This window comes from Pongo pygmaeus, chromosome 6, assembly GCF_028885625.2.
Source record: "Pongo pygmaeus isolate AG05252 chromosome 6, NHGRI_mPonPyg2-v2.0_pri, whole genome shotgun sequence".
Taxonomy (NCBI): Eukaryota; Metazoa; Chordata; class Mammalia; order Primates; family Hominidae; genus Pongo; species Pongo pygmaeus.
The window spans coordinates 30,605,366-30,677,454 of record NC_072379.2 but is presented as its reverse complement, the minus strand read 5'-3'; the positions used below and the strand labels follow the sequence as shown (position 1 = coordinate 30,677,454).

The 72,089-nt window shown below is 43.3% G+C and overlaps 3 pseudogenes; 1 reads left to right on the top strand and 2 right to left on the bottom strand.

The window, feature by feature from the left end:
- Nucleotides 1-9,253: 9,253 nt before the first annotated feature.
- Nucleotides 9,254-9,363, top strand: LOC129041849 (small nucleolar RNA U13; annotated as a pseudogene).
- A 15,985-nt stretch (nt 9,364-25,348) lies between these two features.
- LOC129040459 (ribosome biogenesis protein NSA2 homolog) lies at nt 25,349-26,148 on the bottom strand (annotated as a pseudogene).
- A 4,305-nt stretch (nt 26,149-30,453) lies between these two features.
- Nucleotides 30,454-70,760, bottom strand: LOC129040460 (large ribosomal subunit protein eL8-like; annotated as a pseudogene).
- Between the last annotated feature and the right edge of the window lie 1,329 nt (nt 70,761-72,089).

Genomic DNA, 72,089 nt, shown 5'->3' with positions numbered 1-72,089 from the left:
TTTTGCTGTGCAGAAGCTCTTTAGTTTAATTAGATCCCATTTGTCAATTTTGGCTTTTGTTGCCATTGCTTTTGGTGATTTAGACATGAAGTCCTTGCCCATGCCTATGTCCTGAATGGTAATGCCTAGGTTTTCTTCTAGGGTTTTTATGGTTTTAAGTCTAACATTTAATCTTTAATCCATCTTGAATTTATGTACAATGTCTGCATTTGTGTAAAGGTGAACATGCAAAGGTCAAAGGCAGAAGGAGGTGGCCCCTCCCTTTTATTACATTGAATTCCTGGAAATCCTGAAATAGAGCCAAACATGATAAAGCTGATGACGGTTTCCCATAGGAGGAATGCTTCAATAAGGACTTGGTAACAAGTGGATTATGTGTTGGACCAAGAATGTGATTCTAAAAACACCCGTGATAATTATAAGCTTCCATAACTTAAAGTAGTACAGTTTTGCTCCAAATTATATAAAATAAATATAAATATGCATTTTTATTATACAAGAGACCTCAGTGAATTGAAAAGTGCATGACACCACATAAAACTATCACACAACTGTCACAACTCCTAGTTATAGAAATTCCCCTTAAACAGTGTCCCAGCTCCAATAATGATTATGTAAACATTTCGGTTTCTTTTCAGTTTAAAAACCGCCAGTGGGCCAGGCGTGGTGGCTCACGCCTGTAATCCCAGCACTCTGGGAGGCCGAGGTGGGCAGATCACTAGGTGAGGTGATTGAGACCATCCTGGCTAACACGGTGAAACCCCGTCTCTACTAAACACACACACACACACACACACACACACACACACAATTAGCCAGGCATGGTGACGGGTGCCTGTAGTCCCAGCTACTCGGGAGGCTGAGGCAGGAGAATGGCGTGAACCCAGGAGGTGGAGCTTGCAGTAAGCCGAGATCGCGCCACTGCACTTGAGCCTGGGCGACAGAGCAAGACTCTGTCTAAAAAAAAAAAAAAAAGTTGCGAGTGGGTGTGAGGGGTGTGAGAGTGGTGGCAGGGGGTGATGCTTAGAAGTAATTTATAAAGAAGTGAAACCGGGTGTGGTGGCTTACGCCTGTAATCCCAACACTTTGGGAGGCCGAGGTGGGTGGATCATGAGGTCAGGAGATCGAGACCATCCTGGCAAACACGGTGAAACCCCGTCTCTACTAAAAATACAAAAAATTAGCCGGGCGTGGTGGCGGGCACCTGTGGTCCCAGCCACTCGGGAGGCTGAGGCAGGAGAATGGTGTGAACCCAGGAGGCAGAGCTTGCAATGAGCTGAGATCGCCCCACTGCACTCCAGCCTGGACAACAGAGTGAGACTCCGTATCAAAAAAAAAAAAGAAGTGAAATTAGCCTGTAGTCTCAGCATTTTAGGAGGCAGAGATGGGAGAACTGCTTGAAGCCAGGAGTTCAAGACCAGCCTGGAGTTGAAGACCAGCCTGGGCAACATAGTGAGACCCCTGTCTCTCTAAAACAAAATTTTAATTAGCGGGGTATGGTGGTGTGCATCTGTAGTCCCAGCCACTCCAGAGGCTGAGGCAGGAGGATCAATTGAGCCTAGGAGTTGGAGGATGCAGTGAGCTATGATCTTGCCACTGCACTCCAACTTGGGTGACATCGAGAACCTATCTCTCAAAAAAAATGTGAAATTAATGGTTTTTAAAATAATTTCCCTATAAAGCTATGTTATTTAGAAACTATTATCCTGGGCACCTGTCAGAAAAAACCAAAACAGAAATTAAAAAAAAAAAAAACAGCTAACACAATAGAAAATGTTTGAATGGATAAATAAAAACTAAAAGAAAAATGACTAGACTTTCAAGTTTTGCAGCATATTATTATGGGTTTTAAATTATAAGAGAAATATATGCTTCCTGTAATAAAATACAGCATAAATATTTAGAGTTTGTAAAGTAAAAACTGAAAGTCTACCTGCCCCCACCCTCTCCTACGGAGTTTTAAATGTGAGAAAATGGTGGTTCCATTGCTAGGAAATGAAAAACCAAGACCAGGGTCTGGTTTCAGCAAGTTCTGTGTTAGGCATGTTCAGTTGGTGCTAGCAGAGGTTCCAGGCATCTCTTGGAGAGGCTGGTTGAACCTCAGGGAAGATTTCAGCTCTAACATTATGTGTGCTCTTTCCAGTCTTCATCTAGTTGTCCTCTTTTTCTTTCTTCCTTTTTTTTTTTTTGAGACAGGGTCTTTCTTTGTCACTCAGGCTGGAATGCAGTGGCTCAAACATGACTCACTGCAGCCTCGACCTCCTGGGCTCAAGTGATCCTCCCACCTCGGCCTCCTGCATAGCTGACACTACAGGTGTGTGCCATCATGCCCGGCCAATTTTTTTGTATTTTTTGTAGAGACAGGGTCTTGCCATGTTGCCCATGCTGGTCTTGAACTCCTGGGCCCAAGCAATCCTCCCTCCTCTGCCTCCCAAATTGCTGGGATTATAGGCATGAGCCACCTCACCCAGCCTCCTTTTGTTTTTGAGGCCGAGCCACCACTTCTTAAATCTTTGCTCCCTCTTTTCCTCTATTTTGGCAAGGCTGTGGTGAAACAGGTTTCTTCCGTATTTTTACTGGGAGTATAAACAGCTACAACTCCTGTGGAAAATAGTTTGGTTCTCTCTCTCAATGTTACAGAATCATATCATCTGACCCAGCCCTCCTGCTTTTGGAAATTTATCCAAATATGTACATGCACAATGCAAATTGACATATGACTACAAGGCATCATCAATGTAGCAAAAGATTGCAAACAATGCAAATGTCCGTCATTAGCGGAACTGGTTAAAAACATTAGGAGACAATTTGTAATAAGATTCTTTAAATTTTAAAATCCTTTAGCCAGGCATGATGACTCATGCCTGTAATCCCATCACTTTGGGAGGCCGAGGCAGGTGGATCACTTGAGGTCAGGAGTTGAAGACCAGCCTGGCCAACATGGTAACTGTCTCTGCTAAAAATACAAAAATTAGCCCAGCGCAGTGGTGTGAGTCTGTAGTCCCAGCAACTTGGGAGGTTGAGGTGGGAGAATCGCTTAAACTGGGAGGTGAGGTTGCAGTGAGCCAAGATCATGCCACTGCACTCCAGCCTGAGCAAAAGAGCAAGACTCCATCTCAAAAAACAAAAACAAGCAAACAGAGAAAACCCTTTAAAAACAGAATAAGTAATTTCTTTCTAAACCTATGTGGAAAGAGTCCCAAGATGTATTGATGAATTAAAATGAAAAGAGCAAGGTGGCTGGGCATGCTGGCTCACACCTGTAATCCCAGCACTTTGGGAGGCCAAGGTGGGCAGATCACCTGAGGTCAGGAGTTCGAGATCAGCCTGGCCAACATAGTGAAACCTCATCTCTTCTACAAATACAAAAATTAGCTAGGCGTGGTGGTGCGCGCCTGTAATCCCAGCTACTGGGGAGGCTGAGGCAGCAGAATCACTTGAACCCAGGAAGCGGAGGTTGCAGTGAGCAAAGATCATGCCATTGCACTCCAGCCTGGGCAAAAAGAGAAAATTCCATCTAAAAAAAAAAAAGATGAAAAGAGCAAGATATAAAATTATATGTATATCAGGCTACCTTCTGTGTAAGAAAATAGAGATGGTGAAATAATAGATTTGTATTTATGCTTGCAAGAAGAAACTTTGGAAAAGACACAAGAAACTGACAGAAGTGTTTGTGGGGTGTGGGGGCAAAGGTTGGAACAAGACAGTACACTGGAAATGCTTTATATTGCTCAATTTTTGAACCATTGTAAATATCTTGCTTATCATTTAAAACACTGTTATCAAGCAGAACACATTGCTACACATGGCAGAACAGTATGAATGCTAAATAAAGATCACCCTGGCAAAGATTTTGGAAGGCTTCATGGAGTGGTGGCCTATGGTCTGTCTGGCTGTAAAGATTGATTTAGAAAGGTGGAGAAGGCCAGGTGTGGTGGCGCATGCCTGTAATCCCAGCACTTTGGGAGGCCGAAGCAAACAGATGGCAGAGTGCAGTGGCATATTCCTGTAGTCCCAGTTACTCGGGAGGCTGAGGTGGGAGGATCACATAAGCCTGGAGGTCGAGGCTGCAGTAGCCATAATTGTGCCACTGCACTCAACCCTAAGTGACAGAGTAACATCTTGTCTCAAAAAAATAAATAAATAAAATTAAAAAACAAAAAATAGAAAGGTGGAGAATTAGGATTGTTATAGGAAAGAGGTCCTGATCCAGATGCCAAGAGAGAGTTCTTGGATCTCGTGCAAGAAAGAATTCAGGGCAAATCCACAGTGCAAAGCAAAAGTAAATTTATTAAGAAAGTAAGGTGGTGAAAGAATAGCTACCCCATAGATAGAGTAGGGCGTTCCCAAAAGTAAGAGGAGGAACACGTCCACCCTAAGTACAATACTTGTTTATATACAGGATAAAAAAGATCATGGGGAGATGTGCTCTGCTACAAGGGTTTGTAATAAAGGATTAATTTTCTTAATTACTATATTTTGCAAGAATCAATATTATTATCTTTAAAGCAAAATTAGAAGTTCTTTTGTTCTCAAGATATTGGGATATTAGGACACTCCCAAGTCTGAGTCTGTTTAGTAAACATTTACAACCTGATCCCTTAACTGTAAACATCTAGAGGCTAAGCATACCTAACTTTATGGGAATGCAGCCCATTAAGTCCAGCCTCATTTTCCTAGCCCTCACTCATGGTAGAGTTACTTTGGTGTGAACGCCTCTGGCAGGGTGGGATTTTCTAGGTTTTAGGATTCACATAAACAGTGGCAGGGCTCGGTGGCTCATGCCTATAATCCCAGCACTTTGGGAGGCTGAGGTGGGTGGATCACCTGAGGTCAGGAGTTGGAGACCACCATGTTGGTCTACTAAAAATACAAAAAATTAGCCAGGCGTGGTGGCGCTCGCCTGTAGTCCCAGCTACTCTGGAGGCTGAGGCAGGAGAATCACTTGAGCCTGGGAGGTGGAGGTTGCAGTGAGCCGAGATCACACCTCTGCACTCCAGCCTGGGCGACAGAACAAAACAAAACAAACGATTAGCATAAGCAAAAGCCATGGGGTATGAAGGCTTATTATTGAATTGACTGAAATGTTTCTTCCCAGGACAGTTTCTCAAACCACTAAGAAAAAAAGAGCTGAGATTTCACTTTTGTCTCTTTGGGACTGTGACAAAATGAGTCTGGTTTCTCAGTCTCTGCTCAATTATAAAAGGTAATTTATGTTGCTCTTTATATACTGTTGATATGCCATCCTCAGATATGGGAGAGCTGTCTCATCTCTTATTTATCTTTGAGAAAAATCCCCAAGTAAATGCAAAGTTACTTATACCACAAAAATCAAGTCCTAATATATTTTAGAACGGGATTTACCAGAAGATTCAAATGATTCAGCTTGATTCTTTTTTTTTTTTTAATTAGAGATTGGGTCTTGCTATGTTTCCCAGGCTGGCCTTGAACGCTAGGCTCAGGCAATCCTCCCAGCCTCTTGAGTAGCTGGGATCACAGGAATATACCACTGCAACTGGCCTCAACTTGATTCTTTTTTTTTTTTTTTGAGACAAGTTCTCACTTTGTCACCCAGGCTGGAATGCAGTGGCACGAACACAGCTCACTGCAGCCTTGAACACCCAGGCTCAAGTGATCCTCCTGCCCCAGTCCCCCAAGTAGCTGGGACTGCAGGTGTTTGTGCCACCATGCCCTGCTGATTTTTTTTTTTTTTTTTTGTAAAGACAGGGTCTCGCTATATTGCCCAAGCTGGTCTTGAACTCCTGGGCTCAAGCGATTTGCTTGCTTTGGCCTCCTAAAGTGCTGGGATTGCAGGTGGGAGCCACCATACCCAGCCATTCAACTTGATTCTTGACCTCTTTAACTTTTTTTTTTTTTTTTTTTTTTTTTGTGTGTGTAATACTTAATGAGCAACCCATACCATGGGTATTTGTACTTTATTTTATTTTTTTTTTTATTTTTATTTTTATTTTTTTTTTTTTTATTTATTTTTTTTTTTGCATTTTTTTTTTCTTTTATTATTATTGTTATTATTATCATTATTATACTTTAGGTTTTATGGTACATGTGCGCAACGTGCAGGTAAGTTACATATGTATACATGTGCCATGCTGGTGCGCTGCACCCACCAACTTGTCATCTAGCATTAGGTATATCTCCCAATGCTATCCCTCCCCCCTCCCCCCACCCCACAACAGTCCCCAAAGTGTGATGTTCCCCTTCCTGTGTCCATGTGTTTTCATTGTTCAATTCCCACCTATGAGTGAGAATATGCGGTGTTTGGTTTTTTGTTCTTGCGATAGTTTACTGAGAATGATGATTTCCAGTTTCATCCATGTCCCTACAAAGGACGTGAACTCATCATTTTTTATGGCTGCATAGTATTCCATGGTGTATATGTGCCACATTTTCTTAATCCAGTCTATCATTGCTGGACATTTGGGTTGGTTCCAAGTCTTTGCTATCGTGAATAATGCAGCAATAAACATACGTGTGCATGTGTCTTTATAGCAGCATGATTTATAGTCCTTTGGGTATATACCCAGTAATGGGATGGCTGGGTCGAATGGAATTTCTAGTTCTAGATCCCTGAGGAATCGCCACACTGACTTCCACAATGGTTGAACTAGTTTACAGTCCCACCAACAGTGTAAAAGTGTTCCTATTTCTCCACATCCTCTCCAGCACCTGTTGTTTCCTGACTTTTTAATGATTGCCATTCTAACTGGTGTGAGATGGTATCTCATTGTGGTTTTGATTTGCATTTCTCTGATGGCCAGTGATGATGAGCATTTTTTCATGTGTTTTTTGGCTGCATAAATGTCTTCTTTTGAGAAGTGTCTGTTCATGTCCTTTGCCCACTTTTTGATGGGGTTGTTTGTTTTTTTCTTGTAAATTTGTTGGAGTTCATTGTAGATTCTGGATATTAGCCCTTTGTCAGATGAGTAGGTTGCGAAAATTTTCTCCCATTTTGTAGGTTGCCTGTTCACTCTGATGGTAGTTTCCTTTGCTGTGCAGAAGCTCTTTAGTTTAATTAGATCCCATTTGTCAATTTTGGCTTTTGTTGCCATTGCTTTTGGTGTTTTAGACATGAAGTCCTTGCCCATGCCTATGTCCTGAATGGTAATGCCTAGGTTTTCTTCTAGGGTTTTTATGGTTTTAGGTCTAACATTTAAGTCTTTAATCCATCTTGAATTGATTTTTGTATAAGGTGTAAGGAAGGGATCCAGTTTCAGCTTTCTACATATGGCTAGCCAGTTTTCCCAGCACCATTTATTAAATAGGGAATCCTTTCCCCATTTCTTGTTTTTGTCAGGTGTGTCAAAGATCAGATACTTGTAGATATTTGGCATTATTTCTGACGGCTCTGTTCTGTTCCATTGATCTATATCTCTGTTTTGGTACCAGTACCATGCTGTTTTGGTTACTGTAGCCTTGTAGTATAGTTTGAAGTCAGGTAGTGTGATGCCTCCAGCTTTGTTCTTTTGGCTTAGGATTGACTTGGCGATGCGGGCTCTTTTTTGGTTCCATATGAACTTTAAAGTAGTTTTTTCCAATTCTGTGAAGAAAGTCATTGGTAGCTTGATGGGGATGGCATTGAATCTGTAAAACTTTAACTTGATTTTTGACATATTTAACCTTAGTCCGAAGTGAGACTACTGTGACTAAAAGACTCAGGTGTAAAAATCTGTTTAAGTCTTCAAGTCAATAGCATGTGCCTTAGTTACATTTCTTACTTTTACATCTCTGATTTGAATCTTGCTACCCTTCTTGCTGAGTATGGACCACGAGAAAAGCAGCTGGATATTAGAGTAGGTAATTCCTAATGATAAATGAAGGAAAGTCAACATTGTTTTTATCAAAACTCATGAAGTTGATTAATAATTCTAAGATGAATTATCTTAGTACTTTAAGATCACATTAACCCTGCTGCCTTGAAAACAGTGCTTAAAGGAAGGGGATCCAATTACGTTAAAATCTCCCTCTTTTCCTCTCCCTGACATGCACGCGCACACACACACACACACACAGACACCATCTATGTAGAGAGCAAGAAAAGTCTTGAGGGAAATATGATGAATGTTTACATGGTTATACTGGATGGTAAGACTATAGACGATTTTTCTTTTTGCTTTTAACTGTTTCTACATTTCTCATTAAAAATAATAATAAGGCTGGGCATGGTGGGTCACCTCTGTAATCCCAGCACTTTGGAAGGCCAACGCGGGCAGATCAGCTGAGGTCAGGAGTTCGAGACCAGCCTGGCCAACACAGTGAAACCTCATCTCTACAAAAAATACAAAAAAATTAGCTGGGTGTGGTGGCATGTGCCTGTAATCCCAGCTACTTGGGAGGCTGAGGCAGAAGAATTGCTTGAACCCGGGAGGCGGAGGTTGCAGTGAGCCCAGATCACACCACTGCACTCCAGCCTGGGTGACAGAGCAAGACTCTGTATCAAAAAAAAAAAAAAAAACAGAAGCAGGGTCTTGAAGCAGGGTCTTGCTATATTGCCCAGGCTGGTCCTGAACTCCTGGGCTCAAGTTACCCTCCCACCTCAGCCTCCCAAAGTGCTGGGGTTACAGGCATAAGCCACCTTGCCTGGCCTGCTTCAAATTTTGTTGAATAAACACAAACTCGTTTTATTGTAAAAACAGAGAACAAAAACAACCAAAGCAGATATCTAAAAACAGACTTTGGTAGATCAAGGGCAGACATGCAGCTCATCTGTCTCTTAGTTCATCTTCCAGGAAGGCCTAAGTAAGCCTGCTGCTGCTGCCCCTGTTTCATTTTCAGATACTTGGGCATCTACTTTGAAGCCTTTACATGGTCAGCTCTGGAGAAAGAGAAATGAGTGTCCAACATTCCATTTATTTAGTTAGCCTGAATGCACGTGGGCTCTTCTGCAGCTCCTGTTGTCACCCCAAGATCAGCTTTGGGCCAGACTCAGCACTTCCTTCCATCCCCTGGTCACCCTCTTCCAAAACAAATGAACAAATCCAACTCCATCAGCCATCTTGAGTAAGGTAGCATTTACTGACTTTTCTTTGAGAAAGCGAGACAAGCTCCTCATAACATATGGCAAAATTTCCCTAAGGATACCTGTGAGCACTTCTGCTCATCCCTCCAAGTTCTTCTCAGCGGCTGCTGCATGCCCTTCTTCTTCCCCAAACTGCATTAAGTGGCCCCTTGAGCCTGACATTGCTCCCTTCTTCCCTTCACTGGCGCATGCCACTCCTTGAAAAGAGAGTCGGTGATCCTTTCGTAGTTCATAAGTGTGATGACTGTGATTTCATGCTCATGTGTGAGAGATGGGTGGGCCTCCCTCAAACTTTGTTACGATGTTGGCCCATTACCCATCTGACGTGGAAAAAATAAAAGAAAGTTGGATTGTCAGACAAATTTCAACCACATCATTTTTTTTTTTTTTTTTTTGAGATGGAGTCTTGCTCTGTCATCCAGGCTGGAGTGCAGTGGTGCCATCTCTGCTCACTGCAGTCTCTGCCTCCTGGGTTCAAGCGATTCTCCCACCTCAGCCTCCTGAGTAGCTGGGACTACAGGCATGTGCCACAATGCCTGGCTAATTTTTTTGTATTCTTAGTAGAGACAGGGTTTTGCCATGTTGGCCAGGCTGGTCTCAAACTCCTGACCTCAGGTGATCTACCCACCTCGGCTTCCCAAAGTGCTGGGATTATAGGCGTGAGCCACCGCACCCGTTCAACCACCTCATCTTTTTCAGGCAAGCCTTCAAGGCCCATAGTTCAATGACTTTAAGCTTAATGGTACCTGAAAGCTGGGCAAAACTCTTATATTTGATTTAATGCCCTCAGTACGACTAGAAAACTAGTATAGGGCTTGTGCAAAACACATGGCCATAGGATGTGCCCTGTAATATCTAACCACTCTTAGGGGCCAAAATAGGGCAGAGTGGGACAGATGTGAGGTGGTACAGCATGTGGTTTCAGCTGGACCATGCTCTGAGCCATTTGGACTGTGAAGGTTTCTCTCCCAGAAGGTAGCAGGGTAGGTCATGGGGTATTGCAGGCCTTGACAACAGCACAAATGGCGGCCTAAAAACCAGATGTCTAAATATTTTAAAGTTATAAATAAAACTCACAAATCATTCAATACAACATGTTCTGTCTCCTACCTTAACAAAAATACCTTCAGAACAACCTGGAAGTCCAAGTTGGAATTTTAAATTCTTAGATGTCTTAGAATCTCTTGCTGAAACATGGCGGCATGGGAAGAGCCAGCCCCCAGCTTTGGCCCTCATCCTGCATCCTTTCTTCTTCCCACTCCTGACTCCAGCCCTTCTTGCATCAGCATAGATCTCTTGCATTCCCATATGGACTACTCAGCCCATATATCCAACTTCCTCATAACACTCACTCCTTGTTGATCCCTTAAGGTTGGGGTATACACACCAGCATCTGGGTCACCCTTAGAAGAACTGACCTTGAAAATGTCAGCACTGGGTCTGGAGACAAGCTTGGGGATATTTGGGCAGAGAATTCTGGAGTCCTATGCATTATCCAGAAAAAGTGAGGAGAATGTCAAACAGTTCATTTCTAATTTGTAATCTTTAAAGGCCCTCTCCAAGATGATTTGAGGAAATTCCAGGTTCAGGAATTCAAATTGTCTATTACAACTTGAGGAAATTCCAGGTTCTAATTCCAATGGAAATCATCTTGGAGAGGGAACTGTTTATTGATTGTCAGTGCTGCCAGAAAGTAGGGGGATGGATTTCATAACTTCTAGAGGTCACTTGTCCCTCCTCCTCCTCTGCTAAACAGGGTCTTTGGGAGCAGCTCAGTAGACCATGGTCCCTTCACTCTTAGTGCCCTTCCGCCAGCTCCTGACATGAAGCTAAGGCCCCTGCATTTCTCGAAGCTTCCTGCCCTGTCAGGGATGAGGACAAAGGGGGAGGATCTTTAAAGGCAGAGCATATCCACAGGAATCTTTAGTATCTCTTATCAGGTCAAAAATAACCTTTTGGCCAGGTGCCATGGCTCACGCCTGCAATCCCAGCACTTTGGGAGGCTGAGGCAGGAAGATCACCTGAGGTCAGGAGTTCAAGACCAGCCTGGCCAACATGGCAAAACCCCATCTCTACTAAAAAATACAAAAATTACCCGGGCGTGGTGGCAGGTGCCTGTAATCCCAGCTACTCAGGAGGCTGAGGCAGGGAGAATTGCTTGAACCTGGGAGGCAGAAGTTGCAGTGAGCCGAGATCATGCCACTGCACTCCAGCCTGGGAGACACAGTGAGAGACTGTCTCAGAAAAAAATATATATATAAAAAAAATAAAAAATCTTTCCTGAACCCCAGGCTGGAAGGCAAAGAGTATGAGTAAAAGGAGGACCAAGGGCTTGGAGAAGGGCCACCGCTCATTTTATCTCTGCATTCATGGTTCAGGTGCTGTCAGTCATGCTGAGAGGCAGGCAGACAAACTGCATCACTCCAAAGCCTTCTGGCCCCTCTCAGATAGTGTGGGCCCACCCAGGAGCTCTGCAGGCCATGAGTTCAGAGTGGGAAGGGATTGGGAGGGGCTTAGGAGCTGGGCATGCTGTCTTGGGGTGAGATGTGCTGCCGCAGTCTCTTCTATCCCCTGACCCAGGCTGGGAGGGAGACATGTATGCTCTGAAACCAGGGAAGATATCAAGCCTCACCTACCCAACCTTAGCAACCAGGATCTAAAACTGCAATGAAGGGTGACTCCATATGATCTCAGCCAGTAATGACATAAAGATTGTACATGAAAATTCCAGAGGGGGGCACGCACACACACACGCGCGCGCGCGCGCGCGCGGAGCACCTTACCTTGAGACCTACTCTGCAGAAAAAAAAGGTTTCAGGGTAGGACAGTGAGTGAGATGTCACAGAGAGTTCATAACTTGATCTTTCTCTGAAGTCTGCTTCTCTTGTTACCAAAAAACACAGGTTTTGAGATAAAGGTCATTAATTTGATACTTTGCTCTGCTATCTGCATTTTCATTTCAAAAGCAAAGCCACTAGGAAATGCCATTGGATTTCGGAAAGAGAAACGATATAACATCTGAATATTATGAGTTGAACAAAGTGGAGCCCAGGAGGCCTGGTTTGTGTTGGGTTCTCATAATATCATCCTTAGGAAGCCGTGTTTCCCCCATCCCTTAGGCTGTGGAGACTGTGCGGTGTTTCCACTAGTGAGAGAAGGGGCATTGTAGGGCTAAGGAAGGTGTAAGGGGATGGCAGGGGGTCGGGGACAATGAGGAGTGCTCTATTGATAGTAACAGGAAATAATAATGAAGAGAAGCCTTGAGGAAGTTAACCCAGGGCCTCCTTACTAGAACCTAACCTCCAGGATCCATTTTGCTTCTATAACACTTAGACCCAACATGACTCATGGGAGAAGATGCCCTTGATAACTGTCTCCCTGAGAAGTTGAGCCTACGTTCTTTTTTTTTGAGACAGAGTCTTGGTCTGTCGCCCAGGCTAGAGTGCAGAGGTGTGATCTCGGCTCATTGCAACCTTTGCCTCCCAGGTTCAAGCAATTCTCCTGCCTCAGCCTCCTGAGTAGCTGGGATTACAGGTGCCCAGCTAATTTTTGTAATTTTTGTATTGTATTTTGTATACAATACAAATTACAATTTGTATTGTACTGTAATTTTTGTATTGTATTTTGTATACAATAATTAGCGTCCAGCTAATTTTTGTATTTTTAGTAGACACAGGGTTTCACCATCTTTGCCAGGCTGGTCTTGAACTCCTGGCCTCATGATCCACCCGCCTCAGCCTCCCAAAGTGCTGGGATTACAGGCGTGAGCCACCGCACCGGGCTGAGCCTGCATTCTGCAGCATCTCCCTCTCTCACTGAGAAGCCGCTGAATGTGGATATTGTAAATCACACAAAGTCACAAAACAAGAGTCAATCCTAGCTTGAGTTTACAAGAAGATAAATTGGCATCCATGTATGCTAGCCAGATAAAATGTTGCACACCTGTATTTTTATTGCTAAATTTGACAACCCCACATCCATGTCCCCAAATCTTCAATCCTCTCTGATTTCTTCAGTAATGAAAGCTACTTAATGTGTGGGACTGTAAACTCAAGGACATCTGAGATCTTAGGGAGATGACTGATGGAACCACATAAAACACGAAAATAAAAACTCTCATCAAAAACTTGAGAGTCTCTTCCACTGAGTAAACTTTTCCCATCGGGGGGACTTTGACGTCTTCCTTCCTTTGGTATTCTTTCTTCCAAAATACCTGTTTTGACCACCAACCAATAAAGGAAAGCCGTGGAAACCAACAGGAAATAACACCCACTCAACAAGCGCTGACTATTTGCCAAGCATCATGTTAGATGCTTTATATGCCTCATTTCATTTCATCCTCACTATATTCTTGAAGATAGTTATGTTTTTTCTTTAATGTAAAGATGAGGAATCCAAGGTTTAGAAATGTTACACAACTTGCCCCAGGTCACAACCCTGGTAAGTGGAAGAGTCAGGATGATGGTGATGAAGATGGTGATAATAATGGTGGTGAGGATGAACACAGCTCACATTGGTTGGGAATACATTATGAGTCAACCAGTGTGCTGAACGTGCTACATGCATTAACTCATTCAATTACCGCAACTGCCTTTTTGGACTGGTACTCTCATTAACTCCATTTTAAAGACGAGGAAACACATTCACTCTTGGTCTGCTCACTCCAAACCACTGACTCTACTATTAGCCATACTCCTTGGATCGTACCTCTCCATCCACTGGGTCCTGACATCCCACTCCCACCTCTCTTATTGCAGGTTGCTCAGGCTGTCTGTAGACTCAGCTGCCTCCTATAACTTTAACCTCACAACTGGCTGATTGGCTTTTGGGAGGTAGCGCATGGTAAAGCCTTGGCAGGCAGATGTCAGGTTGACCAAGGTTCCTATCTTAAATATTGAAAATTTAGTGTTTCACACCTTGAAAATACACTCTGACAAGATTTATGCAAATTACCCCCAAGAGCTGACACACAGCCAACAAAACAGCCTCAACAAAAACCTTCTCAATCTTACCTCTAGGAAGCTCTTGGCTTTTGCTAACCACAATCTTAGAGAAGCTTTCAGCTAATCAAAGGTGAGTGTAGCTTCATACTAATATAGCAAATCTGGTTTCTTTCTTTCTTTCTTTTTGTGGACTCACCCAAAAATGCAGAAATGGCTGGATGGTTGATGCCTTATTTATCTTATTTTTTATTTTTTTTTTTATGGTTTCAAGCGATTCTTGTTCCTCAGCATCCAGAGTAGCTGGGGTTACAGGCGTGCACCACCACACCTGGATAATTTTTGTATTTTTAGTAGAGATAGGGTTTTGCCTTGTTGGCCAGGCTGGTCTCGAACTCCAGACCTCAGGTGATCTACCTTCTTCGACCTCCCAAAGTGCTGGGATTACAGGCATGAGCCACTGTATTTGAAATAGGCCACCTGGCCTGTTTCTTATTTTTTTTATGCTTCTAAATTTATTTTCATTCAAATATGGATACCAACAATAACATTTATGTCAATGCCTTCCATTCAATTTCGAACAAATAGAATTAGGGGTAAGAATAATGTGAGTACTTCCAATCATTGAATGTACTTCTTTTATTTTATTTTATTATTATTATACTTTAAGTTTTAGGATACATGTGCACAATGTGCAGGTTTGTTACATATGTATACATGTGCCATGTTGGTGTGCTGCACCCATTAACTCGTCATTTAGCATTAGGTATATCTCCTAATGCTATCCCTCCCTCCTCCCCCCACTCCACCACAGTCCCCGGTGTGTGATGTTCCCCTTCCTGTGTCCATGTGTTCTCATTGTTCAATTCCCACCTATGAGTGAGAACATGCGGTGTTTAGTTTTTTGACCTCGCGATAGTTTGCTGAGAATGATGGTTTCCAGCTTCATACATGTCCCTACAAAGGACATGAACTCATCATTTTTTATGGCTGCATAGTATTCCATGGTGTATCTGTGCCACATTTTCTTAATCCAGTCTATCGTTGTTGGACATTTAGGTTGGTTCCAAGTCTTTGCTATTGTGAATAGTGCCACTATAAACATATGTGTGCATGTGTCTTTATAGCAGCATGTTTTATAATCCTTTGGGTATATACCCAGTAATAGGATGGCTAGGTCAAATGGTATTTATAGTTCTAGATCCTTGAGGAATCGCCACACTGACTTCCACAATGGTTGAACTAGTTTACAGTCCCACCAACAGTGTAAAAGTGTTCCTACTTCTCCACATCCTCTCCAGTACCTGTTGTTTCCTGACTTTTTAATGATTGCCATTCTAACTGGTGTGAGATGGTATCTCATTGTGGTTTTGATTTACATTTCTCTGATGGCCAGTGATGATGAGCATTTTTTCATGTGTTTTTTGGCTGCATAAATGTCTTCTTTTGAGAAGTGTCTGTTCATCTCCTTTGCCCACTTTTTGATGGGGTTGTTTATTTTTTTCTTGTAAATTTGTTTGAGTTCATTGTAGATTCTGGATATTAGCCCTTCGTCAGATGAGTAGGTTGCAAAAATTTTCTCCCATTCTGTAGGTTGCCTGTTCACTCTGATGGTAGTTTCTTTTGCTGTGCAGAAGCTCTTTAGTTTAATTAGATCCCATTTGTCAATTTTGGCTTTTGTTGCCATTGCTTTTGGTGTTTTAGACATGAAGTCCTTGCCCATGCCTATGTCCTGAATGGTATTGCCTAGGTTTTCTTCTAGGGTTTTTATGGTTTTAGGTCTAACATTTAGGTCTTTAATCCATCTTGAATTAATTTTTGTATAAGGTGTAAGGAAGGGATCCAGTTTCAGCTTTCTCCATATGGCTAGCCAGTTTTCCCAGCACCATTTATTAAATAGGGAATCCTTTCCCCATTGCTTGTTTTTCTCAGATTTGTAGAAGATCAGATAGTTGTAGATATGTGGCATTATTTCTGAGGGCTCTGTTCTGTTCCATTGGTCTATATCTCTGTTTTGGTACCAGTACCATGCTGTTTTGATTACCGTAGCCTTGTAGTATAGTTTGAAGTCAGGTAGTGTGATGCCTCCAGCTTTGTTCTTTTGGCTTAGGATTGACTTGGCGATGTGGGCTCTTTTTTGGTTCCATATGAACTTTAAAGTAGTTTTTTCCAATTCTGTGAAGAAAGTCATTGGTAGCTTGATGGGGATGGCATTGAATCTATAAATTACCTTGGGCAGTATGGCCATTTTCACGATATTGATTCTTCCTACCCATGAGCATGGAATGTTCTTCCATTTGTTTGTATCCTCTTATATTTCATTGAGCAGTGGTTTGTAGTTCTCCTTGAAGAGGTCCTTCACATCCCTTGTAAGTTGGATTCCTAGGTATTTTATTCTCTTTGAAGCAATTGTGAATGGGAGTTCACTCATGATTTGGCTCTCTGTTCGTCTGTTATTGGTGTATAGGAATGCTTGTGATTTTTGCACATTGATTTTGTATCCTGAGACTTTGCTGAAGTTGCTTATCAGTTTAAGGAGATTTTGGGCTGAGATGATGGGGTTTTCTAGATATACAATCACGTCATCTGCAAACAGGGACAATTTGACTTCATCTTTTCCTAATTGAATACCCTTTATTTCCTTCTCCTGCCTGATTGCCCTGGCCAGAACTTCTAACACTACGTTGAATAGGAATGGTGAGAGAGGGCATCCCTCTCTTGGGCCCATTTTCAAAGGGAATTCTTCCAGTTTTTGCCCATTCAGTATGATATTGGCTGTGGGTTTGTCATAGACAGCTCTTATTATTTTGAGATACATCCCATCAATACCTAATTTATTGAGAGTTTTTATCATGAAGGGTTGTTGAATTTTGTCAAAGGCCTTTTCTGCATCTATTGAGATAATCATGTGGTTTTTGTCTGTGGTTCTGTTTATATGCTGGATTACACTTACTGATTTGCATATGTTGAACCAGCCTTGCATCCCAGGGATGAAGCCCACTTGATCATGGTGGATAAGCTTTTTGATGTGCTGCTGGATTCGGTTTGCCAGTATTTTATTGAGGATTTTTGCATCGATGTTCATCAAGGATATTGGTCTAAAATTCTCTTTTTTGGTTGCGTCTCTGCCAGGCTTTGGTATCAGGATGATGCTGGCCTCATAAAATGAGTTAGGGAGGATTCCCTCTTTTTCTATTGATTGGAATAGTTTCAGAAGGAATGGTACCAGCTCCTCTTTGTACCACTGGTAGCATTCGGCTGTGAATCCATCTGGTCCTGCACTTTTTTTGGTTGGTAAGCTATTGATTATTGCCTCAATTTCAGAGCCTGTTATTGGTCTATTCAGAGATTCAACTTCTTCCTGGTTTAGTCTTGGGAGGATGTATGTGTTGAGGAATTTATCCATTTCTTCTAGATTTTCTAGTTTATTTGCGTAGAGGTGCTTATAGTATTCTCTGATGGTAGTTTGTATTTCTGTGGGATTGGTGGTGATATCCCCTTTATCATTTTTTATTGCATCTATTTGATTCTTCCCTCTTTTCTTCTTTATTAGTCTTGCTAGCGGTCTATCAATTTTGTTGATCTTTTCAAAAAACCAGCTCCTGGATTCATTAATTTTTTGAAGGGTTTTTTGTGTCTCTATTTCCTTCAGTTCTGCTCTGATTTTAGTTATTTCTTGCCTTCTGCTAGCTTTTGAATGTGTTTGCTCTTGCTTTTCTAGTTCCTTTAATTGTGATGTTATGGTGTCAATTTTAGATCTTTCCTGCTTTCTCTTGTGGGCATTTAGTGCTATAAATTTCCCTCTACACAGTGGTTTGAATGTGTCCCAGAGATTCTGGTATGTTGGGTCTTTGTTCTCATTGGTTTCAAAGAACATCTTTATTTCTGCCTTCATTTCATTACTTACCCAGTAGTCATTCAGGAGCAGGTTGTTCAGTTTCCATGTAGTTGAGCGGTTTTGAGTGAGTTTCTTAATCCTGAGTTCTAGTTTGATTGCACTGTGGTCTGAGAGGCAGTTTGTTATAATTTCTGTTCATTTACATTTGCTGAGGAGTGCTTTACTTCCAACTATGTGGTCAATTTTGGAGTAGGTGTGGTGTGGTGCTGAAAAGAATGTACATTCTATTGATTTGGGCTGGAGAGTTCTGTAGATGTCTATTAGGTCTGCTTGGTGCAGAGCTGAGTTCAATTCCTGGGTATCCTTGTTAACTTTCTGTCTCGTTGATCTGTCTAATGTTGACAGTGGGGTGTTAAAGTCTCCCATTATTATTGTGTGGGAGTCTAAGTCTCTTTGTAGGTCACTAAGGACTTGCTTTATGAATCTGGGTGCTCCTGTATTGGGTGCATATATATTTAGGATAGTTAGCTCTTCTTGTTGAATTGATCCCTTTACCATTATGTAATGGCCTTCTTTGTCTCTTTTGATCTTTGTTGGTTTAAAGTCTGTTTTCTCAGAGACTAGCATTGCAACCCCTGCCTTTTTTTGTTTTCCATTTGCTTGGTAGATCTTCCTCCATCCCTTTATTTTGAGCCTATGTGTGTCTCTGCACGTGAGATGGGTTTCCTGAATACAGCACACTGATGGGTCTTGACTCTTTATCCAATTTGCCAGTCTGTGTCTTTTAATTGGAGCATTTAGTCCATTTACATTTAAGGTTAATATTGTTATGTGTGAATTTGATCCTGTCACTATGATGTTAGCTGGTTATTTTGCTCACTAGTTGATGCAGTTTCTTGCTAGCCTTGATGGTCTTTCCAATTTGGCATGTTTTTGCAGTGGCTGGTACCGGTTGTTCCTTTCCATGTTTAGTGCTTCCTTCAGGAGCTCTTTTAGGGCAGGCCTGGTGGTGACAAAATCTCTCAGCATTTGCTTGTCTGTAAAGTATTTTATTTCTCCTTCACTTATGAAGCTTAGTTTGGATGGATATGAAATTCTGGGTTGAAAATTCTTTTCTTTAAGAATGTTGAATATTGGCCTCCACTCTCTTCTGGCTTGTAGAGTTTCTGCCAAGAGATCTGCTGTTAGTCTGATGGGCTTCCCTTTGTGGGTAAGTGGTGGGCACTCCTCCCCCAGCCTCGCTGCCGCCTTGCAGTTTGATCTCTGACTGCTGTGCTAGCAATGAGCGAGACTCCGTGGGCGTGGGACCCTCTGAGCCAGGTGCAGGATACAATCTCCTGGTGTGCCGTTTTTTTAAGCCCATTGTAAAAGCGCAGTATTAGGGTGGGAGTGACCCGATTTTCCAGGTGCCATCTGTCACCCCTTTCTTTGACCAGGAAAGGGAATTCCCTGACCCCTTGTGCTTCCTGAGTGAGGCAATGCCTCGCCCTGCTTCGGCTCGTGCACAGTGCGCTGCACCCACTGTCCTGCACCTACTATCTGGCACTCCCCAGTGAGATGAACCCAGTACCTCAGTTGGAAATGCAAAAATCACCCGTCTTCTGTGTTGCTCACACTGGGAGCTGTAGAGGAGCTGTTCCTATTCGGCCATCTTGGCTCCTCCTGGCTGAATCTATTTCTTATTTTTTATTTTTAGAGATGAGGTCTCACTCTGTTGCCCAGACAATGGCACAATAGTAGTTCACGGTAGCCTCCTGGCTCAAGCTGTCCTCTCACCTCAGCCTCCCAAGTAGCTGGGACTACAGTTGTGTGTCATCGTGACTGACTAATTTTTAATATTTTTGTAGAGACAGGGTCTTCCTATGTTGCCCAGGCTACTTGAACTCCTGGGCTCAAGTGATCCATCCCCCTTCAGCCTCCCAAAGTTCTAAGATTACAGGCATAAGCCACTGTGCCCAGCCTGGTTTCTTTCTAATGGTGCTGATGGCACAGATCCTTTTCGGCTGACACCCTCGTCACCTGCCCCTGCATAGCTCCTGTGCAAGTTCAAGGTTGGAGAGACAAATGGGGGAATGAAGACAAAACTTCCACTCTCCCTCTTTCTCCTTGTCAGCCTGTGGGATATAATTTCCCCCAAATCCAAAGAAAGGGAATAAAACTCGCTCCAAATATCTCAAAAGCCTATCATCTCCTTTTGACTTTTCCTAGTTACATTTCTTTCACTCATTCTTGTCTCTGTCTTCAAGAGGTTATTCTGCTGAGCCTGGGAGTGTCTGGTGGACTCACTGCCCAGGGCCTCTCTCCTTCCACTTCTAGAGTGAGCACATCAGAGGGCAGTAGGGAGGAGGCCGAGCAATCTGTCCACCTCAGGCTCCCAAAGTGCTGGGATTATAGGCATGAGCCACTGCACCCAGCCTGGACTTTCACTGTGTTAGGCCAGCAGAGGCCGTAATAATAACTCTTCTTGAAAGAAAAATGTTCAACAACCGAAATGACCAGCTAATTTGCTATGTAATATTCCATCTTATTCTCCTTTTCCAGCTCCAAAACCACAATCATATGCCACAGCTTAGAACAAGAAAGAATCCCTTGCTTAGGGCTACTGGCAAGAACTCCACAAAGTAGCCTCACTCCCTGGAGTACGTCTACAAGGGATTATGCCAGTTTACCCTCTAGTGCAGGAATCAGATCATTCAACTTGTCAATATTTATTCATGTATAGTCATCAGAGAAGTGATGTAAAATAAATGAGAGTCTAAATAATAATACTGCAGGAGCCCAAATTAAATGACTTCTCTTTTTTAAGCTGTATGAAACCTTCTTTCTCCCCTGCCACTGATTGTGCATAAATTACTCTGGTTAACAACCTTTTGCCCAGCAGGCTCCAGGAATCACAGGACCAATGTGTCAGGGATCTCCTTTTCACATAAACTCTGGGCTGGGATTCTTTCCAGTGTGGGCTTCTTCTTCTGCTTCTTTTTAATTTTCCTTTTTCCTTTTCTTTTTGAGGCAGGGTCTCACTCTGTTGCCCAGGCTGGAGTACAATAGTGCAATCACAGCTCACTGCAGCCTCAACCTCCCTGGGCTTAGGCAACCCTCCTATCTCAGCCTCTCGAGTAGCTGGGACTACAGTTACACACCACTGTGCCAGGCTAATTTTTGTATTTTTTGTAGGAACAGGGTTTCCCCATGTTTCTCAAGCTGGTCTCCAACTCCTGGGCTTAAGCGATCCTCCCATGTCAGCCTCCCAAAGTGCTGGGATTACAGGCATGAGCCACCGTGCCCAGCCCCGTGTAGCCTCCTAAGGGAAGGGTTATGTTTAGGAGAAAAGCATTGTACTTAAAGGAAGATCCCAGCAAGAACTCTTTGCATTCAAGGTCCTTCTCATACTTTCAGTTAACACTGATCAAACATTTTGGGGATGCTTATTATGTGCCAGGCACTATGGCAGGTACTAGGAATACAATGTGATTTTTAAAAAATGGAGTCCCTCTTTAGGGAGTTAAAGCCCACTGCATGATAATAGCTAAAACCTGTTGATAGCAGCTATGTGCTTTATATACACGACCACATTTAATCTTCAGTGCTGGCAGGGTGCTGTGGCTTATACCTGTAATCCCAGCACTTTGGGAGGCTGAGGCAGGTGGATCACTTGAGGTCAGGCATTTGAGACCAGCCTGGCCAACAGGCCAATTGAAGTTCAAAAATCCAGCATAACTGGAATCTCAACCCTATAAGACTTATTAGATTTGTCCAGACATTTGGACAGTATTCTATTGATAATGTTTAAATTTTTTTAACTTTCTGACTTTTAGGATATTGTCCAGGTTATGTATTTCTGTCTCTTGGTCATTATTATTTTGGTTCATACTTGAAGACTATCAATTACAGATGAGTCAATTAAGGCAGAAACGCTTGGTATAAAAGTATAAAACACGATCATACACAGTACTTGATCTCGGAAAGGTTCTGGGGGAAAAAGTGAATTAATCAGCACAGATTCATTGGCAGAGTCTGTTAAAGGGTGTATCACCAACCTCACTAATGGTGCTAGGAGTGAGCCGATCCACCGGATACACTCACTCCTCTGATCCTACTGAAATTCATCCTGACCATCTGCTTCTTCAGCTAATGATGGAGACACAAATGGACTATCGGAATTTTGCAGATTGCTTTCAATATTCCAAATGCCAAACCATCAGAGCTTTAAAAATTACTTTTGGTTTAATACTACAACACAGGACGTGTCAATGGAGATACCAGTTTTAAGACAGTTATTGTACATGCTTTTTTTGCCTTCTTGTTTTCTGTGGGTTTATTGGTGGTATGAACTGACTATTCCATCCATGAGACAGAAATTGCACTGGAGGAGAAATGGGCACAATCCTAACCATGGCATCGCCTGGTGACTATCAAGCCTGAGACCAGAAAGCAACATGTGAAGTGGTTCCACAGCACTGCCTTTGGATAACTGGCTTTCTGGTTCCTCACTGAACACTTGCCGATATGAATTATGTTAGGTGAGGACATCTTTGGAGCTATCTGCATAAGAAGAAGAGTGTAAACTCTTGCAGAGCAGACTTTTTTTTCACTCATGTAAGTAACTGGTAATGCAGGGTGTAAGTGTTTTCATAGGAATAAACACATGGCAGGAACACTGTAAATCTGGATTAGGTTTTGCTGCATGTAACCAAAATATCAGTGCCTTCCACAGGATGAGAGTTTATTTCTCTTTTACACAAACGAAAGCAAGAGGTAGTGTAAAATACCTGGTAGCTCCATAAAGTCATTAGAACATGAATCCAGGCCAGGCATGGTGGCTCATGCCTGTAATTTCAGCACTTTGGGAGGCCGAGGCAGGTGGATCGCTTGAGGCCAGGAGTTCGAGACTAGCCTGGCCAACATGGTGAAATCCCATCTCTACAAAAAAAAAAAAAAACATTATTGGGGCGTGGTGGCATGTACCCGTAGTCCCAGCTACTCAGGAGGCTGAGGCAAGAGAATTGCTTGAACCCGGGAGGCAGAGGTTGCAGTGAACCAAGATCATGCCACTGCACTCCAGCCTGGGCAACAGAGCGAGATTCTGTCTCAGAAAAAAAAAAAAAAAAAAAAAAAGAGGAAATGAATCCAATCTCTTTCTAGTGCAAAGCTTCACCATCCCTAGGGTGTGGTGTGTGTCTTCCTAGTCCAAGCTGGTGACTAAAGAATCAGCCATCAGCCAGGCATGGTGGCTTAAGCCTATAATCCCAGCACTTTGGGAGGCCAAGGCAGGTAGATCATGAGGTCAGGAGATCGAGATCATCCTGGCTAACACAGAGAAACCCATCTCTACTAAAAATACACAAAATTAGCCAGGTGTGGTGGCATGTGCCTGTAATCCCAGCTACTCAGGAAGCTGAGGCAAGAGGGTCACTTGAACCCGGGAGGCAAAGGTTGCAGTAAGCCGAGATGGCGCCACTGCACTCCAGCCTGGGCGACAGAGTGAGACCCTGTCTCAAAACAAAAGCAAAAACAAAAAAGAAGAAAAAAAAGGATCAGCCATGATATTCATATAGAGGAAGAAGAAGAAAGGCATGTCTTCTGCCTATAAAATCATATCCCAGAAGCTGCAAACATTTCCACTTTCATATTACTAGCCAGAGCTTAGCTAAATGGTCTCATCCAGCTGCAAAAGATATTGGAAAATGTAGACTTTATCCCAAGCACTTTATGCTCAGCCAAATAGTAGGTGTTCTTGTACCAAGAAAAAAAGACAAGAGAATGGATATGGGGTAGACGATTAGCAGTCTCTGCCACAAACATTGAACTCAGCTATGAGACATGAGAAAAGGCCTCGAGAAAGAGGTGGTATCTGAGCACTGAATAAAATACGCTCAGGAACCCATGCAGATGAAAGGTACGTAGGAGAGGAGGAAGGGCAGGCTGTTTCTGGTGAGAGGACAGCACATGTGAGGCCACAAGAGAGAAGTGTGCCATGATGGGGGAACTGAAAACTGCTCCTCTGGCTGACTCAAGACAGGAGGCAGGAGAATTCGCTCCCTATGCGAGGCTCCTGCCAGTCCTCATTCTCCAGTAATGTTCCCAGAGGTCTGGCTCTCCTCCTTACCTCCTGCTGCAGCTGATTCTCTAAGTTTAGAGTGAGTGGCCAGCCACTCCCTCCAGGGCAGGAGGGGAAAGTGTGGATAGTATGCCACAGCCTTGTTAAGAAGGCCCCATACTTATTTTTCAGAACAAATTTGAGTTTCTCCTTCTTCAACTAGACCAAAAAACAAAGCATCTTCCAGTGAATATCTTTCAGAGAGGCTCCAGGGAGGGTAGGGGGTAAATGGAGAGCCCCCGTCCGAGTCTCTCTTCTGCTCCTCCACACCTGGGAGCTAACTTCCTGCCATTTTTATCATAACTGTTTCAAGTGAGGGATTTGTGAACTGGGAAACAGGCCAGAGATTCACTCAGAGTTTGCAAAGGCACCTCCTAGTCAGCTTGTCCAAGACTGACTGGTGCTCTTGCCCCCCAATTCATTCCTCTTCCAGTGTCCTGTCTGGGGGAATGCGTCTGCACACATCTCAATGCCACAGCAAGAAAGCCAGGAGTCAGCCCAAGCATGGACTCTCCCTCCCTGCTCACATCCAACCACTCATGTGTCTAATAATTTTACCTCCTCAATAGTTTGCACTTCTGCCTACTCCTCTCCACATCCACTGCCCTCCCACGCTAGTCCAAGCTACTATCATCCTCTCCCGATCACAGCAGTGGTTGCAAGTCTGGTTGCCCTGCGCCCGCTCAGACCCACCTACCCCATGAATCACACCACAGCCAGTGTCATCATCTCCAGCATAAGGTTGATCATGATCCTCCTTCTCTACCTCTTAAAACCCTAGGATGGCTAACTACAGTCTACACAGCTCTAATCACTCCGGTCCACACCCCTCCTGCTTCATCAGGCATCATTTCTTCACTTGCTCCCTTCACTCCAGCCACCTTGGCTGACTTTTGACAATGCTCTGTCCTCCTTTTGGCCTCAGGGCTGTTCCAAGCTGCAATGCTCTTTTCTTCTCCCAGTGAATCCCAGTCTCTTTCTGTTGTCAGTGCCAGTTGCTTTCTGGGGGGACATCTAAACTCCCAGTCTGCTAAAAATCCTTACACGTTCCCTACATTTCTTTCCTTTAATACACATGTTGGTTTATACTTTTACATTCACTGGTTATTTGATTAATGTCTCTATTGATGCATTTTTAGTAGGGTGATCCTTCCAGCTTAAAGGGCTACAAAGGATTCAGAGTAATTCTGGAAACATTTTCTCTTTGCATATTTAAAGGGAAAGTGATCTTTTCTAATATTTGCAGATAAGAGGAATGTTTGATGTTAGAGTCCTAAAGGATTATTGTTTTTATAATGATTTTGTATTTTTTTCCATTTTAATGTTTACAGTTTAATAAATCTCTTGACGACTGCAGACATGCATGGCTGTTTGGTAGTATTCAGAAACATCACAGTAATGGCAGTTTTTTCAATTGGTGTGTAGTCCTCAATAATTATATATGAAATTGCCATCAAACCAGTAAGACTGCATTTATGCATCCATCATTTTCAGGATCGTTGGTAACCTGGGCATATTTTCCCCAAATAACTTTGCCTCCTTGCATCACAAGGCCCAATTCGCTCACATTTACCTCCATGGCAGTACCTTTGGTAATAACACCCAAAGCTGTCTACAGTGGGGACGAGGGGTTCTTCTTTACACCAAGTATTGGTCGGCAAAAGGTGGCTTTCGGTTCAGGATGTGTTACATGGGCCTTCTTGAAACGCAAGCCCATTGGCCTGATGAATCTTTCATATTTAGGTGGTATTCTTGTAAAGCCATCTCCAACAAAGCAGACATTAGTAGCCACCCTCTTCCATGCCTTCTTCTTTCTCTTTCCTGTTTGAATAACTTTTAATACTTCTGTTTCTCCCTGGGGACGTACTTTAGGCAGAGGGACTTCCCATTTTCCCACCTTATCTTTTTGTTTCTGTTTGATCATACGGGAAAGTACTTTAGCTCGAGATCGTCCCTCTCTGTCCAGCAGATAGGCAGGTACTGCTCCCTGTGGAGGCTTTTCATCATTCTTTTGTTTGGTGTTTCTCTTCTCATGCATCTTGATAGTCCTTTTCATTTGTATTTTCTCAGCATGGCGCTGTTTATGGTAAAGCTTAGCCTTCAGAGCAATCATTTTCTTTGCTTTCTTGGAACATTCATGAGCCTCTCCACTTTCCTTCTTTCTCTTGTTCTCATGATAATCCAAACAGTATCCATAGCGTTTATGGTGTAATTCAGTATATTTGTTCTGTAACATGGTGACGGCTGCAGAGCCACTAGGAGCAGCCCCTGGGGTGCAAAAGCGCTCTCAGTTTTTGGGTCTCAGAGACCCATCAGCTGACGCCATGCAGGCCCAAAAGGAAAGTGATTTTGTATTAACTTTGCTACTGCTTTATACTGCTATAAAGTAATAAACCCAAATTTCTCTCCCGCATGTTACTGATGAGCTGTGGATAATGTTAGGAGGATGCCCTGGTTTGGGGGATGGCTATCTTAATATTCCTTAATATCCCTTAACTGTTTTGCAGACCCAGAACATTTCTGCCTCCAACTCCAGCAAGGATCTGAAGGTCCAGGACCTTAGGAAAGCTGCCTGTAGAGAGGTGGAGAGGTAAGGGTGAGAGGAACGGGGAGGGTCTGCTTGCATTCTTCTGCCATTCCACACTCCTACGTCTAGAAACAAGCCTCATACCTATTATACTCACCACGAGTTACAAACTAGTGCTCACAGGCCAAATTAGTTCCTTAGATGTGCTTGGCTTGGCTAGAAGGATATTTAAAATTATTATTATTTATTTTTATTTTTATTTTGAGACAGGGTCTCATTCTGTGTCTCCCAGGCTGGAGTGCAGTGGCTTGATTTTGGCTCACTGCAACCTCTGCCTCCTGGGTTCAAGTGTTTCTCCTGCCTCAGCCTCCCAAGTAGCTGGGATTACAAGCATGTGCCAACAAGCCTGGCTAATTTGTGTGTGTGTGTGTGTGCGTGTGCACGTGTGTGTGTATTTTCAGTAGAGATGGGGTTTCACCATGTTAGCCAGGCTGGTCTCAAACTCCTGGCCTCAAGTGATCCACCTGCCTTGGTCTCCCAAAGTGCTGGGACTACAGGTGTGAGCCACCACACCCGGCCTCTACTCCTTTTAAAATGCAGTTTAATAGCATTTCTAAATTATCTTCCTAGGGGTCTTATATATATTCTTTGTTAGGTAAAATTTGAGATATTATGGTTGTTGTTACTACAGTGAACATTGTTATTGCATTTTCTAGAGGGTTACTGCTGACATAGAGGAACACTAGTGATTTATGTAGGTTCTGGGTCATTTAGTTCATGGGTCTATAATTTCTCTGCCTGAGCCACTGTCTTTATTTCATGCTTCATCCTCTGATAGTTTCAGGGTGTCCGGACAAAATCCATTCATTTACCCATATCTTCACTGAACATTTATTGAGAACTTCCGTTATGAAGTGTGCTACGCCCCCGACCCCTCACCATCACATTCATATGTTGAAGCCCTAACCCCCAATATGACTGTATTTGGAGATCCAGCATTTAAAGAAGAAATTAAGGTTAAATGAGGTCATAAGACTGGAGTCCTAATTAGATAGGACTAGTGTTCTTAAAAGAAGAGAGAGACATCCAAGTTTCCTCAGCAACCAAGCACAGAGATAAGGGCACGCAAGGACACAGTGAGAAGGTAGCTGTCTGCAAGCAGAGAGGGGTCTCACCAGAACCCAGTCCCACTGGCACCTTGGTCTTGGACTTCCAGCCTCTAGAACTATGAGAAAATACACTTGTGTTGTTTAAGACACTCTGACGACAGTACGCTTTGTTATGGCAGCCCGAGCAGATGAGTACAGCCTCTCTGTGCCCTAGTTCTTCTGGTTATTTTATGGAAGTGTTCTCTGGCTAGAAAGCCTTATCTAGGGTCTTCTTTCAATTCAGGCAGTGGAGATCTGGTTAGAGTTGAAAAGATGTTTTAAAAAAACAAAGAGAATTAGCATTCATGGCACACAGGGAGATAATTGATTTCTTTTGGGTTAAAACACTATAAATTGCAAAATTCTTCCAAATCTTAATAAATATTTTTTTTTCCAGTGATTTCAAGACTCAATGGCAGATGTAACTGATGGGGACTGAATTATTTTTTCTTTTTTCTTTTTTTTTTTTTTGAGGCAGAGTCTTGTTCTGTTGCCCAGGCTGGATGGAGTGCAGTGGCACGATCTCAGCTCACTGCAACCTCCACTTCCCAGGTTCAAGCGATTCTCTTGCTCCAGCCTCCTGAGTAGCTGGGACTACAGGCTTGCGCCACCACACCCGGCTAAGTTTTGTATTTTTAGTAGAGATGGGATTTCACCACGTTGGCCAGGATGGTCTCGATCTCTTGACCTCGTGATCTGCCTGCCTCGGCCTCCCAAAGTGCTGGGATTACAGGTGTGAGCCACTGTGCCTGGCCTGAATTGTTTCTAAAGGTAAACCTCCACAAACAAACCCACTGATTCTCAGGACAAAAAAGGAGAGGGAAACACATCCATGCACGAGGCCTAAATGGGAAAGAGAAGATCCATCAGGAAAAGAAAAGGGGAGGACAGACCCATCTCCTCATTCTGGCAATTCAAAGTCCATAGCCCGTATTTCTTCCCACCTTAGACAAGGCCATGAGACTTTCTCAGGTAGAAGGGGCTGTTCACTTTGTTGTGGAATCCCGTAGTAGTTTGGTGAGTAGGTTCCTATACATTCTTTGGGTTTTTTTTAGAGACAAGGTCTCACTCCGTTGCCCAGGCTGGAGTGCAGTGGAGCGACCATAGCTCACTGTAGCCTAAAACTCCTGGGCTCAAGCAATCCTCCCACTTCAGCCTCCTGAATAAGACAACATTTATGTACCATTACACCCACCTCATTCTTGTAGTTTTTGTAGAGATGGAGTCTCACTATGTTGCCCAGGCTGGCCTCCAACCCCTGGTCTCAAGTGGTCCTCCCACCTTGACCTCCCAAAGTGCTGAGATTGCAGGTGTTACCCACCATGCCCAGCCCATATTCTTCACAACAGCTGGAATAACCTCAAGATCAGATCACTTGCTATCCTGTTCAAAACTCTTCCAATGGCTTTTCATCACATCTGAAATGAAATCCATGTGTTTCTGATGGCCAGTAAAGCCAATAGGTCTGGGCCCTGACCCTCATCCTGAAATAATCTCCTACCACCCTGCTTCCCTCTCACTCTGTCCCAGCTACACTGGCTTCTTTGTGCTCCTTGAACACACATAGCTGACACCAAGCCCAGGGCCTTGGATGTTCTCTTCTGTCTGTCAAAAGTGCTCTTTCTTCCAACCTTTGTTTCCTTTGCTCCCTCAAAGCCCTGCTAACATGTTACTTCCTCAGAGTCTTCCCTGACCCCTCAGTCTAAGCCATCTCACCTCCTCCACATCCTTTCCTTGTTAGCAGTTAGGTTATAGAGTCATTTGACTATTTCTTTATGATCTGTCTTCCACTACAATATAAGGTCTGTGAGGGCAGGAATTTGGTCATATGTATGTGGGATGAATGAATGAACAGGCCAGCCTGCCAAGTACAGAGTGGGAGGGGTTTGTGAGGATACAAAAAATACAACTGTATGCCTCTTTCCGCTAAGAGTTAGGCCGGGCTCCGTGGCTCACGCCTGTAATCCCAGCACTTTGGGAGGCTGAGACAAGTGGATCCCTTGAGGTCAGGTGTTCAAGACCAGCCTGGACAACATGGCAAAACCCCCTCTCTACTAAAAATACAAAAATTAGCCAGGCATGGTGGTGCATGCCTGTAATCCCAGCTATTTGGGAGGAGTGGGGAGGACTGCATGAATCCGGGAGGCAGAGGCTGCAGTGAGCCGAGATCATGCCACTGCACTCCAGCCTGGGCAACAGAGTGAGACTTCATCGAAAATAATAATAATAATAATAATAATAATAATAGTAATAATTGCTACTTCATCCTGTCCATCCCATGTCCCTAAAAACTTCAGCATAAAGTGCACTCCACACACAAGGAGAGGACAAGCCCTCCCAAGTGGCCTTGGGCCCATCCCTCTTTCTCCCACACTGCCTCTTTCGAGTTATCTCATTTTGCTCCCAATAGCCAGCCTTGACTTTCCTGGGCTTATCTGGACATTAGGGACCCATGTTGCACATTCAGTTGCCCGATTATGTCTCCCTTAGAGCATCTCCTAGGGCAGCCAGTCTGGAACAGTCACCTAGGGGCCTGGAGCTCCTGCAGTCTGCAGGACTGCACTCACTCCTTCTGCTTGATAACAAATACTATTCCTTGTATCCTTGCAACTTGACCCAGAAGTGGAAATGTGAAAGCACTGGGCACAGAGGAATGGGTGGGTCTGAGAGTCTGAAAGACAGTGCTAGAGCATGCTCCTTCCAGATCATTCTCATTGAAAAATTCGGAATGACCTTCCCCCACCAAGTCACCAAGAAAGGATCAACACTCCCACCTCCCTACCTGCTCACATTCTCATTTCTAAGGAAAAATATAATGCGTTAAGAATCTGTAAGTTATCTCATTTAATTGGCATTATGCTTTATGAGACACGCCCATCATCACCCACTTTATAGATGAGGAGATTGAGGCTGGGGGATATGAAAATTTCATTTCACATGGTTTGTGAGCAGTGGAGTCAGGGTCCTAATGTAGATACTAACCAGTGTTATTTGGCATACCAATTTAAATCAGTTACCTACGCTAACTTTAAAACAACATCAGTTTTATGAAGGCAAATTTACATATCATAAAATTCACCCATTACAAGTGTACAATTCGATGATTTTAGTAAGTTTGCAAAGTTGTGCAACCATTACCACAAGCCAGTTTTAGAACATTTCCACTACCCCAAAATGCTTCCTTATGTCCATTTTTGGTTCATACCCACTGCTACCCCCAGCTCTAGGCAACCGCTGATCTACTGTCTATCTCTATAAATTTGCTGTTTATAGAGAAATGAAATCATCCTGTATGATCTTTTACTACAAGCTGCATTTGTTTTGTGAAGACTATTCAGCTCAGTTCTCAACATTCAGTTCAGAGGTGTGCATTGGCTTAGCACAAGAAGGAAGGTATTGTAACTCCACTTCTGCAAGATGTCTGGAAGGACAGTATTTTTGTTTTTGCAGGAGAATTTGTATTAATTATTTTTATGTACAGAAAACTCAGCAGCGTACATTTAACCCAGTTTGATGGCAAGTTCTTTAGCCTTTGGCTTTTCCAGCTTGGCAATGAGAGCCACAGACTTGGGAGCGAGGACATTGCCTCCCCAGTGATGATGGAGCTCATCGTATCTGCCATTCTAACTGGTTCTGATAGCTTCCACCAGCTAAGCCAAAGCTTCTTTGTCTTCCGAGTTAGCCTGTGTGAAGGTGACAGTGGTGCACGTCTTCCTGTGGACTAGACGTCCCAGTCTTACCTTCCCCTTGATAATGCAGTCAGGGACCTTTATTTTACAACACAGAGATATGCACTATCATCACCCACTTTCCAGATGAGAAGGTTGAGGCTGCAGGCAGGCAGAATACAACTAGCTCGATGGGATCCACATCATGTCCAGTCACTACCAGCTGAGGCTTCTTGTTCTCCACCAAGGTGGTGATGGTGATAACTCCGGCTCGAGGGACACGTGGTCTTTTAGTGGGGACGTCCCCTTTGCTGGCAGCTTTCTCCTCAGCCCAGGCCAACAGCCTCTGCTTCTTCTCTTGCTTTGTCTCTGGTCTGTACTGGTGGGCCAGCTTACGTATTATAGTTGAGTAGCTCTTTGGGGGTCCAAGGCCTGGGGGAACTGGTTCATTGCAGGAGGCACTTTCAGCCATGTGTAGAGGATGGCTCTTTGCCACTGCGACCTGATAAAGCGAGGCCATTTGACAAAGCAAGTGAGGTCACTTTTGGGCTGGATGTGCTGTCCAATGCCAAGATTCTTAGGCCTTTTCTTCAACACGGGATTCCCCACTTTCCTGGCCTCTTGCTTCTTCACAATAGCAGCAGCTGGAGCCACCTTCTTCCCCTCAGCCTTCTTTCCTTTTGGCATCTTGGGTGGTGGGAGGAAGGAGAGAAAAAAAAAAGTTTTTGTTTGGTAACTATTCCAGGCTTCTGAGGACAGAGATCAGGCACTACCAGGCTGAAAGCAGAAAATCAGGGTGGAGGTGACTGTGGTTTTATTGTTGTTGTTGTTTTTGTCTTACTTCTTAAAATATTTGATATAATTGATTTTAATTCATGGAACTTTTAACTCCAAATAATTTCAAGGATGGCTCCATTTAAAATAAAAAAACAGTGGCTCACGCCTGTAATCCCAGCACTTTGGGAGGCTGAGGCTGGTGGATCACCTGAGGTCAAGAGTTCAAGACCAGCCTGGCCAACATGGTGAAACCATGTTTAATAAAGATGGTGAAACCCCATCTCTATTAAAAATACAAAAATTAGCTCACGCCTGTAATCCCAGCACTTTGGGAGGCCAAGGCAGGCAGATCGCGAGGTCAGGAGATCGAGACCATCCTGGCTAACACGGTGAAACCCCGTCTCTACTAAATATATAAAAAATTACCTGGGCCTGGTGGTGCATGCCTGTAATCCCAGCTACTCAGGAGGCTGAAGCAGGAGAATCGCTTGAACCTGGGAGGCGGGGGTTGCAGTGAGCTGAGATTGAGCCACTGCACTCCGGCATGGGTGACAAAAGCAAAACTCTGTCTCAAAAAAACAAAAATAAATAAAAATAAAATACAAGAACAAAATGAAGCCCTAAAAATCTGATTTAAAAATGTTATCCGGCTGGTCTGAAGGCAGTGAGTTATCTCACTTTGATTGTTCACAGTCAGTTACAGATAGAATACCTTGTTCTATTCTTTCCCTCCTTCTTGCTACTGCACTTATCTTTAAAAATAAAATTAAATATAATTTTAAAAATGAAAACGTCATCAAAAGGGCCTTCCTGAAGTGATTCAGCTCATCTCTATCCAGTCGGGCGGCTCCTCCCTGAAAGAGGAAGCAAGGAAAATGATACTCCTATTCCCTCCTCCAGACACCCACTCATTCCACTTACAGCCATGCAAGGTTTGGAATGTTTGTTTCTACTCCAGGCCTGGGTCCAGTGCAGTGACACTGGGGCTCTCACTCTCCTGCCTCTTGACTCTCCATTATGCCTGAAGATGCTTTTCTTTGGGACAGTCAGAAGTTACCACCACCCCAAACTCGAGAGTTGGTCCCCTTTCTTCCCTCCCTGATCACCATCCCTGTCCCTCTGAGAAAAATCCCTATTCTATCCAGAGAGAAAACAACAGCCCCTGCCTCATGAGCATGTGTTTGGCCATTCCAACCCCTTCATCCCCATTTCTCTTCTTGGCAGGAACAAATTCTTTTCCAAGCTGGAGAGGTAGTGCAAAGACTCCCTGAAGAGGCCCCAGGGAAAGGGGATGTTCTCCTCTCCCCACAGATCACTCACAGGGACTGTCTTTTCTGTCCTAAGACAGACCTGAAAACAAGCCAGTTTTGATTTTATTCACAAGTTTCTGTAGGTGCAAAGGCTCAGGCAGAATGACTAGAGGACATATGTCCTCATTAATAATAATAGCACCTAACATTTATTAACCACGTACTATGTACTATACTCTGAATGCTTTATCTGCTTTTTTTCCTCATCTAATATTCAGAATAACTCTGTATTAGCTTCATTTTGCAAAAAAAATTTTAGTATTCTGGTATAGAAAGGAAATTGTGCAGAATTATTATTAAATTATTAGTGCCACAGACATTTTACTATATCTGTATTAGTACAGAAATTATTAATGCACAGAAATTATTAGTACAAAGATGACATCAGTATTATTATTATAATATAGAAATTACTAGTACAGCCCGGGCATGGTGGCTCACAGCTGTAATCCCAAAACTATGGGAGGCCGAGGCAGTGGATCACAAGGTCAGGAGATCAAGACCAGCCTGGCCAACATGGTGAAACCCCGTCTCTACTAAAAATACAAAATTAGCAGGGCATGGTGGTACATGCCTGTAGTCCCAGCTATCTGGGAGGCTGAGGAAGAATAGCTGGAACCTGGGAGGTAGAGGTTGCAGTGAGCTGAGATCGCACCACTGTACTCCAGCCTGGGCGACAGAGTGAGACTCTGTCTCCAAAAAAAAAAAAAGAAACCCCATCTCTACTAAAAATAAAAAAAAAATTAGCTGGGTGTGGTGACGGGCACCTGTAATCCCAGCTACTCCAGAGGCTAAGGCAGGATAATCGCTTGAACCCGGGAGATGGAGGTTGCAATAAGCCGGGGTCACGCCATTGCACTCCAGCCTGGGCAACAAGAGCAAAACTCCATATCAAAAAAAAAAAAAAAGAAAAAAAAAGAAATTACTAGTACAGAAGAAAGTGTCAGTACTACTATTGGCCTCAATTTGCAGAAAACGGAGGCTTATAGAGATTAAGCTAACTTATCCAAGGTTACAGAGTTAGTGAGTAGAGCCAGCTGAATTCAGTCCACACAAATAACTTACTTCTTAACCTTAAGTAAACTTACCCTCCCCTCTTGTGCCTCCCACACTCACCTCTGACTTCCTGCCTGGGCAGGGATGGGTGAGGAGAGGAGGAGGAGGATATGAGCTGTGGACTACGAGAAAAAAACCCACAGTGACTGAAGGAGAAGGAACTCCTGGTCCTTCCTGGTGACCCAGAGCCAACAGGGAAATGGGTAACTCAGTAACCAGAGAAAAGCCCCATATCCTGTGTTTGAAAGAAAGAAACATTTTAAAAGTTAGAAATTGCGTTTGAACACTGTTGTATTTAAACTGAGCTCAAGCAACAGATGTTTCTTTTCTTCTTTGAGACAGAGTCTTGCTCTGTTGGCTCTGTCCTCTAGGCTGGAGTGCAGTGGGGCGCTTGGCTCACTGTAACCTCTGCCTGATGGGCTCAAGCCATTCTCCTGCCTAAGCCTCCTGAGTAGCTGGGATTACAGGCATGTGCCACCACACCCGGCTAATTTTTGTATTTTTAGTAGAGACGGGGTTTCACCATGTTGGCCAGGCTGGTCTCAAACTCCTGGCCTCAAGTGATCCTTTTGCCTTGGCCTCCCAAAGTGCTGGGATTACAGGGATGAGCCACCACGCCAGGCCCAGAGGTTTCTTTAGTATAGATTTTACACCAGGCTTTTCATTTGGCTTTTAAACATTATGTTGAAGTATATTAGCTTTTATCATTACTTTATTCTAAGATCTTGCCCTATGAATGAGCCCAAATCTCATACCCACAGATCAGGGAGGGTTAGGGACAATGCACAGAGCACAGGCTGGGATTTGCTTTGGGAACAGTCCTTGGGACAGACGATGCCTGCGGGAGGGAAGGGCTCTCTCTATGTATGGTTGCTGGGAGCCCAGGGCTGGACTTAGAGGAAGAAGCGAGATGAGTATCAATCCATAGCAGAGACAAAGAGATATATGCATCTTCCAACAGAGACCACTGGAGTTCCCACAAGAAATGTTGACAAATAGTTCAGCTGGAAACATGAAGAGGGGAAGGAAATTACTCAGAGAATTGATCGGAATGTATACAGTAGCCCTCAAATGCAACAAACTCAGCACAGCTGCACCCACTTCTCCTTCAGAGCAGGGAAAAGACAAAAATGTCAGAAACTTTCCATCCTCTCACCCTCATAGGTATGAAATCATCTCCCTCCACCAGGAGAAAGAAAATACTTTAATCGGCCAGGTGCAGTGGCTCACGCCTGTAATCCCAGCACTTTGGGAGGCCAAGGCAAAAGGATTGCTTGAGGCCAGGAGTTTTGAGACTAGCCTGGCCAACATGGTGAAACCCCATCTCTACTAAAAATACAAAAATTAGCCGGGCATGGTGGCAGGCACCTGTAGTCCCAGCTACTCTGGGGGCTGAGGCAGGAGAGTCCCTTGAACCCAGGAGGTGGAGGCTGCAGTGAGCCGAGATCATGCCACCGCACTCCAGCCTGGGTGACAGAATGAGACTGTTTCAACAACAACAAAAATACTTTAATCTTTGTATGTCCTAGGTGAGTGCCCCGGGGTGGAACCTGCTGCAGCGTTTACTTGCATGGGCAAAAAAAAAAAACAAACAAACAAGTAAAAATGGGAGATGAGAAGCTACTGCGGTGAAGAGAAGCAGGGAGAATGGGATAGTCAGGTGGGATGGGCAGAGGGGAGAGTCCACAAGGAGGGCTTCGATTTTGGGGGCTGTTGGCCCAGATCTGCATGTGGGTCCAGCTTCTCTGTTCCTCCAAGTGTGGAGATTGTGCTGTAGAGACAGTCCAGCATAGCGGACTGCGGGCTTGGACTCCTAAGATGGGGCAGTCAGGTTGCAAGTTTGGGGCAGTTTAGTGTTAGGAGTGCATAGGAGATTCAGGGGTTTTGTTGGGGAGAGAAAAGACTTGCTGTAAAGCAGTTATTCATGAAGGAGAAGTTTTCTTCAGTCAGAATTTATGTTGCTACCCTGCAGGCTTGTTTTTGGATTAATCAAAAGACAGTTCCAAAGAAACAGTGTTACAAGCAGGGTGCGGTGGCTCATGTCTGTAATCCCAACACTTTGGGAGGCTGAGGCTGGCGGATCTCTTGAGCCCAGGAATTTAAGACTAGCCTAGGCAACATGGCAAAGCCCCATCTCTACAAAAAAACACAAAAATTAGCCAGGCATGGTGGTATATGCATCTGTAGTCCCAGCTATTCGGGAGGCTGAGGTGGGAGAATTGCTTGAGTCCAGAAGGTTGAGGCTGCAGTGAGCTGTGATGGCACCATTGCACTCCAGCCTGGGTGACCCTGTCTTAAAAATAAATAAATAAATAAATAATGGTGTTCCAGTGGGGTCCCTCCCTGGACTGTCTCTGCTGCCATCTGCGGTGGGGCGGCGGAGGGAAATTCTGGGCATCAGGATAGGAAGGCAGAATGTTGCCTCAGGCCTTTCTGGACTTCCCTCTGTTGACATTAAAATTAGCCTTGAACTGGTTAAGAAAGGTCCTCCCTGAGCCCCTTTTCAGGAAAAAAAAATAAATCAAAGATTAAAAAGAAAAACCAAACACATGTACCCGGTGTTGTAAACATGCTACCTTAAGTGAAGGTGCAGATCAAGAGAGAGAAACCAGAGTTTTACAGTTTTGTTACACTTGCAGCTCCCTTGGGAGCAACAGCACTCCATACAAGGCCACTCAGGTGAAGCCCCGGGTGAGTCACGTGGCAAAGGGGGAGAGAGGGTGGCTGTGGGAATACCCTTTTCTTGTGGTCTTTGTGGGAGGTGGGGGAACATGGCTTACTACTAGCTAATTTGAATAATTTCACTGGGTTCTGGGACATAGGGGCTGTCCCTTGTTGTCTGGCACCTGGCCCAGGGCAGTTAGGGTGGGTGTGTAGTAGCCCAGAGTGTGAGGGCCCAGTCAGGGAGATGGTTGAGGTGTGGAGGTAACTGGTTGCTTAAGAAGAGGAACTGACCACCTCTAGCCAGGGCCTGAAAACTGGGTTGACAGCATTTAAAAAACACACACACACACACACACACACACACACACACACACACACACACACACACACACACACACACACACACACACACACACACACACACACACACACACACACACACACACACACACACACACACACACACACACACACACACACACACACACACACACACACACACACACACACACACACACACACACACACACCCAGGGCCTGAAAACTGGGTTGACAGCATTTAAAACACACACACACACACACACACACACACACACACACACACACACACACACACACACACACACACACCCCTATATTACACTCTGTGAACTGAAGAATTAATAGCTGATTTTCTTATTTTAGGGGACATAATCTTGGGAAAATAGAAGTCTCTGTACTTAAGCCTAAATTTGCAAACAGAGTCCTAAGCCATTATCTGCTGTTCCTTATTGTAGCATGCAAGAGCTTTTGTTCTGGCCAGACATGGTGGTTTATGCCTGTAATCCCAGCACTCTGTGAAGCAGTGGCAGGAGGATGGCTTGAGGCTAGAGTTTGACACCAGCCTGGGCAGCACAGTGAGACCCCTATCTCTAAAAAGAAGAGTTCCTGTTTAAGCCATTGGTAGATGGCTGTTTTCATTTCCTCTGCAAACCTATCTGCTTGGGAAAACACAGCCCACAGCTTCCTCCCAGGTGTTCTTATCCTTGAGAAGGGTGAGATAAGGGTCAGGCTGCTGTGATGCTCTGGCAGGTAGAACGGTGGCCCTCCCAAAGATGTCCATATTCTAATTCTTTTTTGTTTTTTGGAGACAGAGTCTCACTCTGTCACTCAGGCTTGTGTGCAGTGGCATGATCTCAGCTCACTGCAACCTCCACCTCCCGGGTTCAAGAGATTCTCATGTTTCAGCCTCCTGAGTAGTTGGTATTACAGGTGTGTGCCACCATGCCCAGCTAATTTTTGTATTTTTAGTAGAGACAGAGTTTCACCATGTTGGCCAGGCTGGTCTCGAGCTCTTGGCCTCAAGTGATCCACCCGCCTTGGCTCCCAAAGTGCTGGGATTACAAGTGTGAGCCACCACACCTGGCCCACATTCTAATTCTTGGAACTAGTGAATATGCTACTGTAGGAGAGGAAGGCTTCCCCTCCACTCTCTGAGGGTTTCATAGCTGAGTCCATGAAATGAGCTGAAAACAGGCAGACTAACAGGAGAAAAGTTATACAAATGTATTATGTGCACGTGGCATCACAGGAAAGAAAAGGGAATACCCCCCAAACCAGTGGGGTTTAGGAGCTGTATGCCCTCTTCACAGGTGAGAGGGGAGGAGATATGTAGGCAATTTAGAAGACAGTAAGTGATTTTGGAATAAAAATGAATGGGCCCTTGGCTGGGTGTGGTGTTGGCTTCTTGTTTTCTCTCCTGTGATGAATTAATTAATCTTCCTTGGCTGATGAAAACTCCTGGGGAGAGGACTGGTGACAACTGAGTTCTTTTTTGAGGATCTGTATTATACAGATGGGGAGTTAAGAAAAAGCCTCCCCTTGCCTTTGCTGTTTTTCAAGTACCTCCAGCTCTAAGTAATCAATGTAACACATTGGTGTATTTGGGGATGGCATTTCCTGAACTCCTTCATTACCTGACACGGTAAAAGGAAAAAAAAAATTGTTTTTTTTTCAAGACGGAATCTCGCTCTGTCGCCTAGGCTGGAGTGCAGTGGCACGATCTTGGCTCACTGCAACCTCCGCCTCCTGGGTTCAAGCAATTCTCCTGCCTCAGCCTCCTGAGTAGCTGGGATTACAGGCATGTGCCACCATGCCTGGCTAACTTTTGTATTTTTAGTAGAGATGGGGGTTTCACCATGTTGGCCAGGCTGGTCTTGAACTCCTGACCTTGTGATCCTTTTGCCTTGGCCTCCTAAAGTGCTGGGATTACAGGCGTGAGCCACTGCACCTGGCAAAAGGAAATTAAGGTTGCTCATCAGCTGATCTTGAGATGGGGCCAATATAATCATGAGTGCTTAAAAGTGGAACAGGGAAGCAGAAGAGAGGATTGGAGAGATGCTACACTGAAAGGACTTGATCCGCTATTGCTGGCTTGAAGACGGCAAAAGGGGCCATGTGCCAGAGAATGCAGGCAGCCTCTAGAAGCTGGCAGAGGCAAGGAAACTAAGCTTTTTCTAGAGCCTCTGAAAAGAATGCAGCTCTGTATACATTTTGATTTTAGCCCAGTGAGGCCCATGTTAGACCTCTGAATGGCAGAACTGTAAGATAGTAAGTTTGTGCTGTTTTAAGCCACTATGCTCATGATTTTTTGTTTTGTTTTGAGACGGAGTTTCGCTCTGTCGCCCAGGCTGCAGTGCAGTGGCATGATCTCGGCTCACTGCAAGCTCCGCCTCCCGGGTTCACGCCATTCTCCTGCCTCAGCCTCCTGAGTAGCTGGGACTACAGGCGCCCGCCACCACACACGGCTAATTTTTTGTATTTTGTATTTTTAGTAGAGACGGGGTTTCACCGTGTTAGCCAGGATGGTCTCGATCTCCTGAACTCGCGATCTGCCTGTCTCGGCCTCCCAAAGTGCTGGGATTACAGGCGGGAGCCACCGCGCCCGGCCCATGATTTTTTTTTTAATGGCAGCCAAAAGAATAGTAAAGAGGCTGAGAGGAGTTAGCTGCTCTTGAGTGATGGAAGGATTCCCCATTCAGAATCCCTCTCCTATACCTCTTGCTACTAAAACCATTCAATATCAATTTGTTTTTAAGCAGAAATGAGCTGATTAAGGGATCCTCTGTAGTTTACAGAATCTCTGGGAGGTTCACAGACTAGGTTCTGGAGCACACAGCCAGGTACGATTCCCAAACATACTGTAGGGCTGCTCTTCTAAAATATGTAAACAAATCTGTTTATAAGTTTACTTTGGAAAGTTTCAAACCACAGAAAAATGGAAAGAGCACTATAATGAACCCCTGTATCTCCTGGACTGGGTTGAGTTTCCCTCAAAGGAGATCCTGAGAGAACTTGGGTACAGGATGTTTATTTGGGAGGTGATCCCAGAAAGCACAAGTGAAAGGGTGCAGGACATGGGACAGGAAAGGAAAACACAGTAATAATATGTGCATTCCTGAGGTGGTCACCGCTGTGTGCCACCAGGGCTCCATCCTGGGGACCTTCTGGGAAACCAAGCATGATAAGCTTCCCAGTTGTCTCACCGGAGGATGGGGAGACAGGAGCTTTTATCCACTGGCTCCTCTCCCCATTGGTTGAGTCAACCCTGAGAAAGTCAATTGCCTCAGTTTCCAGGTTGTGCCTCACTAACAGTATTGCACGCTTCCCTGTGCTGGAGAAAGCCCTCTGGCAGAGAAGTGGTGAGATGCGTCATTTGAGGTGTCAAGTCTTCCCATAACGAAACTGTGAACCACAGCTGTGAGTGAACTCAAACAGGAGCTGAGGGGATGTGGGGTGGAGCATCAACATCATCTGCTACAATCCCCCCCAAGATTTACTGCTAACATCTTGCCATCTCTTTCCCTCTCTATATGCCCACACATATGGCAAAGACATAGTATTTATCATATGCTGGGCACTGTGCCTCTATTCAGCCCTTGAGTCTGCATAATGACTCTATGAAGCAGGTATCCCATACCAGTAATGCTTAGCAGTCACTGGAATCATTCCAAAGGGTGCTGGAACCATTCTATTTTCAAATATCATTATGTTAGAAATTACATTTTGTGCAATTATTTGAACTTATGGTGACAAATTTTAGATGCCAACCTAAAAATACACAGGGAGGTGCATAGTTTTTCAAAATTCTTTCTGCAAGTAAGCAGCCAGAGTTCCCATCCTAGACTTGTGCTGTCGTGTCTGCATCTGGTGCTATGCCCTGAATCACTAAAGAAGGTGATGGGGGCTGGGGTAGGGGGAGACATGGGGAAGGAGCTAAGGCACTTCTGTGGTTGCCCTGAAAGAATCCCAGGAAATACATTTTTTAAAAAAAGATAAGTCCGGGCGCGGTGGCTCACGCCTGTAATCCCAGCACTTTGGGAAATTAGGCTGGCAGATCATGAGGTCAGGAGATCAACACCATCCTGGCTAACACAGTGAAACCCCATCTCTACTAAAAAATACAAAAAATTAGCTGGGCGTGGTGGCAGGTGCCTGTAGTCCCAGCTACTCAGGAGGCTAAGGCAAGAGAATGGCATGAACCCGGGAGGCAGAACTTGCAGTGAGCCGAGATTGCACCATTGCACTCCAGCCTGGGCAACAGAGCGAGACTCCATCTAAAATAAATAAATAAATAAATAAAACGAGGGATGCTATAGATAGAAAGTGAGTCAGCTTGCTGAAAGTCCAGATGGATGTGTGCTGAATGCCCAGGCTGTGCTCTCCATATTGATTCTGTCCCTCTCAGAGCCTGAGGATGCTGAGTTAGTGGTCACATGCCATACCAACCTGTCACCGCCCCTTTCATATTTACTTGGTTTTCTTAATGTTCCCTCCTCAACCTCTTAAGTGTTCAACTTACTTTATGATCAATGTATCTATATATATATATATATATTTTTTTTTTAAAGGTTTTCTGGCTGGGTGTGGTGGCTCACACCTGTAATCTCAGCACTTTGGGAGGCCGCGGGGGACAGATCATTTGAGGTCAGGAGTTCGAGACCAGCCTGGCCAACATGGTGAAACCCCATCTCTACTAAAAATACAAAAAAATTAGCCAGGCATGATGACTCATGCCTGTAATCCCAACTACTTGGGAGGCTGAGGCAGGAGAATTGCATGAACCCAGGAGGCAGAGGTTTCAGTGAGCTGAGATTGCGCCATTGCACTCTAGCCTGGGCAACAGAGTGAGACTCTGTCTCCAAAATAAATACATAAATAAATAAAAATAAAAAAGGTTTTTTAATCTAACTTTATCAGGAAGACAGCTGATACTTTTTTCTCTTCTAGAGAACAAATATGGTAGCATTCTCTTCACAGTGCAAGCATACTGAGGGCAGGATGTGAGCTGTGAGGTAGTTGTGAGGCTGTGATGAGAAATGAGCTATGGGGGCAGAGGCAACAAACAGTGACAACAGAAAAGCTACCTTATGTGGAGAAGAGGGGCTTTGGATGTAATTTATCTAACTGAGTTTTACAACCAATCAAGTTAATCAGCTATAACCCCATTTCCTGTTTAGAAGACAACATTCTGTAATTTACAGGGGTAAACTGGTTGGTTCTCTTGAATCCATTCTCCCCAAGAGTAGAGTAAAAAAGGTTAGGAAGGGTGTTAGAATCTGGTCTAATCAATAGCTCGATCCAAGTTACAAAGCTTGGTGCAATGTTCAGTTTAGTTCATGTATTCAGCTATTTTTTTCCTCCCAGTTTGCTGTTCATGTTACCCAGACATGGTAGGAGAAACCTTAAAGAGCGACTTTTCTTGCTGTGATTTCCTGTTCATATCTGGTAACACGGGGAAACAGCTTAGGCTTTGAAGCCAGACAAACGTGTTTAAATCCAGGCTCATCATTTACTAGTTGTGAAGATGGATAGGTTATTTAAATTCTCTGAGCCCCAGCTTCCTTTCCTGCAGAATGGGGGTGATGTCTCCTCCTCACAGGGCTGCTGTGAGGAATTAGCAAGGGCATGTGTGCAGAGAGCCCAGTCCATTGCTATACAATTAATGATGGCCAGTGTTAATATTGTCATCATTATCCTGCTGATCTGTAATTTGATTTCTGAACAGACTGACTATAGAAAAAAAAAGTCTCACGCATAAGACTGATTCAAATATCTTGGCTGGTTTTATTGTAAGTTGTAGAAATCAGAAATTGCTATTCCGGTTTTAAGTCACTGTAGTTGGTTACTGAAGTCATTTCATTAGTTTGATTATCCATAGGCCTAAGGTAATGTCCTAAACACAGTAGGCATGCCCACAACAATGATAATAACAACAGTAGTAAGGAATAATTGGAATAACCCTTTAATCTATAAAGCAATTACAAAAACCATCTCATTTAATCCTCTCATAAAAACCTATGATTTAACTAAAACAAATCCTGTTATTCTTCTTCTCATTTAGGGAAGTGGAAAGTAAAATAAGAGATATTAAATAACTCTCACCTTTGTGCCTTTGCACTCCCTGTTTCCTCCCTAGAAACTTCCCCTAATGTCTCTTCTATGTATGAAATTGCAACACATTCATCAGGGACCATTTTTAAGCTTTCCTCTCTTCTTTTCATAGGAAAGAACTCATGCTTTTCTAACCTTCTATAGTACTTGAAGTGTGAACCACATTATTTAGTACTTCATTACCCTCTCTTTCATTTCTTCCCAATGGTTTCCTGTTTTTGAAGTCTATTAAAAAAAAAAACAGGCCAGGCGCAGTGGCTCACGCTTGTAATCCCAGCACTTTGGGAGGCCAAGGCGGGCAGATCACCTGAGGTCAGGAGTTGGAGACCAGCCCGGCCAACATGGTGAAACCCCATCTCTACTAAAAATACAAAAATTAGCTGGGCATGAGGCACCTGTAATCCCAGCTACTTGGGAGGCTGAGGGAGGAGAATCGCTTGAGAATTGCTCCTGGGAGCTGGAGTTTGCAGTGAGCCGGGATCACGCCACTGCACTCCAGCCTGGGTGACAGAGTGAGACTCCATCAAAAAACAAAAAACAAACAAGCAAAGAAACCAAAAAACAATAGCTCTGCCCCTCTAGAGGGTAGAGATTGTGCAGCTGGAATGTATTTTGGGTCTTGCCACCCAGCCCCTTTCCCCTTCACACTCCCTAGCCCAGAGCTGGACTCAGAGCCAGTGCCTCACGCATACTGGATTGATTCACAGAGAATTTACCTGAAATGATGGCCTAGAAAATCCATTGCAGGATAAAAATAGAGAATAACTCTTTAGGGACTGCTATCTAAGAAGCAGGGCAAAAATGTTCCTGTTGGGAAATTAAAATCCAAGAAGCAAACACAAGCAGGAAACACATCTCTTACATGGAGCTTCTAGCACTGATTCTGGTGATCCCCATTATACCCTGGTAAGTTTAAATGACTAGGACATGCCTTTAGTCATGGTGTCCCCAGCTTATGCCACTGTGACCATATGTAGGTGGGGACATCTTTTGTGGGTTCATGACATTGTTCTTCCTGTTGCAGTGATGAGAATTAACTTGTCTAACAAAATTAAACAACTCTTAACTAAGGGAAGCTAAATAGCAACTGTTATTTTTGGAAGCTCTTTCAAATTAGGACAGCTGAGTCTAATGGAAAAACAAACACATTTTACACCAAATACCAGTTGCATATTGTTGCATACCAGATATCATCCTAGAGATAATTTTTCCTTTTGTTTCTTCATTTTTATCACATTTCTTCCCAGTGCTTTATATGATTTATTGTATAATCCCAATGATTTTAATGACAGGGTTCCTACCCCCAGGATCACTCGTCCAGTGAAGAAGCCAACGAAGGCTCTTGAGAAACATGCTCTGCCAAGTTCTGCTGGGGTCACATTCTCTAGGCCAGTACTTCTCAGACTTAAATGTGCACACAAATCAGCAGGAAGTCTTGTTAAAATGCAGATTCTGATTTTATAGACCTGGGTTGGGACCCTTGAACTCTGCATTCCTAACACAGTAGAGGAGCTTGTGTTCTTCTGCAAAGATCACACTTCGAGGAGCAATGTTCTAGGTAGAATTGGAGCTCGGTGGAAAGGCAGATCCCTGAGAGCTTGACCAAAGACTCTTGTGTGGGAGCAGATGTGGATCCCGTCACTGGAGGTCAGAAAGATCCTTAAGTCCATAATGGCCCTGCTTCAAAGGCAGGACAACCTGGGGAAGACCTTAGTTCTGGAGGAAAATGGGCAGCTTCTTAGCATATAGCAAGAGCAGATATATTTTGGGCTGGGAGCTCTCCCTGGTGCTGCTTAAGACTTCCGCCAAGTCCGCTTTCTTCACAGGAGCCTCTCCTGAATTTCTGCTCTTTTGTCTAAAATGTCAGTCTCGATCCTTACTTGTAACTGCGCCCTACTTTGCCGTTGCTGCCTGGCTATACCTTGTATTTATTGCTGGCCTATACCTGGAGTCCTTGGTCCTGCTTGGGAAAGAGTATTGAGGTTTTAAAGCTCTTATCTTTGGGGACAGATTTAACCCTTAAACCTTTATCTGTCTGTCTATCTATCTATCTATCATCTGTCACCTGTTAATATCCACTTTAATTTGGTATTTTTGACCAGGAAAGGAAAAGAAAGTTCATTGTGGCCATAACTTTTAAACAAAATAAGGCACATAATAGGTGTTCACTGTATTTTTTTAATTGAGGTGAAATTTCACATAACATAAAATTAACCATTTTAAAGTGTTTTTAAGTGGGCCAGGCACAGTGGCTCACATCTGTAATCCCAGCACTTTGGGAGGCCAAGGCAGGAGGATTGTTTGAGCCCAGGAGTTCAAGACTAGCCTGGTCAACAAAGTGAGACCCTGTCTCTACATAAAATAAAAAAATTAACCAGGCATGGTGACACATGCTTGTAGTACCAGATTGTAGTACCCCTGAGTTTGGGGTATCACTTGAGCCCAGGAGTTCAAGGCTGCAGTGAGCTATGATCAGGCCACTACACCCCAGCCTGGATGACAGAGTGAGACCTTGTCTCTAAAAAAAATTAAAAATAAAATAAAGTGTTCAAGTGTTCAATTCAGTGGTGTTTTGTATGTTCACACCTCTATCTAGTTTCAAAACACTTAAAGCATAGTTAAATGAAATCTGCATGAAAGCAAAGTTAAAGATTACTTGGTTGGTTCATAAGAAAATTTCTGTCATTTATTGAATTCACAGGTTAACTCTTAAATTGTAAATTTCTTTATGAATATTTTTTCACTTTGCTTTTTTATTTGCCTATGGAATAATGATAATAATGATAGTAACAGCTGTTATTTATGGAATGCTTACTACAGGTCAGAAACTTTGTATATATTTTCTTTTTCAATCCTCACAACAACCTAATGAAATAGGTATTACTGTTACCTTTGATAGAAAAGGACACTGCAGCTCAGAGATTTTAGTTAACTTTTCCCAAGGCCACAGAGTTATCACTCAGCTGAGCTGAAATTTAATCCAAGTCAATCTGACTCCAAGACTTGACCTCAAAATCACAACACAATAATGTCTCATGTGGACACAAACTTACTATATGTGACAAAAAGGAATTATGGAGAAATCTAAACTCTTAGGAAGCAATAAAATGGATACACATAAACTCAAGGTTAAATATTTGGATATAAGGAATGAGATGCTAACAAAATACCAGAAATTTTCATAGAACCATTCACAATTAAGGAGACTTCATGTTGAAAGTTTTTCATATAATGTAAGAGACTTGTATTTAATTATTCACCTGTCAGGATTTTTAAAACATGATTTATAACTATTACTGCCTCTCTCTTACATCACTGATTTCCCTTCCTTTACGCATCATTCCTATCTGAAAGGAAACCTACGCTAACATTTTCTTTCTTTTTTTTTTTGAGACACAGTCTCGCTCTGTAGCCCAGGCTGGAGTGCAGTGGCGCGATCTCCGCTCACTGCAAGCTCCGCCTCCCAGGTTCATGCCATTCTCCTGCCTTAGCCTCCCAAGTAGCTGGGACTACAGGCGCCCACCACCACGCCCGGCTATTTTTTTTTTTGTATTTTTAGTACAGACAGGGTTTCACCATCTTAGCAAGGTGGTCTTGATCTCCTGACCTCGTGATCCGCCCGCCTCAGCCTCCCAAAGTGCTCGGATTATAGGCATGAGCCACTGTGCCCGGCCACATTTTTCATTTTTTAAAAACAAAACAACTTCTCTTGACCCCACATTTCTTTCTGGCTACCTTTCCATTTGTCTGTTCCTTTTCACTGCAGAATTGAAAGCATTGCCTATGGTCACTACATTCTCATTCACCTCCCATCTCTTCCTTAGCCCACTCGATTGTGTCGACACCACTGCACCCAAACTGCCCTCGTTGAGGTCATCAGTGACCTCCTTGTTGCCACATTCATCGCTCACTTTTTGGGCCATACCTTCTGGAACTTTTCAGCAGCCTTTGACCCAGCTGACCAGTGGGTTCATACCCTCCTTGAAACTCTTCTTTTCGCTTCGGTGTTACCACATTCTCCTGGCTTTCTTTCAACTATGAAGCCTCTTTCTTCTCAATCTCCTTCCTTGGTTCTTGGTTCTTGATTTCTAGCATCTGGTTCTTCCTTCTCTGGCCCAGGGCTTCGTTCTGAACCCCACAGATTTCCCCATGTGCACATCTTACCTAGATGATCTCATCCAGTCTCATGGCTTTATGTATCTCCTATATACTAATGCTAATCAAAGGATACCTTCTGCTCAAATTCTCCCCAAAACTTCAGACTCATAGCTCCAGCTGCCATCTTGATGTTTTTTTCCTAGAAGTTAGTAGTCATTACATACTTAACAAGTCCAAAACTAAGTCCTTGATATCCACCACTGAACCTGCTCTTCCCACAGATTTCTCCATTTCACAAAATCATTTACCTATTTGCTTATGTTATAAAAAGAAAAGCCAGGCAAAATTCTTGATTTCTCTTTCCTCTTTTCCTGACTAATGCATCACAAATTCGCTTAACTCTACCTCTGCATTCTAGCCCAAAGTCAATCCACTGTGTCTATCTCTAGTTCCTTTGCAGTCATTGTAATCCAAGCCACCGTCATACCTCACTACTACAATAGCCTTAAAACAGGTTTCTCTACTTTCTCTTTCTTCTCTTATGCCCTCGTAATTCCTTCTGAAAACAGCCACCAGAGTAAATCAGATCAGTTACTCCTCTCCTTAAACAATCCTGTGGCTTATCTCAAATACAACCAAAAACTCCTTACTGCAGCTTTCAAACTTCAACATACATTGTCCTCTGGTACTCCTCTTTCCCTCCTTTATTTTATTTTATTTTATTTTATTTTATTTTATTTTATTTTACAGAGATGGGGTCTTGCTATGGTGACCAGGTTGGTCTCAAACTCCTGGTCTCAAGAGATCCTCCTGCCTCGACCTCCCAAAGCGTTGGGATAATTCTTCCCTTTCGAGTGTAAGCTCCATGATGGCACAGACCACACAATGACTACTGTGTCCCTGTGCCTAAAATAGTGCCTGATACAGTCTAGGTGCTTGATGGATGACAAAATGGAAGCTCAAACAAATAAAATGACGTACTCCAAATCATCCAGTTGATGATGAAGCCAGAATTTGAGTGCAAGTCTTTGACTCTGAATCTTGGAGTCCTTCTTTTTCATTATAATTCATGTAATATGTGTTCAGCAGGTAATTATTTTAATTATCTGAGTTATGGCAAAAGGCCCCTGACTTACTGTTATTCATAAACCTTATTTAAAAATTGCTAAAATAGTTTTTCTATTGTTGTTGTTTTAAAGTGTTATTACTGTTACACACACAGAAAAATAATACTTTAAATAAATATTCTACCTGGAAAATATTTTTGCATTAGTAAGACAGGCTTTACATTGGCTATTCTTTTATTTGTTTATGAGACAGGATGTCACTCTGTTGCTCATACTGGAGTACAGTGGCATGATCATAGCTCCCTGCAGCTTCAACCTCCCAGACTTAAGTGAGCCTCCTGCCTCAGCCTCCCAAGTAGCTGGGACTACAGGCCTGTGTCACCATACCTGGCTAATTATTTTATTTTGTAGAGATGGGGGTCTCGCTATGCTGCCCAGGCTGGTCTTGAACTCCTGGCCTCAGGCCATCCTCCTGTCTTGGCCTCCTGTTGGGATTACAGGCATGAGCCACTGCACCCAGATGACTATTTTTAATGGGCTCAAACTGAACTTAAGAATCATCTTCTGATTTTGTTTGGTCAGAAAGTTATTAAAATATATTTGGAACAATTTGCTATGCAGTCAATGAAATTATGTTATTTTGAACAAAATTAGTTTTAAAATTAATGTCTTAAGTCCTCTAAAAAAGGTTTCATAATGCCATTCTAAAATGGAAGAATTGTGGTTTGCTAACCACACTTTCTGAATGTCCCAAAAACAGAAATTATGTCCTAGGAAGAAAGGCAGTAAGACTGTCAAATAACCAGAGGAATTTCAAAATAATAGGTACACATACTTTTAAAATATTCTATAATTTATTTCTCTTAACTCTGGATTTAAAAAAAAAATTCTTTGCCTCTAAGAAATACACGTACTGGCCAGGCACAGTGGCTTATGCCTCTAATCCCAGCACTTTGGGAGACCAAGGTGGCCAGATCACCTGAGGTTGGGAGTTCAAGACCAGCCTGACCAACATGGTGAAATTCCATCTCTACTAAAAATACAAAATTAGTCGGGCATGGTGGCACATGCCTGTAGTCCCAGCTACTCGGGAGGCTGAGGCAGGAGAATCGCTTGAACCTGGGAAACGGAGGTTGCAGTGAACCAAGATTATGCCACTGTACTCCAGCCTGGGCAACAAGAGTGAAACTCTGTTTCAAAAAAAAAAAAAAAAGAAAGAAAGAAAAAAGAGGAAAGAAGGAAGGAAGGAAGGAAAGAAAGAGAAAGAAAGAAAGACAGACATGTACTTAGTTTATAAAATCAAACATGCTTATACTGATGTTTCTTCATCTTTCACTGTTAGACATTATCTAGTCACTTCCTACTAAGGAAAGTGAGGATTTAGTTCTCCAACATGCCTCAACACATACCTCTGTCCCATACACTTCTCCCCTGACCTTCTCAATAGAGTCACATAGCAATCTCTGATTAAACCAACAATCAGTAACAATCAGATATTAACAATTGGACACATTTCTTTTAACTCTTAGCATTAAGCATTGCCTTTTTTGGCCTATTAGTTTTTTTGTTTTGTTTTGTTTTTTTGAGACAGAGTCTCAGCCTGTCACCCAGGCTGGAGTGCAGTGGCACAATCTCTGCTCACTGCAAGCTCCGCCTCCCAGGTTCACGCCATTCTCCTGCCTCAGCCTCCCAAGTAGCTGGGACTACAGGCGCCCGCTACCACGCCCGGCTAATTTTCTGTATTTTTAGTAGAGACAGGTTTCACCTTGTTAGCCAGGATGATCTCGATCTCCTGACCTCGTGATCCACCCGCCTCAGCCTCCCAAAGTGCTGGGATTACAGGCGTGAGCCACCGCGCCCGGGCGGGCTATTAGTTTTTTATGCACATATCACTAGTTCATCTATAAGTCTTCTGACAGAACTATAATTCCTCTTGCTATGATCACAGATATCAGACAATCTGTTTCTGTTTCTTTTTCTCATTTACCTGGGAATGACCTCCCAATAGTGCTCTACTTCTTGGTTTTATTTTATTTTTTATTTTTTTGGGGGACTGAGTCTCACTCTGATGCCCAGGGTGGAGTGCAGTGGTGTGATCAAGGCTCACTGCAACCTCCGCCTCCTGGGTCCAAGCCATTCTCCAGCCTCAGCCTCCCGAGGGGCTGGGATTACAGATACATGCCACCACGCCCAGCGAATTTTTTGTATTTTCAGTAGAGACAGGGATTACCAGACACATGCCACCACGCCCAGCGAATTTTTTGTGTTTTTAGTAGAGACGGGGTTTCACCATGTTAGCCAGGATGGTCTCGGTCACCTGACCTCATGATCCGCCCACCTTGGCTTCCCAAAGTGCTGGGATTACAGGCGTGAGCCATCGTGCCCAGCCTACTTCTTGTTTTTCAAAATCTTTCTGAGTACAGAGTAGGTGTATATATTTATGGGTTACATGAGATATTCTGATACAGGCATGCAATGCATAATAGTCATATCAGGGTAAATGGGGTATCAATCATCTCAGGCATTTATTCCTTGTGTTACAAACAATCCAATTATACTTCTAGTTGTTTTTTTTTTTTCTTTTTGTGACAGAGTCTTGCTCTGTCACCCAGGCTGGAGTGCAGTGGCATGATCTTGGCTCACTGCAGCCTCCGCCTCCTAGGTTCAAGCGATTCTCCTCCCTCAGCCTCCTGAGTAGCTGGGATTAAAGGTGAGTGCCACCAAGCCAGGCTAATTTTTGTATTTTTAGTAGAGACGGCGTTTCTCCATGTTGGCCAGGCTGGTCTCAAACTCCTCACCTCAAATGATTTGCCTGTCTCAGCCTCCCAAAGTGCTGGGATTACATGTGTAAGCCACCATGCCTATCGTCTTTTAGCTATTTTTAAATGTGCAATTAAATTGAGTTACTGATAGCAGAAGTTACCCTGTTGTGCTATCAAATACTCGATCTTATTTATTCTTGCTGTTTTTTTATACTCATTAACTATCCACTCTGCCTTCCCAACCCCTACTCTCCTTCCCAGCATCTGGTAATTGCCATTCTACTCTCTACTTCCATGAGTTCAATTGTTTTAATTTTTAGCACCCACAAACGAGTGAGAACACGCCAAGTTTGTTTTTCTATGCCTGGTTTATTTCATTTAACGTAATGACGTCCAGTTCCATCCAAGTTGTTGCAAATGACAGGATCTCATTCTTTTGTATGGCTAAATAGTATTCCATTGTGTGTAAGTACCATATTTTCTTTATCCATTTATCTGTTGACATACACTTAGGTTACTGCCAAATTTTGGTTATTGTGCTGTGATAAACATAGGGGTACAGATATCTCTTTGAAATACTGATTTCCTTTCTTTTGGGAATATATCTGGCAGTGAAATTGCTGGGTCATATGATAGCTCTATTTTTCGTTTTTTGAAGAACCTCCAAACCTCCATAGTGGCTGTGGTAATTTACATTTCCACCAACAGTGTACGAGAATTCCCTCTTCTCCACATCCTCTTTGCCAGCATTTGTTATTGCCTATCTTTTGGATAAAAGCCATTTTAACTAGGGTGAGATGATAGTTTTGATTTGCATTTCTCTGATGATCAGTGATATTGAGCACCTTTTCATATACCTGTTTGCCATCTGTATGTCTTGAGAAATGTCTATTGAGATCTTTTGCCCATTTTAAATTGGATTATTAGATATTTTTCCAAAGAATTGGTTGCATTGCTTATATATTGTGATTATTAATTCCTTGTCAGATGAGTGCTCTACTTAATCCAGTCTGCAGTGATTGCTCTCCATCAGATATGCTGGACATCACTCTTACAGCTTTCTTTTGTCATAGTCCTGATAATTCTCTATGCTGTTATCTTTTTGGTTTTGTTTTCGTTTTGTTTTAAGACAGAGTCTTACCATATTGCCCAACTGGTCTTGAATTCCTGGGCTCAAATGATCCTCTGGCCCAGCCTCCCCAGTGGCTGGGATTATAGGCACATCCCATGGTTCCTTTGATATTACCTTGGGGTGCATCTTCCACAACACAGATACATATCTACTTTTTTTTTTTTTGAGATAGAGTCTCACTCCATTACCCAGGGTGGAGTGTAGTGGCGCAATCACAGCTCACTGCAACTTCTGCCTCCCAAGTTCAAGCTATTCTCATGCCTCAGCCTCCCAAATAGCTGGAATTAGAGGCGCCTGCCACCATGCCCAGCTAATTTTTGTATTTTTAGTAGAGACAGGGTTTCACCATGTTGGCCAGGCTGATCTTGAACTCCTGAGATCAAGTGATCTGCCTGCTTCTGCCTCCCAAAGTGCTGGGATTACAGGTGTGAGCCACCACTCCCCGCCCATCTACTCCTTTTTGATCTACTTTCTCATACCTAGTAAATATGTCTCAGTGGATTCCTGAGAAAGGGTGCAAATGAGGTACATTGTTGTGAACTAAAATACATGAAAATGTTTTATTCTGCTCTCAGTCTTTTTTTTTTTTGAGACAGAATCTCACTCTGTCACCCAGGCTGAAGTGCAGTGGCATGATCTTGGCTCACTGCAACCTCTACCTCCTGGGTTCAAGAGATTCTTCTGCCTTAGCCTCCCGAGTAGCTGGGACTACAGGTGTGCACCACCATGCCTGGCTAATTTTTGTATTTTTAGTAGAGATGGGGTTTCACCATATTGGCCAGGCTAGTCTTGAACTCCTGACCTCATGATCTGCCCACCTTGGCCTCCCAAAGTGCTGGGATTACAAGCATGAGCCACCATGCCAGGCCTCTGCTTGCAGTCTTGACGGATAGTTTAGCTGGGTATAGAATTCTGGAATGAAAAAAAGTTTCTCTCAGGATTGTAAAGGTACTGTTCTTTCTTCAACTGCTGATATTGGGAAGACTGATGTTACTTGGACTCGTAATTCTTTGTATATGATGTTTACATAATGCTTTTCTTGCCTCTGAACTGGGTTTTGGATAAATCAGTTTTCTTATGAGGCTCTTTTAGGATTTCTGGCCACAAACTCTTCGAACAAATACTTCTTTTTCTTTTGCTGAGATGGGAGTTTCGCTCTTGTTGCCTGGGCTGGAGTGCAATGGTGCAATCTTGGCTCACCACAACCTCTGCCTCCTGGGTTCAAGTGATTTTCCTGCCCCAGCCTGCCGAGAAGCTGGGATTATAGGCATGCACCACCATGCCCAGCTAATTTTTTTTTTTTTTTTTTTTTGAGACGGAGTCTCCCTGTTGCCCAGGCTGGAGTGCAGTGGCGCGATCTTGGCTCACTGCAGGCTCCGCCCCCTGGGGTTCATGCCATTCCCCTGCCTCAGCCTCCTGAGTAGCTGGGACTACAGGCGCCCGCCACCTCGCCTGGCTAATTTTTTGTATTTTTAGTAGAGACGGGGTTTCACTGTGTTAGCCAGGATGATCTCGATCTCCTGATCTCATGATCCGCCCGCCTCGGCCTCCCAAAGTGCTGGGATTACAGGCGTGAGCCACCGTGCCCGGCCTAATTTTTTTATGTTTAGTAGAGAAGGGGTTTCTCCATGTTGGTCAGGCTGGTCTCGAACTCTTGACCTCAGGTGATCTGCCCGCCTCAGCCTCCCAAAGTGCTGGGATTATAGGTATGAGCCACCGCACCTGGCCTACAAAGACTTATTTCAGATTTCACTCCTGAAAGTGTTATGTTGAGGGCTCAGTTGTATGCTATATAAATACACCCTGAGGCTGAACTTGCCCTGTTATGTACAACTGCAGTTATCTAAGTTAAGACATAAACATTATTAAAAGGATCTTCCTAATATTTTGTGCTTTCTCTGCTGGTTGTGCCTTAGTCGTAACTACTTTAAAAAAAATTATTGTGAGATAGATTAGCCAATGAATTCATAAGCAAAACTTAATATTTGAGAGAATGAGCCTATACATGAAGAAAAATGATTAGCAAAAACAAAGCCAATTGTAGTTTATTCAAAACATTAAAAAAATCTATAATTTCTAAAAATAAAAGAGGAAAAAAGGAATTTTCTTAATTCTATATTACTATTATCAGCAAAGAAAACCAACAAAGAAAAGCCATAAAGAATAACACATTGTGTTAATTGGTTATTAACCCAAGTTTTCAGTTGGTTATTCACTGTTAGGGTCACCCCAACCAGGCTGTTCCCCTCCCCTCTTCCCATGGGTCTTACAATGCAGTCCTTTGTGACCTCCGCAGTTCCCCCAGGGTTAAATACAAACCCCCATTCACTGACCTCTCCAGTAACTGTCCAGGCAGTTACAGGATGTGGTTAACACATCTGCTCACCTTGCATAACAAAGCTGGCAAAAACATCTGCAGGATGCAGTCAAGACGCCTGCAACCCCAACTCAGCCCTCCTGCACACCCAGATCAGCTTCCCCACCCCGATTCAGCCTCCTGCATACCCAACTCAGCTCCCCTACCCTGATCCAGTTCCTCGCCCTATAAAGCCCTGCTGTAGTCTGTAAGCAGGGCTGCCTCCTTTGCTTTTGTCAGGAGGTAGCCCGACAGGACTGACAATAAATCAGCTTGCCTCAACTTGGGTCTACTGGCCTCATTCCTTTCTCAGCTGTCCTTCCAATTATCCCTTACACCTAGATAAGGGTTTAGGAATGCAGCTGTAAAGCATTTGGGGGAAGGGTCAGCTGCACCAAGAAGCTTCCTGGGGCAGCTTGTCCCTAACAGTAGGGTTTCTCTCCAGTATGAGTTCTCTCATGCATAATACGGTAAGAGCACCGTGTAAAGGCTTTGCTACATTTTTTTTACATTTGTAGGGTTTCTCCCCAGTATGAATTCTCTCCTGTACAGTAAGGTTTGGGCCCCGGGTAATGGCTTTGCCACATACTTTACACTTGTAGGGTTTCTCTCCAGTGCGAATTTTCTTATGCTCAGTAAAATTTGAACACTGGTTAAAGACTTGCCACATTTTTCACATTTGTAGGGTTTCTCACTGGTATGAATTCTCTTATGTTTATAAAGGTTAGCGCACTGGGTAAAGGCTTTGCCACATTCCCCATATTTGTTGGGTTTCTCTCCAGTATGAATTCTGTTATGTTTAGGAAGATTTGAGCAAGATTTAAAGATTTTGCCACATTGTTTACATTTTTAGGGTTTCTCTCCAGTATGTTTTGTCTTATGTCCATTCAGGTTTGATGATTTACTGAAGACTGTTACATGCTTATTGCATCTCAAGTCTTTCTTGTGTAGCTGATGAACATTGGCTAAGTTCATTACTACATTCTTTCTGTCCTTCATATGCACTCACACTTTCACTATCTTTCCTTAACTGTGAATTCTCAAGCCCGGAGCTTTCATTTCTTCCCTGTAACACTTCTTGGGACGAATCTTTTATGCCCTGCTCTGGCAAAAGATCTTGAGTGTCATGAAAAGACACAGCTTAAAGAAATGAAAAACAAAACAAAATAAAGTATACCACTTGCTAGACTCAGGTAAATATATTTACAAATCTAATACACAAAATGATACCAAGCACACCAGCAAGTGAGCAGAATAAGACACAATGGGCCCTAACTCCTTCACAGATACACTGAACAAAACTATACTGACAAAATTGCTTATGTGAGAACTCTAAAAACCAGTAAACAGTTTGCAGCATTGCAGGTGTGGACAATGCTTAAAAAGAGCTACATAGAAGAGGAAGTAAAGTTTGTTACATTTACCCACCACAGACCTTCCTCCTCCCTAAAACAACATGGTGCCTTTAAGAGCAAATTCCCAACTCCTGGCTTCTCCCTGAGAAGAAAACAAGAATAGCGGAATGGGTTCACACTTTTGGCTTTTGGAGGGTTGTCCATAGACTGGTTTCTGTCTCCCAGGATAAAGTGCTGAAGAGAATGATTGTACACCTTTTGATTTTATTTTATTATTTTTTGAGACAGAGTCTTGCTCTGTTGCCCAGGCTGGAGTGCAGTAGGGCAATCTTGGCTCACTGAACCTCTGCCTCCTGGGTTCAAATGATTCTCCTGCCTCAGCCTCCTGAGTAGCTGGGATTACATGCACCTGCCACCAAGCCCAGCTAATTTTGTATTTTTAGTAGATATGGGGTTTCACCATGTTGGCAAGGCTGGTCTTGAACTCCTGACCTCAAGGTGATCCACCTGCCTCGGCCTCCCAAATTGCTGGGATTACAGACAAAAGCCACCATGCTGGGCCTGATGGTACAATTTGAATGACAGGTTGGGTCAACTATGACCAAAGATACATGATTGTTATAGCACCAGAGAGACTGCAATACCACAGACAGACAAGAGGTGTAGCAACTGACTACAGATTCTAAAGAATAAACTTGGACTAGTGTCTTTAATTGGAAAACACACACACACACATATACACACAGACAGAATTCCAGACAACATGCATCCTGAGAACAGGTTTGAGATGACCTGAAAATATCTAGCCCAGAAAACTCATGTCAGGGAAGCAGGCAGACCAAGATGGCTGATTCGATGCCTCCACTGACTGACCTCCCTACAGTTACACCAAATTTAATAATCTACCCAACAGAGTACCTTCATAAGAACCAAAAATCAAGCCAGGTGCAGTGACTCACACCTGTAATCCCAGCACTTTGGGATGCTGAGGCAGGCAGATCACGAGGTCAGGAGTTTGAGACTAGCCTGGTCAATATGGTGAAATCTTGTCTCTATTAAAAATACAAAAAATTAGCTGGGTGTGGTGGTGTGCACCTGCAGTCCCAGCTACTCAGAGGGCTGAGGCAGGAGAATCACTTGAACCTGAGAGGTGGAGGTTTCAGTGAACTGAGATCATGCTGCTGCACTCTGGCCTGGGCAACAGAACGAGACACCATCTCAAAAAAAACAAAAACAAAAACAAAAAATCAGCTGAGCAATCATAGTACCTAGTTTTAATACCATATGACAGAAGGAAACACTGAAGAGGGTAGGAAAGACAGATTGAATTGCTGACATTATCCTACCCCCACCCACTGGCAGTGGCCACATGGCACGAATCTGTGTACCTAGGATAAGGAGAATGCAGTCATTGTGGAACTCTGCATTGGATATCAGCGCTGCCAATACCAGGAAGAACTGAGCCAATGCCCACAGAGGAAGCATTTAGAGAAGCCCTAGCCAGAGTTAAAATACCCATCCCACTGGCTGAAACTGGAGTTTCAAGGCTGGGCATGGTGGCTCACGCCTGTAATCCCAGAACTTTGGGAGGCCGAGGTGGGTGGGTCACAAGGTCAGGAGTTCGAGACCAGCCTGGTGAACGAGGTGAAACCCTGTCTCTACTAAAAATACAAAAAGTAGCCGGACGTGGTGGCAGGTGCCTGTAATCCTAGCTACTCATGAGGCTGAGGCAGGACAATCCCGGGAACCAGGGAAGCAGAGGTTGCAGTGAGCTGAGATCGTGCCATTGCACTCCAGCCTGGGCGACAAGAGCAAAAGTCCGTCTCAAAAAAAAAAAAAAAAAAAAAAAACAAAAGAAAAAAGAAAAGAAACTGGAGTTTCAGCAAGTCTTGCCACCGAGGGATAAAGTGCTCTGGGGTCATAAATAAACCTGAGAGTAAGTCTAGGCCATAAGGACGGCAACTACTAGGCAAGTCCTGGCGCTGTGCTGGGCTCAGAGCCAGTAAACATGGGATCATGTGACCTATTGAGACACCAGCTAAGGGAGTACTTGTGCTACCCCTCCCCTAACCCCAGACAGTGCAGCCTACCACTCTGAAAGAGACTACTTCCTTCCACTTGAGAATAGAGAGAAAAAGAGAACTTTGTCTTGCAACATGGATATGAGCTCAGCCACGGTAGGAGAGGGCACTGGGCAGAGTCGTGAGGTCCCCATTCCAGGTCCTGGATCCTGTATGACATTTCTAGACACAACCAGGGCCAGAAGAAATCCCACTCCCTTGAATGGAAAGACCCAGTCCTGGCAGGATTCACCACCTGGTGACTAAAGAACTCTTGGGCCCTGAATAATTAGTAGCAGTAGGCCGGGCACGGTGGCTCACGCCTGTAATCCCAGCACTTTGGGAGGCCAAGGCAGGCAGATCATGAGGTCAGGAGATCGAGACCATCCTGGCTAACACGGTGAAACCCTGTCTCTACTAAAAATACAAAAAATTAGCCGGGCACGGTGGTGGGCACCTGTAGTCCCAGCTACTTGGGAGGCTGAGGCAGGAGAATGGCGTGAACCCAGGAGGTGGAGCTTGCAGTGAGCCGAGATAGCACCACTGCACTCCAGCCTGGGCGAAAGAGCGAGACTCTGTCTCAAAAAAAAAAAATTAGTAGCAGTAACCATTAGTACATGCCATGGGGCTTGGGAGAGATGCTGAGATGAGCTGGCTCAAGTATGACCCAGCACATTCCCAGCTAGGGTGGCTACTAGCAGAAATTCCTGCTTCAGAAAGGCAGAGGAAGGGTTAAAGGACTTGGTCTCGCAGCTTAGGTACCAGTTCAACCACAGTGGGGTAAAGCACCTAGCAGGCTCTTGGGGTCTCGTCAGTGGCATTTCTGGACCTGCCCTAGGTAAAGAGGAGCCCACCACTCTGAAGGGTGAGTTCCAGGCCCAGCAGCATTCACCACAAGCTGACTGAGGAGCCCTTGGGCTTTACGTGAACATTGGTGGTAGCCTGATAGTATTCCCGTGGGCCTGTGAGTGCTGAATATGAGAGACTGTTCTGCCTGTGGAAAGGGGAGGGAAGAGTAGGAAGGACATTGTCTTGTGGTTTGGATGCCAGCTCAGCCACAGTAGAATACAGCACCAAGTAGATTTCTAATGTTTTCAACTCTAGGCCTTGGTTCCCAGAAGGCATCTCTGGACTAAATCGGGACCTAGGGGAACTTGCTGCTCTGAAGTGAAGGACACAAGCTTGGCTGGCTTCACCACCTGTGGACTGTATGACCCTAGGGCCTTGAATAAACATAGGCAGTAGCCAGGTAGTGGTTACGGCAGTCCTTGGGTGAGACCCAGTGCTGTGCTGGCTTTAGGTCTGACCCAGCATAGTCCCAGTGGTAGGGGTCCCAGGGGTCCTTGTGTTACCCATCCAATAGCTCCAGGAAGCTCAGCACAGAGAGAGAGAGAGACTCCATTTGTTTGGGAAAAATAATGGAAGACAACAAGAGTCTCTGCTTGATGATCCAGAGCATCCTTCCAGATCTTATTCAAGACTACCATGCCTCTATGAGTCTGCCAAAAACAGTGTTACTATGCTTGGAGTGCCCAACCATGCAGATATACCTGCAGTGACCAAAAGCAGATCACAACACCCCAGTCCTTTCAAATACTTGGAAAATCTTCCTAATGAAGATGTTTATAAGCAAGCATAAACTGAGACGACTACAATAAATACCCATTCTTTTCAACGTCCAGACACAAATGAACATCCACAAGACTGTCCACAAAAACATGACTTCACCAAATGAACTAAATAAAGCATGAGAGATCAATCCCAGATAAAAAGAGCTATGTGACCTTTCAGATAATTCAAAATAGCTGTTTTGAGGAAACTCAAAGAAATTCAAGATAACACACACAGAAAGAATTCAGAATTCTATCAGATAAATTTCAGAAAGAAATTGAAATAGTAAGAATCAGGAAGAAAATCTGGATTTGAAAAATGCAATTGACATACAGAAGAATACCTCAGTCTCTTAATAGGAGAATTGATAAAGCAGAAGAAAGAATTAGTAAGCTTGAAGACAGGCCATTTGAAAATACAGTCAGAGAAGACAAGAAAACAAAAACGGAAATTAAGCATACCTACAAGATCTAGAAAGCAGCCTCAAAAGGGCAAATCTAAGAGTTATTAACCTTAAAGAAGAGGCAGAGACAAGGATGGGGTAGAAAGTTTATTCAGGCTGGGCGCGGTGGCTCACGCCTGTAATCCCAGCACTTTGGGAGGCTGAGGCGGGTGGATCACGAGGTCAGGAGATCAAAACTATCCTGGCTAACACAGTGAAACCCTGCCTCTACTAAAAATACAAAAAATTAGCCGGGCACCTGTAGTCCCAGCTACTAGGGAGGCTGAGGCAGGAGAATGGCGTGAACCCAGGAGGCGGAGCTTGCAGTGAGCTGAGATAGCACCACTGCAGTCCGGCCTCGGTGAAAGAGCGAGACTCCGTTTCAAAAAAAAGAAAAAAAAAAGTGTATTCAAAGGGATAATACCAGATAATGCCCCAAACCTAGAAAAATATATCAGTATCCAACCTCAAGGCATTTAATAACCATACACGCAAAGGTCAAAGATAAAGAAAAGATCCTAAAAGCAGCAAGAGAAAAGAAACAACATACAATGGAGCTCTAATATGTCTGGCAGCAGACTTTTCAGTGGAAACCCTACAGGCCACGAGAGCGGCACAGCATATTCAAAGTGCTGAAGGGGGCTGGGCGCAGTGACTCACACCTGTAATCCCAGCACTTTGGGAGGCCGAGGTGGACGGATCACGAGGTCAAGAGATGGAGACCATCCTAGCCAACATGGTGAAACTCCATCTCTACTAAAAATACAAAAATTAGCTGGGTGTGGTGGTGTGTGCCTGTAGTCCCAGCTACTCGGGAGGCTGAGGCAGGAGAATTGCTTGAACCTGGGAGGCAGAGGCTGCAGTGAGCTGAGATTGTGCCATTGCACTCCTGCCCGATGACAGAGCGATTCCATCAAGAAAGAGAAGAAAGAAAAGAAAAGAGAAAAGATGATAGGATGAACTGACGAAAAATAATAACGATAACTTTTCAAGACATAGTACAATCAGATATAATAGAAACAAAAAGTTAAGAAGCAGAGGAATGAAGTTAAAATGTAGAGACTTCATTACTTTTCTTTTTGCTTGTTTATGCAATCAGTGTTGTCAACAGTTTAAAATAATGGGTTATAAGATATTGTTTGCAACCCTCATGGTAACCTTATATGTGAAAACATACAACAGATATGAAAAAAATAAAAAGCAAGAAATTAAAACATACCACTGGAGAAATCACTTTCACTAAAAGGAAGACAGGAAGGAGGGAATTAAGGAAGAAAGACCGCAAACCAGAAAACAAACAAAATGCAGGAACAAGTCCTTACTTATCAATACCTTTGACTGTAAATGGACTAAACTCTCCAATCAAAAGACATAGAGTAACTGAACTGAAAAAGAAAAAAAAGGCCCAATTGTTGCCTACAAATAACACACTTCACCTGTAAAGACACACACAGTTTGAAAATTAAGGGATGGAAAAAGGCATTCTGTGCAAATGGAAACCAAAAATGGGCTGGAGTAGCTATACTCGTATCAGACAAAATAGATTTCAAGACAGAATTGGCTGGGTGCAGGTGCTCACACGTGTAATCCCAGCACTTTGGGAGGCTAAGGCGGGCAAATCACTTGAGGTCAGGAGTTCAAGACCAGCCTGGCCAACATGGTGAAACTTCCTTTGTCAGCAAACAAAAATTGGCTGGGCGTGTAGTCCCAAGCTACTCGGGAGGCTGCAAAAGGAGAATCGCTTGAACCCAGGAGGCAGATGTTGCAGTGAGCTGAGATTGTGCCACTGCACTACAGCCTGGGGAACAGAGCGAGACTCTGTCTTTAAAAAAAAAAAAAAAAAGAAACTAACTTCAACAGTGGCTCAATGAAGAAATTAAGAAGGAAATTTTAAACTTTCTTGAAACAAATGATAATGGAAACACAACATATCAAACAAATGAGATACAGTGAGAGCAGTACTAAGAGGGAAGTTTATACCCATGAGCTCCTACATCAAAAAAGTAGAAAAACTTCAAATAAATAACATAATGCCATACCTTAAAGAACTAAAAAGTGGCTGGGCATGGTGGCTCATGCCTGTAATCCCAGTACTTTGGGAGGCTGAGGCAGGTGGATCACCTGAGGTCAGGAGTTCAAGACCAGCCTGGGCAACATGGTGAAACCCTGTCTCTACAAAAAATGCAAAAATTAGCTGGGTGTAGTGGTATGTGCCTCTAATCCCAGCTGTTCGGGAGGCTGAGGCAGGAGAATTGCTTGAGGTGGAGGTTGCAGTGAGCCAAGATTGCGCCATTGCCTGGGTGACAAAGCAAGACTCCATCTAAAAAAAACAAACTGAAAAGCAAGAGCAAACCAGACACAGAGTTAGTAGAAGAAAAGAAATAACAACAGTCAGAGCAGAAATAAATGAAACTGAAATAAAGAAAATACAAAAAGTCAATAAAACAAAAGTTGGTTTCTGGATAATATAAAGAAAATTGAAAAATGTTTAGCCAGAGTAAATAAGAAAAAGAGAAAATCCAAATGAATAAAATGAAAGATGAAAAAGGACGCATTATAACTGATACCACAGAAATTCAAAGAATCATTAGAGGTTACTATGAGCAACTATAGTCCAATAAAGCTGGGAAATCTAGAAGAAATGAACAAATTCCTAGATACATATAACCTACCAAGATTGAACCATGAAGAAATCCAAAACCTGAATAGACCAATAACAAATGATGAGATGGAAGCTGTAATAAAAAGTGTCCCAACAAAGGAAAGTCTGGGACCCCACAGCTTCACTGCTGAATTTTGCCAGCCATTTAAAGAAGAATTTGTACCAATCCTTCTCAAACTATTCTGAAAAACAGAGGAGGAGGGAATACTTCCAAACTCATTCTACAAGGCCCATCTTACCCTGATACCAAAAGTAGACAAAAGCACAACAAGAAAAGACAATTACAGGCCAATATCCCTGATGAACACTGATGCTAAACTCCTCCACAAAATACTAGCAAACCAAATGCAAAATTAGATTTAAAAGATCACTCATTGTGACCAAGTGGGACTTATCCCTGGGACTCAAGGATGGTTCAATACATGCAAATCAATGTGTAATCATTATCAGCTGAATGAAGGACAAGAACCATACGATCATTTAAATTGATGCTGAAAAAAACATTCGATAGAATTTAACATTACTTCATGATACAAACCCTCAAAAAACTGGGGATAGAAAGAATATACCTCAGCACAATAAGAGCTGTATGTGACAAACCCACAACTAGTATCATACTGAATGAGGAAACACTGAAAGCCTTTCTTCTAAGATCTGGAACACGACAAGGATGCCCACTTTCACTACTGTTATTCAGCATACTACTGGAAGTTTTAGCTAGAGCAATCAGACAAGAGAAAGAAATAAAGGCCATCCAAATTGGAAAAGAAGTCAAATTATCCTTGTTTGCTGATGATATAATCTTATATTTGGAAAAATCCTAACGACTCCACCAAAAATCTATTAGGACTGACTAACAAGTTCAGTAAAATTGCAGGATACGAAATCAACCTACAAATATCTGTAGCATTTCTATATGCCAACAGCACACAATCTGAAAAATCAAGAAAGTAATCCCAGTTACAACAGTTTCAAATAAAATAAAATACCCAGAAATTAACCAAGTGAAAGACCTCTACAATGAAAATATAAAACACTGATACAAGCAGACCGGGCGTGGTGGCTCATGCCTGTAATCCCAGCACCTTGGGAGGCCAAGGTGTGCAGATCACAAGGTCAGGAGATCAAGACCATCCTGATCAACATGGTGAAACCCCGTCTCTACTAAAAATACAAAAAAATTAGCTGGGTGTGGTGGCGTGTGCCTGTAATCCCAGCTACTCGGCAGGCTGAGGCAGGAGAATCCCTTGAACCCAGGAGGCAGAGATTGCAGTGAACCGAGATTATGCCACTGCACTCCAGCCTGGCGATAGAGACTCCGTCTCAAAAAAAAAAAAAAAAAGAAGAAAAAACATTGATACAAGCAATTGAAAAGGGCACACACAAAAAATGGAGATTTCATGTTTACATACTGGAAGAATCAGTATCGTTAAAATGTATATATTACACCCAAAACTATGGATTCAATGCAGTCCCTATCAAAATACCAATGATATTCTTCATCGAAATAGAAAATATAGCCTGGGCATGGTGGCTAACGCCTGTAATCTCAGCACTTTGGGAGGCTGAGGTGGGTGGATCACCTGAGGTTGGGAGCTCGAGACCAGCCTGACCAACATGGAGAAACCCAGTCTCTACTAAAAATACAAAATTAGCCTGGTGTGGTGGTGCATGCCTGTAATCCCAGCTATTTGGGAAGCTGATGCGGAAGAATCACTTGAACCCGGGAGGCAGAGGTTGCACTGAGCCAAGATCGTGCCATTGCACTCCAACCTGGGCAACAAGAGTGAAACTACATCTCAAAAAAAAAAAAAAAAAAAAAGAAGAAGAAAAGAAAAGAAACAGAAAATATAATCCTAGAATGTATATGGAACCACAAAAAACTCAGAATAGCTAAAGATTTCCTAAGCAAAATAACTGGAGGAATCACATTACCTGACCTCAAATTATACTACAGAGCTATGGTAACCAAAACAGCATGGTAGTGGCATAAAAACAGACATATAGACGAGTGAAGCAGAATAGAGAACCCAGAAACAAATCCATGCACCTACAGTAAACTCATTTTCAACAAAGGTGTCAACAATATGCACTGGAGAAAGGACAGCCTCTTCAATGAGTGGTGCTAAGAAAACTGGACATCCACATGCAGAAGAATGAAACTAGACCCGTTTCTTGCCATATTCAACAATCAAATAAAAATGGATTAAAGACTAAGTCTTCAAACTATAAACCTACTACATGAAAAACTTGCAAAAACTCTCTAGGACACTGCACTGGGCAAAGATTTCTTGAGCAATACCCAATAAGCAGGGGTAACCAAAGTAAAAATGGACAGATGAGATCACATCAAGTTAAAAAGCTTCTGCACAGCAAAAAAGTGAAAAGACAATCCACAGAATGGGAAAAGTCTTTGCAAACTATCCATCTGATAAGGGATTAATAACCAGAATATATAAGGAGCTCAAACAACTCTATAGGGAAATCTAATAATCCAATTAAAAAATGGGCCAAAGATCTGAATGGCTATTTCTCCAAAGAAGACATACAAATAGCAAACACGTATATAAAAAGGTGCTCAATCAATATCATTGATCATAAGAGAAATGCAAATCAAAACTACAATGAGATATCATCTCACCCCAGTTAAAATAGCTTTTATCCAAAAGACAGGCAATAACAAATGCTGACATGCAAGTGAAGAAGAGGGAACCCCTGTACACTGTCAGTGGGAATGTAAATTAGTACAACCACTATGAAGAACGGTTTGCAGCTTCTTCAAAGAACTAAAAATAGAGCTACCATATGATCCAGCAATCCCACTGCTAGATATATACCACCCCCCAAAAAAAGGAAATTATTATATCAAAGAGATATCTGCACTCTCATGTTTATTACAGCACTATTCATAATAGCAAAGATTTGGAAGCAACCTATGTGTCCATCAAGAAACAAATGGATAAACAGGATGTGGCAAGCATACACAATGCGGTACTATTTAGTTATAAGAAAGAATGAGATCCTGTAATTTCCAGCAGCATAGATGGAACTGGAGGTCATCATGTTCAGTGAAATAAGGCAGGTACAGAAAGACAAACATCATATGTTCTCACTTATTTGTGGGAGCTAAAAATTAAAACATAGAGAGTAAAATGATAGTTACTAGAGACTGGGAAGGGTACTGTGAGTGTGTGCCAGGGGAGTGGGGATAGGTAATGGATACAAAAAATAGAAAAAATAGGATCTAGTATTTGATAGTGTAACAGGGTGAATATAATCAATAATTATTTAGTTGTACATTTAAAAATAAAGAGTGTAAGTGGATTGTTTGTAACACAAAGGATAAATCTTTGTGGTCATAGATACCACATTTACCCTGATGTGATTATTACACAAACTATGCCTGTATCAAAATATGTCATATATTCCATAAATATATATATACACCTACTATGTAACCATAAAAATTTAAAAAAAGAAAACTGGTGTCAATTTATAAGACTGGACACTAATAACACTGCAAAAAGTGTTGGGTTTATTTTTTTCAGACATGCCTACATCTCAACCAAAGATTAAAATGTATACAAAGCGTCAGGGTAGCATGAACCAATCAATAAAAGAAAACAAACATCCAGAAATCAAACCCAAAGAAACCAAGATATGGCTGGGTGCTGTGGGTGGTTCATGCCTGTAAGCCCAACACTTTGGGGGCCAAGTCAGGCACATCCCTTGAATCCTGGGAATTTGAGACCAGCCTGGGCAAAATAGCAAAATCCTGTCTCTACTAAAAATACAAAAAATTGGCTAGGCATGGTGGGGCATGCCTGTAGTCTCAGCTACTCAGGAGGCTGTGGTAGGAGAAACAGTTGAGACTGGGAGGTTGAGGCTACAGTGGGCCGTGATCATGCCACTGAACTCCAGCCTGGGTGATAGCAATGAGACCCTGTCTCAAAAAAAAATGTATAAATTGCCTGAAAAAATTTAAAGTAACCATCTTAATGGCACTTGATGAGCAAATCACAACATAGACAACAAAATAAAATCAGGAAAATGAAATGATCAACAAGGATAGAAACTATAAGGCAAACAAATTGTAGAGCTGCAGAATACAAAAATGATTGAGGAATTATCAAACTTAAGGAAGGAAAAAGACCTTAAAACTTAACAAACTCAACAAACTCCAACTAGAATTAAACACAAAGAAACCCACTATGAGAAACATCATAAGCCTAGTTTCAAAAGCCACAAACAAAGAGAGAATCTTGAAAGAAGCAAGAGAAAGGTGATAAATTATCTGTGAGTGCTTCAGTAAGATTACCCGTAGATTTCTGAACAGAATCCTCACAGGCTAGAAAAGAGTTGGATAATATAATCAAAGAGCTGAAAGAAGAAAAACTTCCAAGCAAGAATACTATAACCAGCAATACTGTCCTCCAAATGAGGGGAAAATACAGATTTTCTAAGGCTAACAGAGATTAAAAAGTATATCACTAATAGACCTGCCCTACAAGAAATGCTAAAGGGAGTCTCTTCCATTGAAAATGAAATGATGCTACAAAACAACACAAAATCAGATAAAAATAGGTGACTCTCAGGAAAGATAGGCACATACACAAAAATAAAACTTTGTAGGATAATAATACTGCAGAAAACACTTTTAATTATGCTCTAAAAGTTGTAAGTCAAAAGCATAAAAATAGAAATAAACATCTGTTAATGTAAATATAAAATAGAAAGTTGTAATTAGTGACAATAATAACAAAGTTGAGGGTAGAAAATAATGAGAAAAACTATTTGTATACAACTGAAGTTAAGGTGTTATCAGCTTAAGATGCACTGCTATAACATTAAGAAGTTTAATATAGCCGGGTGCGGTGACTCATGCCTGTAATCCTAGCACTTTGGGAGGCCGAGGTGGGTGGATGGCCTGAGGTCAGGAGTTCGAGACCAGCCTGACCAACATGGAGAAAGCCATCTCTACTAAAAATACAAAATTAGCCGGGCATGGTTGTGCATGCCTGTAACCCCACCTACTGGGGAGGCTGAGGCAGAAGAATCGCCTGAACCTGGGAGGCAGAGGGTACGGTGAGCCAAGATCACACCATTGCACTCCAGCCTGGGCAACAAGAGCAAAACTCTGTCTCAAAAAAAAAGAAAAAAAGGTTTAAGATAACCCCCATGGCAACCATGAATAAAATACTCAGATAGAAAATAAGAAAGGAGTCAAAGCATGTCACTACAAAGATGAACAAGATGCAAAGACAGAAGAGAGACAAACTGGGTACAAAAATTAAATAAAAGAAGTATGAAAATGGCAACAGTAAGGCCTTCCCTTTCAGGAAATTATTTAAATATTCATGGACTAAACTTTCCTATCAAAGGACATATATTAAATAGAGATTAAAAAATAAAAACTCGAGGAAACTATATCCTGTCTCTAAGACAAACACATTAGATCCAATACCAAAAATAGACAAACTGGCAGGATGGAAGACATTACATGCAAATATGAACCAAACAAGACCAGGAGACGTCACAATTATATTAGGCAAAATACCTTGCAAGTAAAAAATTACTATTTTTTTTCACTTTAGCATGCTCTACTGGATATTTAATATACTTTCTTTGTATTCATTATAAAGTACTCTTACTTCAATAGTGAAACAGAGGTTAGTTTGTTTTTAATCAGGAAATACAAGTACAAGTCTCTATATTATATTTAGATGGTCTGATTCACTCAAATCCTGAAGTGGCAGGCTGCCAGATGCCTGGAACCTCTTAACAGTAAAAGTGACATCAGAAATATATAGTAATGTTCTTACCAAAATTAATAAATGCTTAGATGTAACAACAACTGCTTAAAACTTCTAAGTCATAAAACACCATGCTAAAGGTTTTTAGCAACCTCTTCTTTACAGAACATAATTACTTCTCTTATGTGGGGGTAGATTTGTGAATAGGCCAAAATTTCATAGGAAGGTGGGACATGGACCTTCCCCCTCCTCATTAGAAGTCATTTTGTCAGGACTTACGGTGGCCATATGGTGTTTCAAATGCTAACAGGAAACAAATGAGTCAACTTATGCACATGAAAAACAAACTGTGAATAACGAATAAGGAAGGGGGGAAACAGTTCAATAAGTTCAGATACAACTTGATACTGTCACAGGCTGTCACAGACCTCAGTATCTTCTTTATGGCCTAAGGAAACTGAGCCACCAACAGGAAAAAAGGTCACCTCACAGAGAATGCTGTTAAGATTTTTAAGTTGCTAGACTCCTTTCCATCTTCTCCTCCTCAGGTCGATACTGCTGTCAAATTCTACACAATTCAACATCCATCTTCACATAACAATTAGTGTGACCCAAATTCATCCAAGATGTTAAAAGAAGGGAAGACAATCTACTAGGATTAGCCATAACTGTCCACAGTTGCAGGATGGAAAAGATACGACATGCAAATATGAACCAAACGAGAGCAGGAGAGGTCACAATTTTATTAGGCAAAATATCTTTTAAGTAAAAAATTACTATTTGTAGTAAAATATACCTTACGTCAAAACTGTCAGAAGAGACAAAGAACATTAAATAATAATAAAAGGTTTCATTCACTGGGAACCTATGAAACATACAGACGTACATAGGTAAACAAATAAAAATCAGGGTTCCCTCATATATAAAGCAAACACTGATAGAATTTAAGAAATAGACAGTAATATAATAATAGCAGGATACTTCAATACTCTACTTTCAGTAATGAATAACAAAGCAAAACCAAATATAAACAAGGGAACAAAGGACTTGAAAGCACTATAAAACAATTACACCTAATAGACACATAGAAAGCATTACACTCAACAAAAGTAGAATTCACAATCTTTTTTTTTTTTTTTTTTTTTTGAGACAGAGTTTCGCTCTGGTTGCCCAGGCTGGAGTGCAATGGCGTGATCTCGGCTCACTGCAACCTCCGCCTCCCAGGTTCAAGCGATTCTCCTGCCTCAGCCTCCCGAGCAGCTGGGATTACAGACGCGCGCCACCACGCCCAGCTAATTTTGTATTTTTAGTAGAGACGGGGTTTCTCCTTGTTGGTCAGTCTGGTCTCGAACTCCCGACATCAGGTGATCCGCCCGCCTCGGCCTCCCAAAATGCTGAGTTTACAGGCGTGAGCCACCGCGCCCGTCCCAGTTTATTTTTTCCACAGGAAAAAGGAGGGACTGAGGACCCCACGGACCACAGCTCCTCCCACCCAGGAACGCGGCACCCCGAGGCGGGATTCTCCACTGAAGATTCCCAGGAGGTCCCCGCACAACCTGAGGAAATGCATGGTTGCGGGTGTGGAGCTGCCCCAGGAGGGCTTGAGCCAAGCCGAAGTCACCGAGCAGGGACGGGTAGAGATGGGATGCCCGGGCTCCCGGCAGCCGCCCAGCCCCACGCTGCGCCGGAGGAGACTGAGAGCCGAGCTGCGCCGGCGGAGACTCAAATCCTGGTCCCTGTAGCGGACTGCGAGAAGGCCCGGGTCCCCCCCAGAGCTGGTTCCAACCATAGGTCTACCCTTCAGGACAGTCTTTCCGCACACTCACCGGTTCTTGTCTTCTGTGGTGTCCCGACATCTTCCCAATGGACCTTCCAGTACCTGCAGGTCCCAGGGCCATGGAGGCAATGGCGGAGTCACTTGGAGCCTCGCGGAAAAACCAGACAGAGCAACGGACACACAGCGCTGAGCTCCGCGGGTCCGGAAACAAACACCCACCCAGGTGGTGGAAGGCCGCCCCTTCCTCCGAGGCTGGCACCTGATTGGACAGTTCCACACACGCGCCTCTGATTGGATAGGGATCCTGACCCCGCCCTGCAGGGCCCTGATTGACAGAAGCTGTGTTCCTGCCTGGGACAGGCGGCCCGAAGGACAGGTGTTTGGCTGGCTCAGCCCTTTGCTGCAGGGCTTTCCTTGCGGTGCTGGCACGTGGCCCCTCCAGGGGAACATCTGCATTTAAGCAGAACTTGGTTGTGCCTTTCCAGTGTTCCACTGTTGGCCTCCTGCACTTCCTGAGTTCTTTCTGACCTTTGGATTTTTGAAGCGGAAGCCCGAGCTTTCACAAGAGAGGCAGTCCTTTAAGGCAGCCATTTCCAATAGAAAGAAAAAAAATGTGAGCCATGTGTGTCATTTAAATTTTTCTAGTAGCTGCTTAAAGGAAAAGGAAACAGGCTGGACATGGTGGCTCACGCCTGTAATCCCAGCATTTGGGAGGCCAAGGCAGGTGGATCACCTGAGGTCAGGAGTTCGAGACCAGCCTGACCAACATGGCAAAACCCCGTCTCTACTAAAAATACAAAAAGTAGCCCAGCGTGGTGGCAGGCGCCTGTAATCCCAGCTACTCGGGAGGCTGAGGCAGGAGAATCGCTTGAACCCGGGAGGTGGAGGCTGCAGTGAGCCAACATCCCACCATTGCACTCCAGCCTGGGCAACAAAGCAAGAATCCATCTAAAAAAAAAAAAAAACCAAAAAGGTGAAATTGACTGCAATAATTGATTTTACTCAATAGATCCAAAATATTATTATTTTGATTTGTGATCTACATAAAATTATTATTATTATTCATTTTAAAAATAGAGACAGAGTCTCTCTCTGTCGCCCAGGCTGTAGCGCAGTGAGGTGAGCATAGCTCACTGCAACCTGGGACTCCTGGGTTCAAGTGATTCTCCCTCTCCAGCCTCTCGAGTAGCTGGGACTACAGGTGGGCACCACCATGCCCAGCTAATATTTTTATTTTTGTAGAGATGTGTCACCATCTTGCCCAGGCTGGTGTCCAACTCCTGCTTCAAGAGAAGCTCCGGCCTTGGCCTCCCAAAGTGCTGGGATTACAGGCGTGAGCCACTGAAGGGGGCCTTTGGTAGGAAATCTTAGAAACTCACTCTATATTTTAAGCTTCCAGCACATCTCACTTAAGACCAGCCACATTCCAGGTGCCCTACATGGTCAGCTGCTGCCACATTGAAGTGGAGCTCTGGGAGCATTGGCTCCCCTGACTTCAGGAGAAGTGAAGGCCTGAACTC